The sequence below is a fragment of the Haemaphysalis longicornis genome, unplaced genomic scaffold (genome assembly GCF_048455015.1).
Source record: "Haemaphysalis longicornis isolate Haplotype H1 unplaced genomic scaffold, Haemaphysalis longicornis Haplotype H1 scaffold_6, whole genome shotgun sequence".
NCBI lineage: Eukaryota > Metazoa > Arthropoda > Arachnida > Ixodida > Ixodidae > Haemaphysalis > Haemaphysalis longicornis.
In genome coordinates, this window is record NW_027526407.1 from 147,047,389 (window position 1) to 147,119,477 (window position 72,089).

Below are 72,089 nucleotides of genomic sequence, written 5' to 3' on the forward strand. Positions count from 1 at the left end.
ATACAGAAGCACTCAAAAAAACAAGGACGAAGGAAGAAGTAGACAACACGGCGCTTACTCGCAACTACTCGTTTATTGAAAAACATACAAATATATACCATCCAGAGTGGTGTGCGACCCGTTCATCATTCCGAATTCTGATGAACTTGTTAATTTTCTTAAGGTCTCAAATCCAGGTGCCTGTGGTTTCTTTAGCATTGATGTGCAGGATATTCAATGCCCTTTGATGATCTTTTGAAGAGTGTCCGGCTATGTATCACGGAAGATAATGATGAAATCAGGTTTAGTAACAATTGTGGTGTGTCGGTTAATACATTCATGGAAATCCTGTCTTTCTATTTGGAATCTACGTTTGTGGAATGGAAAGGAAAATTTTATGTTCAAAAAACAGGTGTATGTATAGGATCCAAAGTAGCCCCTGTGCTTAGCAACATTTTCCTAGGCAAAATGGATCGACAAATCGACCTCAACCTTGGTGGGGCGGCTACAAAAATTGTAAGGTATGTCGATGATTTCCTGGTGTTTGTAAAGTCTGATAGCCTTCGCCGCAGGGTTAGTGATGTTCTGAGTCTTTTTGAGCACTATGGTCGTGGACTGAGCTTTACAGTAGAGCTACCGAAAGAGAATGAACTACAGTTCTTAGACTCTAGGCTTTTTCGTGAAGAAAACCACGTTTGCTGGGCGTACGTCCCGTGCTCAAAAAAGCCCATATTAAACTTCAACTCTGGGCACTCAAAGGTAGTAAAGATGGGAATTGCTGCTTCTTGTCTGCGCTCAGCCATTACAAAGTCTTGTTCTGATAGAGTGCCCACAAGTTTTCATAATCAATTAGATAGACTAAACAAGGCTGGTTTTCAAGACTCGGTCGTGCGGAAGGTTTTTCTGAAGTTAATAAAGTGTGTGAAGTCTAATTGGGCGGCCAAGGAAAAGGACAGCGAAAAACAGCCCACAAAACAGGCAGTCATTCCCTACGTGCATAAGCTGGCGCATGGGTTAAAGAATGTTGCCAATAGGTTTGATGTTAGAGTGGTTTTCTCGGCTCCGAATAAACTGAACGGTGTGTGTAGCAAAGTAGATAGGTTATTATCAAATAGTAAAAAATGCACAAGAAAACGAAATTGCGGAGTAGAGCACAACCCCCCCTTTGTTCGTTGTGCAACGTGTGTTGTTTATTGCCTACCGTTGAATTGTGGCCATATCTACGTGGGCCAGACTGGGCGATGCTTGAATATACGCCTGCAAGAGCATCGAAGTTCTGTTAAGTCGAAGGATGGCTCTAACTTGGCGAAACACTGTTCTGCGTGTGGATGTACACCGATGTTTTGCGAGGCTTCAGTTTTATCAAAATTTCGGGACAAAACCACGAGAGAAGTTATTGAATCATTCCACATTAAAAGGTGTGGGAAACGCTGTGTCAGCGCCCCCTCCCTCAATTTGACCGACAAGGAATACTCATATCTGTGTCACACGTTGCGGAACTAATGCTTTGGTCTATCTAAGGTTGTGGCGCTGTTTTCAGGGTTTGCGTACTTTACGTTTGGCGTGTGTTGTATCTTATAGTTTTTTCTGCCGCATGTGCCTCGACCGCTGTTAAGTCTTGTAATGGTGTGTATAATGGGGGAGGGAATCCGACCACGTGTACTCTGAATGGTATATATTTGTATGTTTTTCAATAAACGAGTAGTTGCGAGTAAGCGCCGTGCTGTCTACTTCTTCCTTCGTCCTTGTTTTTTTGAGCGCTTCTGTATTCCACCACGATGAACACATACCAACTAGCCCAACTTTCCGTTCTTCTGCTTTCGCTTGATCCAGCGATACAAAGCAGCCTGGAATGCCTGTTCGACTGGCGAATGCGAACAAGTCCCTGGTGAGAGACAGGGCCGAAAACATCGAGCGCCCCGGCACGCTACATGTCTGGGGAGGGGCTCATTACGTGCGGCAACACTTTGGAGAGGCGCCTTGAAATTATGCTAGCTACGATCTTATAGTTAGTATTCAGCAAAGTAATAGGCCTATATGCTCGCGGGTCTGACGGCTCCCCTCCAGGTTTCGTTATAAGGACTATGTTGCCCTCTTTAAAGAAAGTGGCCGCACACCATGGGTGAAAAACGCGTTCACCATCTCTAACAACGAGTCCTTCAGGCACGAAAAGAAAGCTTTGTAAAAGCTCAATGGGCTGCCGTCTGGCCCCGGGGCTGAGGACTGGTTCATGCTTCCGACTGCATCCCACAGCTGCTCGTAAGAGACAGGAGCGGTCAAAGTGTCAGCTAAGGAACTGAGAACTTGAGGAAGCTCACCGCAAAAGTTGCGAACATTCTCCTCATATTCTGGCGAAGATTCGTGCTCTCCTGACGCCTGAAAAAATTCCATGATGGGGTGAGTGAACACTTCACTTATGTCGGCTGGACACGAACTGGCGGCGCCGTTCGGCAACACAACGTGGGGCACGTGCGCTTAACCGACGTCATCTACCGAACCTGCCCTAATATATCTTAGTGCCGACGGGTCTGACAAAGGCCTGCCTTGCACGAATGCGCGACCCGCTGCGCTTGACGACTGACGCAAAAGCCTCTCGTAGCGCGCCCTCAACAGACCCTCATAGTTGTGCATGGCAAATGCCATTTGCCCACTCTTTATGATGCGCAACCTCCTCAAAGCCTCATCCAGTTCTCGTGAGATGCGCGATTTACGTTTGCGTCCCGCCTCCATAAGTATCTTGCGCCAACTCGACTTTAAGTCTTCCCACTCGTTCGTCTGCGGCCCGGGTTTCAGCTGCCCCTTAAGAGAAGCAACGCTATCAGGATCCGCTAGCAGGCAGGTGTCCATACGCCACATGTCATGGCTGGAGATGGTTCCGCGTTGCACCAGCTTTACAGAGACGGGAGAATGGTCGGAAATACGAGGTGTGCCAGACGGAAACACCAGCACCTCGCAGCTTTCGAGGCATCGACTGAGTTCTGGGGGCAGATAGAATTTGTCCAGCCGGCTGGCGGACGCTCCTCTCGCCCAAGTTGCAGCGAAGGTGCCGCCGTGGGTCTGCACCCAAGCGTCACTCAGTCTAAATTGATCTACCGAGTCACCAAGCGCGCACGCGCCGCGCCGCGCCGCGGTCTTCCCTGACCCGGCCCCCGAAGGTCTCGAACAGGGCCTAAAACGCAGTTAAAATCACCCACTAAAAATGTGGGGTAACTGTCGAGTAAGTCAACATCCAGCGATGCAAAGAAATTTGTAGAAAGGTGACGCTGTGCCGGCGCGTACACGTTTACAGCCCGTACTCGGCGAGAAAAAAGGTAAAAATCCACCGCGATCGTTCGGCCGTCAAACCCAAAGGTGACATGCGTTTTTTGGCGCAAACTGGGTCGCAAAAATATTACGCCAACACCTGAGGAAGCGAGTTCGACAATGTAAAAAAGCGTCAACACAGAAGCGCTCTTTAAACAGGGAAACATCTCGAGGCGTGCGAAAATTGCACTCCTGCAAGAAAAGAACATCAACGTTCCGCGCTCGAGCAAAGTGCATAACCTCCCTCTGCTCATCCTGGTTTCGAAAGCCTTGGGCATTCAAGGAAAGAAAGTGCACTAGCATAAAAGGTTAAGGCGCTACTTAGCGTCGATGCTACTTTCTTTCTCCACTGCGCTCAGTGATCGACTCGCACGCCGAACATACCACGAGTTCCTTTGGCCTGGCGTAGCGAACGCACCTCGTGAGGCGCAAAATAGAACAAAACAAATGGCACGTGACATGAGCGGCACGAGAGCACGGAGCAACTATATAGGTGGTTCGATAGGGGCCGTGTGCAACGTGGAACGATGTCACGCGACCCCGGAAAGGAGCAACAACCAGATAGGACCAAATGATAGCCGCTAGGGCCAACAAAAAAAAAAAATAAGGAACAATGCTATGAAAGAGGCATCAATGAAATTTCGCGAAGCCTGTATATGCCATTTGTGTTCCCCTGCTCGCCAGCGAGAATCATCGCCCTTGGGCACGAATAGCAAGGGCGCCGGTAGAAAAAGAACGTTAATAAAGGCTGCGAAACCCATTGATGCCCCTTTAATTACAAGTCTGGACTGGCGTTAGAAATAGGCAGACACAGCTTCTTACTTATGTCTGCCGTGTGATCCGAGTCGGTTGCCGATGAAAGTTCGCGTTTGCTGTCCACAAGAGAGCTGTCCAATAGGTCCGCAACCTGGCTAATCGGGCTAATCATGCGCGGGTTCTTGTACTGTGTTGAGAGAGCTTGCTTGGTAAAGACAAGTGGGTCGGCAGGCAGCGAGGCGTCGTCCTGGTGCCGTGCAAGGCCAGCCCGGAGACTTGCTGCCGTCGCATCACGGTGGTAGGGCTTGGATGCTTCTCGGTGGGCGGGCTCGGCGTCGTCCTCGTTGAAGGGAACGCGGAGTCCTCGGTTGCGGGCACCTCGGGTCTTGGCCGCTGGAACGTGTGTTTGATCCACACGCTTGGACAACGATGGCTGCTTACGCTGATCCGCTGGGCTGCCTTCTTGTGTGTCGACTTCCGAAGAGCTCGCCGGGGAGAAGGAATCATCGGTGAATGAGCTGCCCGCTGTTGCTGCAGTAGGTTGGCTAGCAATCTCGTTGGTTGATGACGTGTCCCTGTCAAGTGCGGGCAATGATTCAACGTTATCCATCGGCGTTTCTTCAACGCTTGTCGTGGTTTTCGAGGCGTCGTCATCGCTCGAAGGCACAGAACTGCAAGGAATGTCCTCGGGTGGGGTCTGTCGTGGGGATGAAGTCGCGTGCGAAGCCTCGTTGGCGCCGCGAGGAAGCTCCGGAAACTCACTCGCTGCGTCTGCGTAAGACCACGGCCGCAGGCAGTCCGCCGTGGCGTGGTCTCCCCGGCAGCGGCGACACACGGCCGAGCATGAGTCGAACTCCTGTCCGAAGGCCTCGCCCCGAGGACACCACGGCGTCTTGCAGTCGGAGCGTTTGTGGCCCTCGCGTTCACACCGAGAGCACACTCTCTTTACGCCCCGGTACTCGCACTGTACCTTGTATCCTCGCACAGACAGGAAGTTTGGAATGGGTGACTTCATCTCAATACAAACGAGACGAACGCCGTTCTCAATGCGAGGCCGACCGTTGAAGTTTGGGTAGTGCACGCTGAGCACCCTGCCGTAAGGCGACAGGGCTGCTCCCAGATCTTGGTCGTTCATGTACCATTGGAAACGATAGATGGTGACGTACACGATCTGAGGACCTATGCATGTAACGGGGCACGAAGTGCCATTCACGACGATGGCACCACGTTCGTTGAGGCTCTTAGCTGCAGCAGCGGACGAAACCGCGGCACCAAACTTCATGCCTCCTTGGTGCTGGGGGCCCTTGAGGCCGTGGGGACGCACGACGTCTTCGATGGCATCAATGATGTCGTCAACGGAAGCATCCTTGGGGGCATCAAGCTTGAAGCATTGCGCCTTGGGGACTGGTGGCCGGTATTTCACGGCAGCGGGTTGCATAGAGGCCATCTTGGGCGGCGAGGCGAAAGAGACGGGCAGCAAGGTGGCGGAGAGCGTCCAGAAGCACAGGGGGGGGGGGCTACCAAACGCCAAACGTAGGGTCGCCCCGCAGGAAACGAAAGAGAGCGCCAAGAACACGAACTGACGTGGCGTTAGGCGCTACACTTTGATCTTAGCCAGACAGACCGAGAGCGGTGGGCCCCAGAAATAATGCGCACTGAACGCCGTCCACACCCCCACTGCGCATTCTCGGCTTGCTGAACGCCCGGTGGTGTCTTACCCTTCTATGGCTCCTGGAGCGACAGTGTTGCCGGTGTCTTCCTGGGCCGGCACGAGACGAGCATGCTTCACGCGCCTTCGACGTTTCATCATGGTCGGCAGCGGCGTGCGTCGGCGAGTCTCGGCGGACCGTGATTACAAGCAGCCCACAACCATCCGGAGAACGCGCATCGACCTCATCTTCAGCAACTTTAGGGTTCATCCACGACAACAGCCCTTGACTTTACATTTCACAGACCACAAGGCGTTCATAGTCAAAGCGGAACGCCAACCACAGCTCGACGTCACCTACGTTGAACATGATGATGATAATGCGTAAATAAAGACAAACTCTTACCACGTACAACATCTCTCTCTCTATCTCTCTCTCTTTAATGCCATTCCACTCTAACGTCCCCCCCTCCAATAAAATTACACCATTTTACCGTAGGGGAACCCTGAGTAGTATGCGAAGCAGCAATGGGGTCAACGCAATTTCCCATTTCGTAGTTCCAGTAAGTGAGAAGTGTATTAGTTACCATGGAATCCAAACGGTAAATATAACCGTAGCTACGTACCGCAACCTCACGGAAACGACGAACTGAAAACTAATGGGCACGTGAATCAACCCCATGGCTGCTTCGCATACTACTCAGGTTTCCCGTACGGGAAGATGGTGCTTTTTTTTTTTTTGCTTTTCGCCTCCATCGGAAAAGCGGCCACCACGACCGAGAATCAAACCCGCGTTCTTGGGCTGAGCAGAACAACGCCTGAGCCACTGGGCCACCGCGGTGGGTAGAAATGGAGAGGGCCAATGTGTGAGGGGGAGGGCGCTCCTCAGCTGCGAATGTATGGCGAAAATAGAAGCCGCAGTGAGAGAGATGACGCCATTGCAGCGCGAGCCGCCCTACCCATTACACTTTCGCAAGCCGCTGATAGTCGGTTTTCTAGTGGTGAACACGTGAAAATCAGGTTCCGGTGTAACAAAGCTATCTTACGCATGAAACGGGAGAAAGGGAAAAAAAAACGTCATCCGCACCAGTTAAAGTGGCTGACGGGTATACGCTTCGCTGTAGCGGGAAAGTTGCGCGGAGCTGCTCAAATGCTTTTGTATCGCAACAAAAAACAATTGGCGCAGGTGGCAGTAGTGGTGCAAGTCTGAAAAAAAAACAGCAGAGCTGGCGGCCTACCTCCCTCCGTCAGAGACGCGGATGTTGTAGCTCACATAGATTTTCAAAGTTGCTACTGAAAGTTTTCACTTACTGGCAGGCCTGGATCATTTTACCCGCGGCTTTTCACATCTCGCCTAAAGTGGACCGCGGTAACGGTCTTTGCGAACTCCGCCTCTGTAGCGCGAACCTAGCGTCGGTGCTGCCCTCTTCTGGCGCGAACGCACTGGAACGGCGACAAGAACAGCACGTGAGAGATAACGCCAAAAACGCTGGTCTGATTGTTCTCGAATGTCGAGCTGCCCGACGGCTGGCGCTCCTCACAAGGCGCACAGTCACGAGCGCTCGCTGTTTTAACAAATGAACCGTCCAAGCTGTTAGTTCCGCCGTATAGCTTTAAAGAAGACCAAGTGCACGTGAGCATAAGTCTCGTGAGGAGCGCCCAGCGCAGTCCAGCTCGACCTTTCAGAACACTCTGCCCAGAGTTTGTGGCGTAACCTGCATTAATTTGAATCTTGAGAAAAGCTCGCGCTACAGACGCCGGGTCCACGAAGCCGGTTCCCGCCTGCCCTAGTGCGTGCGAACGCGTTCAACTTGGCGAGAGATCTGAAAGCCCGCGGTGAAAACGACTCGGGCGTGCCAGTGTGGGCATTATCCTCAGCATTAAGGAACAATAGAATAGAATACCGCGGCAACGTTATTCTCACTGCTCTCGCGCACCACCGAACTTTGCCCTGACGAGAGACCCTGCCCACAACGGGTTCGAGAGCGAGCCACCATTCTCGTCGCGCGTGTACGTTGTCAGTCACTTCACCAGGAAGCGATGTCATTGATAGTACAGGGGTTAATTACCCGGACAACCACGATACGAACGCTACACTGCACTGCAGACCTAGCCCCTGGGGCCAGCACCCATCAGCGTGCACCCAGCGCTTAGTCAAGCAGCAGTTAGCGTCCGCAAGCGTTGGCCGGCCGCAACGCTCGCTGGCATAGGGCCGCTACACATTTCAAGCTACTGGACTCGACCGGGCGGCATCGGAGCTCGTCCGCTGACCTGAGACGGCGCAAGCCGTCACAGCGCCTACGCGGGGGCAACCCACCAAGGAGTGGAATCCTAGATAAACGCACTGACGCAAATCAAGGCAAGCGCAAATCGACACGATGGGTGCCGTTCCCCCCGAAAGTGGGAAACAACGGCTTATGCAAGAAACGGCCAATAGTGGCCGAAAGGCATTTACGTACCGTGCGATCCCTGTGCGTCCCAAGGCCGGTCTCTCCGGGACTCTCCTCTGCGCCTCCCCCGTGGCCTCCTAGGAAGAGGATGGAAGCGTGCGAGGAGGTCGTCGCTAGCGCCTCCTCGCCCCGATTAGAGGGGCTCGGGGCCCACACCAGTCATGGAGAATTTTCAGCGCAATTTCGAAAGTCCACGCAGGTGCAACAGCCGGGTCTCCGACGAAGGGAGAGGGGCCGCCATCTCTGCTGCTTCTCCAGCCTTGCACCACTAGTGAAGCTGCGCCAATTTTCTCCCTTTGGGCACGCAAGGTGTCCCGACATGCTTTACTTGTTTGTTGTGGCCCTCGAGAGATGAACTTCCCAATTTTTTGGACACGACAACAGAACGATCAAGGCAATTGTGTCCCGACATGCTTTACTTGTTTGTTGTGGCCCTGGAGAGATGAAGCTCCCAATTTTTTGGACACGATGACAAAACGATCAAGGCAAACCTTAGCAAAAAAATGCCATACTTCAAATGTATTTCTAACACATTTAATACATGTATTAATTCTGTATTTATTTTGCATTATTTTGTCCGCAGTCGAAATACATTACCAGTGCATTAAAAATACAGCAAAAGTACATTTCACAAATGCATTTTAAGTACGCTCGGAATATATGGTAAATATATTCTCATCATATTCAAAATGAATTTAAAATGCAATCTTGAATATGTCTACATGTACTGAATGTGTGCTTAAAATAAATTGGAAACATATTTACCTTCACGAACCTGGGAATGCAGCCTTTAATAAGTGCATTAAAAATGCATTTTAAATGTATTCATGCCAAATCAAAAGTGTGCTAGAAGTGCACTTAAAATATTATCTCAAATACATTTGAAGTGCATTAAAATGCGCTCAAAGTGCACTTGCAATAGTATTTTAAATGTATTTAAATCTCATTAGGAGTGCATTAGAGTGCTAAACTTAAAATGCATTTAAAAAGCATTACTGAATGTATTGCTTCCTTCAAGCATGCAACAAGCCATGCAGAATAACCCACACAAGAAACTCAAAATTCTCGAGGTCCCAGATGACGCACAACTTCGTTTATTCAGTGATAGCAGCTGCCGCCTGTGCGGCGGCACTTCCACTTTTCTTCAAAGCTGTAGCCGCATTCTTACATTTGCGGCGCAGGTAACTACGGACGTCCGATTCCGTCACGTTGGAGAATTTCTCCAGCACATGGACTGAAAAAGAACAAAACAGATTAAAGGGCAGTCCTAAACAAGGTTTAAGAGGCTGCAATTTTACATGTGCAATCGTTGAAGCATGATCAAAGGAATGTCCATAAAAAATGGTTTGAAAGCGTTCAGCATTAGCCAAGTTGTTGTTCACTGAAAAGTGCTACATATATAGCCTAGGGCTGTTGCTCTTTTTTTGTGTGTGCCTCAAAGCACTGTAGGTGCTATGAGGTGACCAGCTCAAAGCAGGAACACCTAGAAAGCTGTCAAGGCCCTTATACTGCGAGATACATGCAGCCACTGGCTCCACTCGGCACGTCGCACTTTCTTTTAGCAGTCATCGTGAATGCTCCACGTACTGTTAGTTGCATTGCTCCTTGTGTCCACTGTGCTAGGTTGCGCACATCAGTTTTAAAAAAGGGAACTGAGCATTTGGACTAGATAGTGCACACGAGTCACCAAATCACTAGCCTGCCCACTGTACCTGAACGTTCCTGATAAAATGTTTGCACACAACCTTGCCTGCTGTTGTCTTGTTCCAGGATGCCTTTTATGTCATTAGCTGTTTCTGTCGGTTGCACGCGGAGCTGGTGCGAGTCATGCCCAGTGGGGCCTGACATGCCGAGTCATTTCACGACTTAGAAACTTAAATTATGATGTATACATACAACACAGTTCCTTAGTGCTAAATACTTGCCCAAAAAATAGCGCTTAAAATTTTGCTAAATGTATTTTTTAAGACATAGCTACATATACAGTGGGTACCACTTGTGCTAGCATGCCCTGAAATATTTTCTTGCTTGCCACAGATTTAGATTTGGTTATCAAGGTAAATCTCTTGTGAATGAGTGATAAAATGCTGATTTCTTACACCCAAACTTGTTTTAATATGATTTTTCTATTGTGGCTCTACACGTTATCATTTTTCTTGGGCTAAAAGGCACACCATAGCAGAGGGCTATAATTTACTTTAAACATCCCTAGATCTTTAACAAGCTCTCAGATTCAGCCCCTCACAATCTATTTTTTTGCTAAAAAAACAGCTGCCACAATGTCATGCTCAGCATGCCACCCAGTGGGTACAAATAAGTACCCAAAGCAAGTGAGCTGCAACAATCATGTTGTTTGGCAACAGTGCTACATGCAAGATTATTCAGTGAAGTGACCACTTGCAGTGTGCAAACAGCCTCACCAATAATATCGTCCACTGTTTGCTTATCTAAAGCGGTTTTGCCGCCGCCGCTCAGTGACCTCTTCAGGCAGCCCCTGCCCAGGGTATCGTTTCCGAAAACCATCTGGGCCAGCTCTTGGGTGTAGAGCGACGGTGTGTTGCTCAGCCTGAGCAGGCGTATCGTCGGGATCCGGGTTGTGCCAAACTGGACCTGCGACAGGATGAAAGCTGACAAGCCAGTTCACCAAGTTATACTTTGATGACCCAGACACAGCACCTTTGTTTCAAAGTATCGATTAGCAGCCACCAATAAGCTGGATTTCGGTGTGTTATTAAACTAGTTCTATTACTTTTGGTACCTTGCACAGAAGCTCATACACAAGGCTCCCTTCCTTCATGTGAAACGTGAACATATACTGAGTTAGCGAAACATGAACAACCTTCCAGCAGGCACTGCAGACTACTATACCATGCATTTTTGGCAAATTCGGTGCAAATGACTGGCACTTTTCTTGCACAAATTAGTGAATATTGTATTAAGAAAGCATACAATCCTGCTTATGAAGTGTTCTCCAATACTTTAGTTTGGGTACGTGCTACTTTGAGGGCATGCCACTTGATAGGCTTCAGAGTACGCATACAGCATGGAGAGTAGGGGCACACCTTTCTAATCGCATTGTGCCTACTGCTTGAGTGGTAATTTCTTTACTCATTGAATATTTGGCACATGTGTGTCTCTTGCATGTTGACTGTGTGGCCTTTCTTTTGACTTTTCCTTTGTGTTACCTCTAGGACATAAGCAGGCTGTGTACTTTTTATAGTCTGCCGGATAAACAGCCATGATGTTTTACCTTTATATGTACTATAGTAAACACGAAGTTTAAATTTCTATACGAAGATATAATTTCGGATGAGAAGTATAATTCTTTAAAACTCACTTGCTTTCTTGGTTTTCTGATTTCCGCAGTGCTATTGCCCATGTGTGTACTCAAGGCAAAATGAAGTCAAAAGACTTTGGCCTGTTTCCCCTGTGTTGCCTCTAGGACAAAGGGTGGAAGATAAAACTTGAATTTGCTGTCTTAATTCTTTTTCAGTGTGCTGTAATGGTGTTGCTTATGTATGTACTGAAGGCAAAATGAAGTCAAAAGACTGGCTTGTGTCTTTTGTGTTGCCTCTAGGACATTGGGTGGAAGTATAACTATTTTTTGCATTACATTCTTTTTCTGGAACCGTAAACTAAACAATCGTGCTGTGCTTCCTCAAGTAAACATAAAGTCGAGCTTGTAAGCCTTAATTATACAAGAAAGGTAAAGTTTTTTGGCTTGGCTAGAGATAGTAAGAAACAATGCCGATGGTTTGTGGAAATTCTGCAGCACTGTATACGTTATTTCGTGCTAGTGAGGTCCGATAAATTCGCAGAATTAATATTACGAACTGGTACGTTTGTATGAAACAGTGGCGTAAGAAGGATACATATTGAACGAGGCTATTGGAAGTGCCTCGTCGCTCCCATTACGAAAAAAAAGTGGGAGGGAGAAGAATATACAGGCCAGAAAAAGTAAAAAGAAAACAGAAAGCCGAATAGAAAACAAAAACAACCTAAAAAGTGGCTTCCGATTGTCCTAGTCTGTGTTTTCCTTCAGAGTCGTTGTAAAATGGCTTATCCTTGCAACTAAATGCTGAAGCGGTGTACTGTTTATTGGGGTAGAGCTTGCGGTAGATATATATTGCGACAGAAAAAAAAGGGACACAGCCAGACGAGAGCAATAACAGCAACAACAATGTCCAAATATAACCTAAGACAGAAAAACTTCGATGAAAACACGGTTAAAAAAAAAGATTGCTGAGCTGGTTTCGAACCGTCGCCCTTTCGGTTAGCAGGCGAGTACTTAACCTCCAAGCCACCGAAACTTTTATTTTTAATTTATTACCGTTTTCAGACATCACAAAAACGTGCTACAGATAAAAACGCTAGCTTTGCCTAAGCCAGAGTATTATGTCTAAAAACGGGGCATAGACAACACTTTCTCTACTTCCGGCAGCCACTCGGGCGTACAAGGTTGACCATTCCACACTTCTACAATGCGATGAACGTTTTCACAGAAATACTGCCTCGCGGGCCGTCCATCAACGTCCGAGTAACGAGCTGCCAATCGAGACCTCCATATTCCGTGGAGGACCAGCAACAGCAATAGGTCGTAAGGCACTCCATTATCGTTCTCAACTGCCAGAAACCGTATACCATAAGGATCCAAGGGGAGTTCTTTTTTCAAAGTTCTCTGAAGATCATCTCACAAAAACGCCGCATCCCAACAGTCCAAAAATACATGTTCAACAGTTTCCGGCTTCTTGCATAGCCAGCAGTCTGCTCCCCAGGGCAAGAACAAACCCTTCTCAAGCATCCATGTTTTAACCGGGAGCACACCAACATGAAGCTTAAAGAAAAACGTTTTAACACCCGGCGGAACAACCATTGCTTTTACACGTTTCAAAACATTTTGTCCTGGACCACTTCGAAACATGGATCTGCATAGTGGCACAGGAAAGCAGATTTCAAAGAGATCTTTGTACAACTTCTTCTTCTACACTGAAGTCAAATACCCCATGGAAAAACGCGAACATACAAATTGTGTTGCCTGTACGACTTCCTTTAAATATCCGTGCAATCCTCCGGTATAACACAAACATGACGTAATAACAAACTGAGGCAGAAATCTACCTAACCTAACCTGAATTACAGTGCGAAGTAGGGGGTCCTTCACCTCACGCAAAAAATAAAATCTATTGACTACTTGTCGCAGAAAAAGATGCGATAGTGACAAACCACCATCACGCACACGTCTGAAAAGATTAGTTCTACTCGTCTGTTCCCAGGTCGAGCCCCCGGTAAAAACAGCACATACACGATGTAACCTTTGTACATTTGCACGCGAACAATGAATAACTTGCAAAACGTGCCATAGTTTAGCGAACAGAAACACATTACACACCGTCGCCCGTGCAAACACAGACAACGTTTTACCCTTTCCCTCCCACTTTTCCGCTTTCTCTCGCAACGCCGCTGTCTGGCTTCGCCAGTACGGCTCGCTGTCGCGGTAATTTTCCAGCGGTACACCTAGATACTTGGCAGGCGTAACTTGCCAGCTCACACCTTCAAACACACTGGGTGTCCAGTCCCAGCACCCGTGCCAGAACCCCAGACACTTTTTTCCAATCTACGGAACTTCCAGTATATTCACAAAAGGAATTAAGTATTTTAATGGCGCTACTGATACTTTCTCTATCACGGCACAAAAAAGCAATGTCGTCCGCATAGGCAAGTACACGGACCTCACATGCCTGCAACCGAAAGTCATGAATATACTGCTGTTGTTATTTACGCTTGCGCAGAGGGCCTCAATGTATAAACAAAAAAGTAAAGGCGAAAGCGGGCACCCTTAGCGAACCAAACGTGTGACCTTGATTGGACGACACACCGACTTGTTAATAACCAAACTTGTCGAACACCCTTTATAAGCCATTTGTACACCCCCCGCTATTATTCTTCCCAAGTTTACTTGTTCCAAGATGCTAAAAAGCATTTCATGAGAGACTTTATCAAAGGCCTTTTCGAGGTCTATTTGGAGCATGGCTACAATTAAGTCCATACTGTCACAACATTCTAGGATGCTTCTCGCGGCGTGTATATTACTTGTTATAGATCTTCCTTTTATACCACATGTTTGGTGCTCCCCCACTATATCTGTTATCACCATCTGTAACCTCCCTGCTAGAATTTTCATTAATATTTTATAATCAACGTTAGTTAACGTGATTGGCCTATACGCTGTGACCTTCTTTAGTTCATCCCTGTCTTCTGTTTTAGGTATGAGCACAGTGTGCGAACTTGAGAAAGATGGTGGCAATCTATCCCGCTCATATGCTTCGTTATAGAGTTCACACAATATTATACTGAAGTAATCACGAAACGCTTCGTAAAACGCCGCGCACAACCCGTCTGGTCCCGGAGACTTGCCGGGATTTAAATCGTCAATTGCTTTCTTAACTTCATCAGGTGTAATTCAAACTTCGAGACTATCTTTAACCTCGTCGTCAATGACCGGCAAGAAACGCATAAACTCTTCCCTAAACCGGTCTAAGTTTACCGATTGACATGCAAATAAACTATCGTAATACTCACAAAAGACGTTCGATATTATTCTCTGGTCACTTGATACATGCCCGTTGTACTCTATTTCACTGATTGTGTTTCTGGTGGCGTAACGTTTTTCAGAGCAAAGAGCTCGCTTGGTTGGTGCTTCACCCAGCAAAAACTTCTCCGCTCTGGCTCGGACTATTGCCCCATGGTACCTTACTTCTTCGATAGACTCCAACTGTTGTTTCATGGTTTTAATATCATCCTTACACAGTCCCGGTGACTGGCTCTCTAGTGCTAAAAGTGTTTCTAGGTTGCGTCTGAGCAGGGCTTCTTGTTTCGTTTTATCATGATGTAAGGCACTTGACCGTTCGAAGGCTTTCATCTTAATTTCTTCTTTGAATCTCTCCCACTTAGCGGCACAGCTAGAATTTTTCTGTTCCATTAATGTTCTATTCTTTTCAGTGACCTCTACTACAAATTTTCCATCCTTCAATAATTGGCGATTCATTTTCCACAGGCTCCAGTTAAACTTCTTCCCATTTTCTTTTCGCTTACCAATCAAGAAACAGACCAGGCAGTGGTCACTAAAAGACACAGGCGTATCATTATACTCTGCGCACTCTGGTACAAGGTCAAGGGATACATAGGTTCTATCTAAACGCGCATGACTCACCCCTTGGAAATGAGTAAAATGTACCGCTCCTGTGCCATCTAAGGCATCCCCCACATCCTCTAAACAGAAATCTGCTGCGATTTCGCTCAGTGCAATTGTGCTACCATCACGAAACGGTGTACAACTGGATTTATCTCGAGCAGAGCACACAGTTAAAATCCCCTAGAAATACAATAGCCCGCTCTGTACCAAACCACGGCCTTAGGTCTTCAAAGAAGACTTTCCTTTCATCCGCTTTAGTCGGGGCATACACACATATAATTCGCCACTCTCGCGACGATAACAAAAAATCGCATACAACAAACCGGCCAGACACACTGGACGTTACATTTTGGATAACAACGCCGCAACTCTGACGAAATAAATGTGCGCATCCTGCCGATAAGCCCACCGCGTGGCTTACACAGACGTGATATCGTGAACTAAACACATTCACCATTCTTTCTGTGCTCTGCTCGCTCTCCACTTTCGTTTCTTGTAAGGCTACCACGTCTAAATCTTTCTCGTTGATAAGCCTGTACAACTGGTTCTGACGCTTACGCTCAGACAATCCGCGTGCATTCAAGGTGGCACAACGCAAATTATGGGGTGAACTGAACACTAATGAACGATGAAAGGACGCCTTAAGCTATGTAACCACTAATCCCCGAACTCAACACACCCCCCTGCCTCGATACTCTAGTGCACACCAACCCAGTAGAATGGCATGCAGAGAAACGTTTCGGAGTACCAGTCCAGTCCTACGTGGGCTTTCCGGGGGGCGTAGGCTGGTCGGGGGGAACGCTTGGTTTGTACTTGTAGCCCCCACGTCGCCCCAAAACCGTCTTCGCTGGCGGCTCACCGCTGCTGGACTCATCGGTGCCCTGGCCGGTGACGTTGTTATCACGCTGACGCTTTCCGGCGGCAACGCTAGCATCGTCACCACTGAGTTCCATGATTTCGTCGTCCACTGCGGGAGCCGGTGGTGTCTCCTGACGCACTACCTTGGTGCCACTATCCTTGCTCGACGAGGCTTTGGGGGGAAGCGTCTTCAGCTCACCAGGCTGCTCCTTTTCAGGAGCGCTCCGACCAGCCTCGGCCTCAACCCTTCCCGCCAGGTCCTGCTCCGTTGCCGCCTCACCGGTGGTTCCGGCTGCAGTCTCCTCCGCGTCCGCCTCGTCCATGAGGTTTTCGCGAAGGTCTTCCTCCCTCGACGGCCCCAAGACGCTGGCATACGTCTTGACGCACGCACTTGCCTCATGCCCGTAGCGGCGGCAGGAGGAACAGCGCGGCACTTTGCAGTCGCGCCGGATATGGCCCTTGGTGTTGCAGCGCAAACACTGGGGGGCCCTGCCGGCGACAACGACGAGAGCCTTATCCCCCAACTCGTAGTTCGTGCGGCTGGTCGTCCATGGTCACTCCCGGTTTCAACTTAAGAGCCACCGACCGCAGTTTTGAGCCCTTATCCCGTATGCCGTCGACACGCCAACGCTCCATGCGCACTTCGACGACACGTCCGTAGGGAGCCAGCGCAGCGCAAACATATTCATCCGGCACATTGTGAAGAAGCCAGTGAAGCTTCAGCCGAACTTCCTGGTTTGAAGGGTCTATCACAATGCACCGGTGGTCCTTCACTTTTACGTCACTCTGGGCTAACATTTTTTTGACGCCTTCCGCTGACTTGAACGTCACGGCCCAAACATGACTCATTTGATAAGCCCCCAATGCCACCACGTCGGCGAGCAAAGCGAGACGCGTCAAAGCGTCTCGAAAGTCCTCGACACGATACGGGCGTGCACGCATGTCGGCATGCAGAAACACAGTATTCAAAACAGACTGACCGGTGGGCAACGGGGGCAAAAGCACTTGATAATCCTGGGAGTCGTTGGCAGAAATCCTGCTACCGCGGCCAGACTCGGCCGTTATCGCCGCTCCTTCAGAGCTCATGATTCCGCGTCCGTACGCTACGGTGGCCGGAAGTGGAATCCCAAGCCACCGAAACAGAACGCAACGGGCTGTTAAACGTAGGTATAAATATTTGAGCTTACGTAGTCTTGCTAAGCTTCCATTTGAGTGAGTTGTTTGCCTGTGTGGATTTGACGCACGGTGCTTTTGTGTGCTTTCGTGCTTGGGTGCGTGCGAGCGTGCCTGTGCGCGTGTGTGTGTGTGTTTGTGTGTGTATGTGCGCGTGTGTATGTGTATGCGTGTGCGCGTGTGTTTGCGTATGTCTGCGGGGAATAATTTTTTTATCCGGCCGTTCTGTTTGTGAAAAGCCCACAAACAGTGAATGCTTGGACGCTGAACAAAACACAAAACAGTCAATCTAGATGTAGATGACGACGATAATAACTTCGTTTGTTAATCCATTTTTATTTGCTTTTGAGTAGCAACAACTTACGACAACAAAAGACGTTTCTCGCATCAAGAAAATATACTGCCATTATATAAATGTTTGCTCTTATCAACTTTAACAAAATACTATAATGGCGTCTGCCTAGCTTGCTTCAGGGGTGATCATGAAGTAACCAAGTAGCTGCTAAAACTCTACGACTACTAGATAGCTAACTGTAGTAATAAGTCTAGTCTTGGCTGGCATATATGCAGTCATTGTGCAAGAAAAGACGTGGCTGGTTCGTTGTGCGTGGTTTTGGTGGTTTGTTTTCGATTTGCTGGTGTTACGTGAATTACTACGTGCTCCTCCTGCCGTAATATTACGTGTTAGTGCTCTTGTGCCACCTGAAACATCGTGGGTGCTGGCAAAGCGCCTGTGTCGTCGCCGTACTGCGCTGCTGTAGCAAACGTATATCGAGGTCGCCATTTGACAAAACACCTGACAAGTTGTGCATGCCTACGTGAATCAAGAGTCTCTACTGCAAGTTCCAGTCTGTCGACGCGACGTGTGAAAAATGCTGCGTGTTCTGCCGTAAGTGATTGTTTATCGGGGTGCATGTTAAAATTTTCTTACGCGTTGCCACAGCGCCACTATGTTAAACGTGTTGAGTATTTTCGTTGGTCTTCGGCTCGCCGCGCTTCTTTTATTGTAAATTACCGGCTGCGTCGGCGCGGTCACATGAATGGGCTTCACGGAGCGGCGGCCAGTATGCTGTGTGAGTGATCGACCCCCTTGCCATTGCCGGCAACGAAAAGGTTATCATGCTGACGGGCCAGCGGCCGCCGCTTGGCTTGGGTATATTCGACCGCTAAAGCTTGTTGCATGAAAAAAAAAGAAAACTGCGTTAATGGTTGTAAAACAAAACGCCCACTCCCCGATTTTTTTTAGGAGGCAGTTGACCCACAGTATATTTTTTACAGGACGTAGGCAGCTTAGCATTGTTCTAACGAGTAGTTTTCGTTTACGGGTAAAGAAATGCAAGGAGGCTGCATTACATTTGTAGTTATAATACGTAAGAGTTGCATATACGTTGAATTTTCAACATTTAAGCATTGCTAGCAAATTTATAAGTAGTACCACATGCACAAAGTCTTTACGCAGTGAACATTTGTCCAGATAATTGTTTAGACGTCGCAGCTTGAAAACATGCTGTTCCAGCCTGCATTGCTGGTGCAGTCACAGGGCAGCTTTCACTGTTTAAATGCAAGAAATTTTTCCACCTTCCTAAGCTCATCCAGCATCGTCAAGATCAGACGGAAATTCTTGTGTGGTGTGACGTTATTTGTAGCTGGCTTGCATAAATTGTGTTGACCGTAACATGTTGAGCATTGGTTGAACGTGTTGATTCTGACAAATATGCATGTGATCGGGATACAATCGCGGTGCGAAAAAGATTAAACAGGGTGTGGGCTTGCTACCGTGCTCCTTCGCCATCCCGTTTTTTCGTTTCGTCAGCATTTCAACTTGCCTACCCCTTGGTGGTATTGGCACGCTGAGACGTTCACCATGTGCCTCAGAGAGAATTTTAATGGCGCCATGAAGACAAAATACAAGTTTGTGTTATTCGAAAGATTTCATGTGTATGGTGCCCCCAGCACTTGTCCAAATGCAAACGATGCTTTATTCACTGAGAAATTAATTAATTGAAGTTAAAATATTGGTTTTCCCGCTAAATCATGCATTTTCAGGGTCTGCAATGACATCACGGGAACCGACCGGTCTGCAGCCGATTGGGAAGCCTTCTTTAGCGTTAGTGAACTTAGATGGTGCCACCATACCGTGGCAAGCCGCTTTCTGCTTTTGGTTTGTTTTTACCGTATGTAAACCTGGCTTGTTTTTGTTCAGCGAGAGAATAATTGTATCGTGAAACACAGTGCTCGCTCCACAAATATGGTCACGTAAGACGCCTTTGCTTGTGTCAATCGCCAGTGTTGTCCGAGACAACCCCAAAGCCCGGCAGTCCTGTGCAGCTAAACCAAGCATAGTGCGCCAGTACCAACAGCAGTACGCATCGGTACTTCTATGCTTACGTGTGCTTTCCTAACCTTTACTGTTGGTCCCACCATTCTTACTACTGTAAAAAGAATGTGCCCTAAATTTAAGCGCAAATAGTTCCTTCGGTAAGCTTATAGGCTCTGCCTAATTCGCGTTTGCTGTTGCCGCCCTCCGCCAACTGCAGAGCTGGCTGGTATGACATAGATTCTGTTGCGGGAAATGAGCTAGTGGGTCGCATGGCCATTTTCTTTGTTCCTAATTTGTAGCTTATTTGAGTGGAGTTTACGTTAAAAATGGTGTCAGCATGATTCTAGCAACGCAATCTTTTGAATGAACCAAACTTGTGTTTTCTCTTCATGGCTCCTTTAAAAGCCGTAACCACGTTTCGCACCCTCTGGACCAGAGAATATGCTTGCACAGTGGAAATCTGGGGCCACAGATTTAGAAAGTAAACGCAGAAACGTTATGACTCCGCTTGAGCAAACTTTAAACTAGTACGACCCGCCATAAAGTTACCGACCTCCCCCCTCACTCCCCCCCCAACGATAATTTCTCATTTTTATGCGTTTTCTGAAAACGTTAATTGTTGATATACAGTAATCTCTCGTTAACTCAAAGTCGTAAAATTAGCTGAAAATTTTCAGATAAGCGCGGAGTTTCGAGTTAAGTCAAATGCAGAAAATTTGTAGCCAGGTCTCTGCAATAACAGCTAGTGCTGCTAACAAAAGCACTATTGCACAGGGGAGATTTCGCAATAAAGGCAAAATAATTCGCAGGAAAGAGAAATTTTATTGCAGAAGAAAGAACTGCGTTGCGTTCGGCTGTTTCGCGTTCGCATCTGCACCCCAGAAAAGCGTACCCGAGAATTCTCAACGCATCGCATGAATTGGTGGTCGCCACCGCTACATTCTACCTTGTTACAAAGCAGACGCAGCATGTATGTTGTTTCTGCCGTTGTAGGCACTTCTGGAGGCTCCTCCTCGTCCGCATGGTCAGCTGCGTCGTACACAGCTATCCTAATGATGTACGCGGCAGACAGCATTAATTCCGGTAACGGGGACGCATAGTCTGCGTAAACTTGCACTTCACGATCGCGTTCGGTGAGTAGTGGGAGTAATCATTCGAACGGGGACCTTATCAGCTGCCTGCAGCGGACTTTGCCTTGTGTCCTCTCTGCCAGTATTTAGAGACATCCGTGGTCCTCCGAAAAAACATTTGGAGATAAAGCGGGCAAATGCGTAGCGCCTATGGGAGGTAAACACACGTCGAGAAAAACTTTCGAGAAGGTGTTTTGAGATATAGCAGAGTTCGAGTTAAAGAGGGATTAATTTGACGGACAGGCACCAGGAATGTTCTTCCCTTCCCCTTCTTGACTCTGCGCATGAAGCAAAAGCAGCGGGGCGCACATTCTATGCTGCAAAAAGTTTACTGTTTTTTTTACGTTTCTATTTGGAACGAAAATACCAAAAGCCTTCTTCTGGGATACCCCTACCGTTGATGCTTGTACTGTTGTTAGTGGGCTTTCTTATTTAATTAACCTCCTTAGTCGCATGCAGGAACTTGGTAAGGAAGTGTGCAATGAAAACGAAGTGCCAAGACTGCAGGACCAATCCTACATGCCAGGGGACGATGCCGCTGTGTTTACTACCTCTTGTACTTTGGGGGTACTGCTGAATCCTTCCGCGCATTTTTTAAAGTATCTTAGCGATCTCTAGGACGTTTTTACCAGTTGCTTCAGCGACAAGGAGCTCCACCATGACAGTGTTTTGGTTGTGCTGCAGCCCTTATTCACAACAAACACCTTAAGCGTTGGTTGCGACCAGCACGTGAGACCTTGACAGCAAATTTGGTTTGGTTCTGTATACATTGTGACACGGATACATTTCTACAGCAAATGTCTAAAAGTTCCGTGATTACATGCTAAGCTGGGAGCAACACCTTTAACTTAGCCGTTGCTAATGACCGAGGGCGAGTTATGAAAATGCGATGGCCAAAAATGTCAATTTAAATCTCCATGTTAGCGTTATTCCGAAACCTTTACATGTGTAGACTTTGTGCATGATTTCCCGCGTTACAATTCATTTGATGGGCTATTGAAAATGAAAACAAAATGTGTATTTGTTCCAGTTCCGTTGATTTGAACCTCCATGTTCGCGTTCTTGAACCTTTACCTCAGTAGTAGACCTGTTATATTTTATTTTTGTCACGCGCAATATATTTTCTGATCTATGTTTTGCATTTGTTTTATGTGCGTGTAATTGTACCCTCAGCATACTTGTGAAATAAATTTGTGTTAATTTGATTCAACTCCTTTCTTGATCGAATCAGGTGATAGGTGGTGCGATTAATAAAACTTTGCGGGAATAGTTCTATGAAAGACGGTCACTGGGACAACTGAGCTAACCACTGGGCTAACCCCTTTTTAGTTCAAAAGATATCTCGCTTGCGCGTGTCATTTTCTGTTCGGCCACCACGGTGACCCGTAATTATCCCAAGCGGGCCACTGCTTAAATACTGCTATAAGAACAACTCACGCAATAAAAAACAAATGCAACTTATGATATTAACCCACATAACTGCAGTCCGAGCGCAAATTGCAAGACAATAACTAAGAAATTCTTCTGAGAAGCTATCATCCCAGTCCTCATATTTTTTGGTGTCATGTCCATCAAACAGCACAATAAGGACACAATCATAAAGCAATCATGAACTGGTTCATATTACGCAATTCAACGCAAAATAAGTTTTTATGGGAAATTGGAATAGCGAAAATGTCGCAGCAATTACTTTATTTACAATCCGTTACGAATTCTGCACCGAAGCAAAATCCGTAATTTTCCTTGTCGAGCGGGAAAGCCAAAACTAACGCAAAATGAGCTGCAGCGTTTATTTTTCATTTCTTTACCCACAGTCTTCTGTACCTATATACAGTACATTTCAGCAATTGGACGACCCACAGAACAAATTTCTAGCGCTCCGCGTGTAAAGCGTTTCCTGGCCCGCCCGGCCACACGGCCGTGCGCACGGCCAGCCGCCGCTTTCGCTTTCATGGTCGTTGACTACAGCGCCGCCGCTATTTTCTGCGCGAAACGAGCACCTCTCCGGGCGGCCGGTCGGGCCACTCTAAAACTTCTAGTAAACTCTAGCCCTGCTGTCGCTGCGGGGAACCACAGTCCCGCGCATTGGGAACCGGAAGCAGTAAGCCTACGGTCAACACGCTCTCATCCTCGCAGTATACCACAATGTAACACCTAGCTTCCACGGGCGTCCATGGACGGCGCTGCATGTATTGGCGGCCACGCGCTCGCAGTGTCGCGTTTCAATCAGTGAGCACTCTAGTTATTTTTTAGCTTGAAAGAACTGAAAGTGCCTTTCTTTCACCTACAAAAAAGAAATCCTGTCATGTCATGTCAGAGCGAGTATTTCACGGCAATATACATATTTACGGCTTGTTTACTACTTGAACTTCCATTTTTCACAGGGCCAGGTGTTTGACATGGAGGATGTACGTTGTGAGCTACCAGAAGAATTGGCTGCCTCCTGTTTCTATCTATCCTGCACGACCTGTAAGTGGAGTTCATTACGGCTGTGAAATGCATGAAAATCTCTATTTTGAAGGCTGAGAGAACATGAAAACAGAAAACCATTGTGGCATTCTTGTGGTACCTTAGTGATATTCAGACATAAGAACATTGCAGAGATGGGACAAAAAATAAGGAACCGATGAGGGTGAGAAACGTCCTGGTACCTTTCTTATTTTTTTTTGTCTCATCAGGGCTGCGTCCTTGCTCCATGAACTAATTAATAACGACTTTGTCACCCTTGTTCACTGTGGTAGTTTCGTGGTGGCCACAGACAGTGTGTGGGGATTTTTCTTCTACCGCCTATTACAGATGAACTAGATCTTTAGACTTCTACTCAAAAGTCATATTATGGATTACATTACAGGAGTGAAACAATTCCATGCACCCAGAAGTAGAATTTAGGTGAATTCACTTCAATGCCCTAGATGCAACTTGTGCCTAGCAGTGAAAAGGGTGTATTGCGTGCCTTTTTGCCGCTTTGTTTCTTGTAGTGTATTGAGTCTCACTGGCCATCGTAGCCCCCTCCCCCCTCCCACCTCCGAACAGCTATTTACTCTAGCAAATATAATGATGGTCCTAATTGTAGAAGGGTACTCAGCAATTGAAGAAAGAGCTGGGGGGGGGGGTTCTGGTTTGTGTATAAGACTTTGTTTGGAATATTGGTATGTAGCCACGGATAATGCAGGGTTTTTGTAAAAATATAGATTATCGGAGCAAACTTGTGCTCCGCAGTGAACATAAAAAAACACAAACCTCGAAGGAGTCAGCAAAGCGACGTGCATGGATGAGCGTTGGCAAATTGAATGCCGCAGGGTTTTTTTTGCACTCATTCATTTAGATGGAGAACATTTCAATAAAAAACAGGTAAAGCTAGGATATGGATCGCAAAGCAACACCCTTTCCATATGAAACAAGACTGCTGGTGCAGCATACAAAGAAAAAGGGGGAAAAAGACGGTTCCCTTAAAAAAGGATAAGATTGCAGGGTGTGGCCAGGTGCTTGTAACAAAACATTTTGTAAACAAATAAAATCGTGTGGTTGGGGGCAATATTATGATGTTTATAGTAGGAAAAACCTGCATTATTTCCCAACAGTATGAATGCTCTGTGTGCAAACATATGCAAAAACGCTTGTGAGTTTTTAGCATTTAAGTGCACGTTACAGAGTAGTCAGCTCAAGTTACTGCGGTAGCTTTCCTCATTGCTGATAAGCATAAACACTGAAATAAAACTTGCTGTATTCGACCGCTTTAACCCTTTCACTGTCACTGATGTCCTGGTTTGTCTTCCCTAATTTCTCCTCCACGGTGTCACTCACATACCGGTGCGTTTTCTGTTGTGCGTTGAAAAATTCGTGCCATGGTGCAAAGTTGGCGCACCTGCACTGTTTGTGCTATCTGTCAAATCTTTCTAGTAGCTTGTATTTTCAAAGTACAGAGGGACCACGGCCAGATTTCGCTGCTTGGGGGTCACTCCGTGCGCTGTACATCTGTTGGGATGAGTGGCCACGTGGCACGCGTGCAATTATGGGTGCAAGTGTGCTATCCACCACGGTTTTCTAGGGTTGTTTTTTATTTCTGTTCCTGTGTCTGCTACCCATCGACACAAGGAAATATAAAAAGTGAGGAGCCAACCTGGAGGTTGGTCAGTTCATGGTGATGTACATTTTGCTTTTTGTCAGCAAGCACAGACAAACAAACTAGACAATGCAAGTGCTGTCTCGTAAACGAAATGCACAATAAAACGGCTGCCTTTATAGGTTCCAAAGAACGCGTAGACACAAGCAACTACTCATGATGACGACTGATCAATGCTTGTCTTAGCATGTTCATGCAATGTTATGTTGCCCTCCCTGCCCCCCCCCCCCATATTGCTTTGTTCCCACAGTGCTGCTGCAATAATCTCATTTCTCAAATGTTCTTGCGAGGCTGTATAAATGCCCGTCATGAGGAGGCCATGAGGAGACAGTACTTAGTTCTGGGTTGTGTTGCCTATGTAACAGTATGTCATATTTGATGTTCCTAACTCATTAGTTAATTTATGTGGTCTAAATTTTGTGGCTAATTTTGCAACCTAGAAGTTGTACCTTCTCTTTCAGGATACTTGGTTCAGTTTTGTATGGGAACACTCATTTATATTTATAAGCATAACCAGCAAATGTTTGCGCCGTGTTTGTTTAAACCCCTTCATATGCGATCAATGCGTTTGTCATTTCAGGTTCAAGTGTGGCAGCGCCTATCCCGTCCTGTGAGGGGTAAAGATGAGGAGACACCTGGTGTGGCAGGCGGCAGCAGCACGTATGGATCCAACCTGAATAAAATAGTCAGGTTTGCAAGGGTCATATGTGATTCATGTGATTTTCGTCAGCTTGCTCCTACAGAAACTGCAGCATGAAACAGTGACTGTGGAGCTGGCTGACATTTTCCACATGCAGCTGGCTGTTGGACACTCTTATTTGACAGCATGCAAAGGGCACTCAAAAGGTGGAATCTTGTGGGATACGTAGAGGACGGAAACATAAAGGATTCTTGGAGGACGCAGAAAGTCGGTGGCGAAATTTCAATACAGGGGACACACAAGGGACAAATGCGGTCTGTTGCCTTCGAGACATACAGGGGACACACAAAGGCCGTATGGTGTCTGTGTTGCCTTTGGGAGATAGACTGGACGCATGGTGGACGGAAACACACGGGACACTTGGAGGACGCAGAAAGTCGGTGGCGAAGTTCCAACACAGAGGAAACAGACAGGACGCACGCAGTCTGTTTCCTTCGGGACGCAGACTGTCTTTTGAATGGACATAGAAATTTTCATAAGGGCATGCATACCTGCCAGGTTCGCCGGGATGTCATTAGGGAGATCTGATGGGGGGGGGGGGGGTCAAAGTAACATAGTGAAACATTTTACATGCGTTTTTAATTGATTGAAGAATGATTGTGGGGTTTAACGCGCCGATGCAACGCAAGGCAATGAGGCGCGTCGTAGTTGAGGGCTCCGGATTAAGTTTGACCACCTGCAGGGAATCTTTAACATGCGCCGAAATCTCGTACACATGGGCGTTTTTGCTTTTCACCTCCATCAGAAAAGCGGCCGCCGCGGCCGCGAATCGAACCTGCGTCCTCGTGCTCAGCAGCACGCCTTAGCCACGGAGCCACCACAGCGGGTCCAGCCACAAGTCTCAACAAGACAGTATCGGCCAACAATAAAACCTGTTTCCTTTGTCTTTAACTGGTACATCGAAAGCAAAGCATGCGGCCGTCTACATTTCCAGCTAGCTTTTGTGTGCGCGAGTTTAGTTGTTTGCTTCCCCGTTCAAACATTAAAAGGGTTGTTTATTATATAAACACATATATTGAAGGAACTTCTAGTGTTCGGAAGTTAAGGTCAACTCATTTTTCGTTCACCAAGCACAATATTATCAAGCAAGGAACAGTGACACTGCGCATCCTAAAACCACTTATATGTAATTCGATTGCTTACTTGCAATGAATAATTCTGTTAGCGCCTTAGTCACTTCAATATCCTCATCTATGGCTTCCATTCAACATTAAGTTGTCAGTTAAAGCACTAGGTGAATTGAAATTTTTGAAAGGTAGACCAGAATTCTGGACTGCACATACAAACCAGTTTTTAAGCTGCATTTTAAAGCAAAGCTTTCTACCTCTATTAGCCAACGATTCATTCGTGGCGTGGAGGACAACAAACTCCTAACGCGGATGATGATGGGAGGGCAGTTTTCCCTCCCCGATGGCGCAGCAATAGGGCCTCATCACCCACCGTTCCCCGCACACAGCTGCCTGCTTGCACCGGTGGGCGCATTGCAGGGACGGTTTCATCGGCTGTTTTAGTGACGGTTGTTTTTGGCCTGTTCTGGTGTGCTTCGCGTCAATTGCGCGCTTCCTTTGCACAGCTTGATTAACTTGTTCGACAGCACCTACTGGGTAACCCGGACCCGATAGAATTAAGTGCTCACATGGCAAGGATACGTTAAGGATTGGTTTGCAGGGCGTGAAAAGGAGATGTGGAGACCACATACAGACATCTGGCCGCTAAACAACTACCTTTTGCGCACTGCTTGCACGAATGGCACTCCGTTTTTTAAAAAGGTGAATACCAATTCAGTTGTGTTTTTTAGAGTATTACAAAAGGCGAAAGTAGCAACTGGTTCTGATAAATAGTGATTATAAAAGTTCCCTGAGCTTTCTCGCAATTCTCAAACTTACTGAAGTAACTAGTTTAAATCGGTATAAATGGGAATCCCTAAGCTCACATGTCGTATTGTTTTCGTGTTCGCGCTTGTGTCACGCGGTGGTGTTGCCCCGAGCTAGCACATCAGGATGGCTAGGTTCTGCTGTCTAAACCTTCGAAAGACGCTCCTCCATTCTGCCGACTCACGGCTGGGCTACAGCAGCGGCAGCGTTCACCGCTCCAGCCCGGCCGTGGCCTACGCTGCTGCTGTGCTCGGATGGTGCACCCTCGAATTCCAGGTAACGGCTGGCAGAATCTCTCGTTTCACTCTTTGTAGAGCCACATGTGTGAATTCAAGTGACGTCACATGGGCAATTGCTGTGGGTGTCGTTTAAAGCATTGCTTTCCAACCACCTTCACAGCATGGACTGGAGCCAATTTTTTTCACATGCACTCTATTTTTTACTCCTGTGCACTTCTGTGGCTCCCACAAGTTATAATCACACACAAAAAAGTTTTTTTTTCTTTTTCGAGTGGCTTGATGCCATCTTGCACAACAGAGGTAAAATTTTGAAAAAATTCAGCAAAAGAATGCAAGATCCAGCAAGAAAACTATGTGCAAGGTAGAGTTCTGTTACAATTGTTGCCAAAATAATCAAAGCAGTCGCAGCGCCGGGCACATGGACAAAAACTGTCAATGGCAACTGATAAAGGACGTTATTTTTGAATTACATGGTTAACAGCTGTACAAAGCACACCCACACAAAGGGCGTGTAACTCTCGAATGTTCTGCTGCCAACTGATAGTGTCCAAGGTCTGTTGAGATGCACCTCAAAATAAGTATTTGAAAGACACTGATTAAAATTTAAAGCAATGAGTTGATAAAATATTCCCCATTCATGTTCCTGAAATGTTGTTCAAACAGATAAAATTAAGCTAAAGCAAATAAATTTTCTGTTCCTGGCCCTTTCAGACATTTATGCATAAACATCAGTCTCTTCCAACTTTCTTTAGCTGTCGAACTTGGTTATAATTAAGCATCCCAGGACTTTTTTTTTAAACTATCCCACGCACTGTAAATTTGTTTCTGTTAAGAGAAAATATGCCTGGTCTAGTATCACAGATTTGGTGTCCAGTCTTACACATGCGCCACCACTCCCAGCTGCGACATTCTCTCCCAGAGGCCGATTCACCATGCACGATTTTATGTCCGCAAACAGCGCAGGCATCCCTAAAAAGCAGAGAGAGAGAACAAGTACATACAGATGTGTGTATATAACAGGTGCATAGCTGCAGTGGACAGGTAATTTTTTCTGAGAGGTGGTTAGTGCAAGAACTCTGCAGCACACACTGCATGTTTAAGGTAATACCCATGCCAAACGTACACGAAAAATGACATTAAGTGCCTAATGCCTTAAAGGGGCCCTAGAACAGTTACAATCGACTGCTAGCAATGTATTTTGGGGTAAAGTCTATTGTCCCAGCAATCTCCTCCCGCAAGAATTATGAAAATCCGTTCACTATCACCGAAACTACGCGCAATGAGAAATCGCGCATAATCGTTCCCTCCCAACTAGACCAGGGACAAAGCAACAAAAGCTCCGCGCTCTCTCCCGGAGAGGGGGGCGGCTCGCGGCGATCTCTTCGCAGCCTTCGATATATCACAGGCCGGGGAGTTTTCTCCTTTTCTCCGCAGCGTGGAGGCGCCTATTTCCGGTCTGGTGCCACAAAAAAGCAGACATTGGTGCCCGCTCGCAAGCGCGCGCTCGGGCTGGTAGGGCGTTTTTGATGCAATAAACGTTTGTAGTCGAGTGGTCCCGTTGAAAAGGAAGTATTCAGCTCGTCACTCAAACTCCGCGAACACTCAAAACACAAGAGAAACGGCAGAACTGTGCCTACAGGTTCAGACATAGAAGAGATTCGTACACAGCGATGACGACGGCGGAAATGGGAGAAATTAGCCGCGAAGTTGACCAGTGACAGCCGATCGGGCAGCCATGGCCTCTATGACGTCGCTCAGGCCATGCCAGGGGGGCATGGCCTGAAGGGTGCAAGAACTGAAGAGAGTGCGGGTGGTTCTTCCACGTCTTTCACAGCGATTTGCGCACTCACTGCTTCACGTGCACGTGTATATTTGGCTTAGGTATTCCTGGCAGTGTAATCTAAACGTTGCGCAGGTTTACTTGCACTGATCAGAGTGTTGCAGGGTCCCTTTAAGTTTTAATGCCATTAACTCACTGCTACACGCAAAAATCTAATGCCATTTTCGGTTTAAGGAGTTACGCCCCTTAGCGAAAAGTAATACGTTTGAAATACGTACGAGTACGCTTGAAGTGCATTTCAAATATGCTTTGTATTTGTAAATGTATTTTAAGTGCATTAAAAATTGCATTTTCTCAATTTTTAGTAAATATTGAAAATACATTATTAAAAATGCGGGAAAAATACAGTGCTTTTAAGTACCCTCCAAATACATTAAAAAGGCACTGAACCTCACGAATGTGCACTTAAGGCATTCAGAATATATTGAAAATGTATTTCTTCCCGCCAAACGATCATGGTGTAAATGCACTGTAAATATTATAAAAATACACTTACCTAACTACATTTACAAGAGCACTCTGAGTATACTTTAAAAGTGTGCTGAAGCATGGAAATATACTCCGAATATATTCGAAATATATTTCAAATGCCTTTTACGTTTGTGGAATGAACATGGTAGAAATACACTCTCAATGCATTAAACATACTTATTGAAAATACACTTTAAATTTATTCATAAAGCTTTGCCGAAATACATTTCGAGTACATGGCAGGCGCTGCTTCAGTTGCTGAATTGTAAGATTCACGTAAAGCATATCTGAAGTGCCGGATAAAATACATCTCAAATGAATAAACGTACTGAGAATTTCTCCTCGATGTTTCCTTATAATAAAAGAAACTGAGAGAGATACTTTCACTTACTGCGCTGTCTACATAACTCTGCGTATTAGAGAGAAACTCGGTGTACAAATATGTAAGCGGCGGTGTTCCAACGCAATCGGCAAAGCAAAAACATCAAATTCAATGAGTTGCACGAAAACATTTCCACTTTGCCAGCGTTGCTACGACGGTATCGCTCTGGAGGCTTGGAAAATTTTCTTTTTCTGAAAAATATTCGCCTTAGATGGACAACCCTGGCTATGCTTGCGAGGGCGAGCAGCTCGGCGCCTCTCACTGTCGCTCACTACCTCCTTCTCTGTGCCCGGCACCTGCGGCGCGAGTTGAGCGGCGCACCCCTCTTTCACGTTTTGTCTGCCTTCGCTGCGTCTCTTTTGCCTGTCCTGTGGTATTTTCGGACTCCTCAACGCGCGGTCGTCGGGTGGACGCAGTCTCTGCTTGGACGGCGCGTTGGAGTGGCGTTGGCCGTCTAGCCAAGGTAAGCACGATATACCGGCTATTTGCGTGTACGGTGTCACACTACAATTAATTGACGTACGTTTGCCTTGCAATCGAAGAGTGCTAATGCCCTTTATAAAATCCGCACGTGGTTGTTAAGCTTACCTCCACCTGCGAGCAAGATTTCCTACCGTAACTACGCCGTGCAAGGGAATGTACTCACAAATCAACGACAGCAAGAAGACGTAAAAAAATGGATTTTAGTGCTTTCCTTTTTGCGCCCAATTTTTAGCTCGGGACCTGCTGAGTGGACGGGGGACTGTTGCTACGAGTTTCCTTGTAGATCGAGTTATTCCTTTCTTGACTTATTGAGGACTAAAACTTGCATTAAACACATAACAGCCAGGAACGTTTTTAGCACAGCCTGTTCACAGAAAGTCCGCCGTCCATGTTTACGCGCTTGAGAAATTTGCGAAGTGTATCCAGGGACGCAGCTTTCTTTTGTTTTCTGTTCGCAGCAGCTGCTCACAGCTGCGCATGTTCACAGCAGCCACCGTACGGGGAAATAACCCAGTTTGGGGCATACATGCATCCGACTGATGCGCATTGCCGGGCCTACGAGAATCCGAGCAGCCTCCGCGATTTTTGTCGGTCGCATGTCGCCATTCTGTCAACTAAAGCCATGAAAGAGTTTATGCCGTCTGTTTCGAAGTGACCAAAAGTGTTAAAAGCGACCCACGCAATCTTCGGTGCAAGTGGCAGTAGCGAAAGTGCTTCATGCCCAGGGACTACAAATGATTTGTCCATCTAAGACAAACTGTGTGAGAGTAGCCGCTAAGTTACAATCAGTTTCTGTTCCTACCGCCACCCATAACGAAGAACCAGCAAAGGAAGGAAGGAGAAGGAATGCGGGTGGGGAGGGGGACTTCGAGGCAGGCAACCAGTTCCCCCGCAAGAGACCCCTCGGTTCTCGGAACGGGTTCCCCGGGCGGGTTCGTCTCTTTTGTTCCTTGGATTGCTCCCCCAAAACTTCGCGAAACGTCAGGACGTTGGACCCTTCCTCTTTTGTGTTTCCTAGCAACTTTTTTCCTCCTTGCTGTATTCATTTCGTAGCGCATTCACGAACACGTGTGCGCTTTCCGAGAGACCCTTCGGCGCGCTCGTGGTCGAGTGACAGACACGCGGAGCCCGACGCGCTACCGCTGGACCACGCCACTTGAGAATTTCAAAAATGTGCCCAAAGGCACCGAAAACAGCGTGGGCTGCTTGGCGGTTGTGTGTGTTTAGAAGCGGCAATTGCCCATTTGCGTCTAAAGGGTGTACTCAAACGAGTTTTTTATAGGTGTCACGAGTATTTATGAAGGAAATACTTTTTACTTGATGGTCCCTGACGCTAACAGGTGTTTATCTCTTTTTTGTATGTTAAAGACGCGAGCATTTACAATTATTTTCCGCGTTGCTCCCTATATAAATGATGACGTTGTCTGTGTACAGCAAAAAGTATAAAATTACCTGCCGGTGATGTGCGGCGGAGAGCAAAAAAATTATATGTGTGTGCAAGCACAAATACACGTTTTCTGGCGTTGCTTATTTTAATCGCTTCGGTGAGGTGCCTACAATATGAGAGCTTGTTATTTTAAGGACGGCGTGAAATTTTTCTTGTTTTTCGAAATAACCTTGCTTTGCCGTTCCTTTGAAAGCATTGTTGAGTGCACACGCCAATCTAATGACATTTATTTAAGCTTTCTACTGCAATCCTGCCCATGCATTTTTAAATTGTTTCGCTGCGCACTATTTTTTAGAACCTAATCTCCGAAGAAGGTGACGCTGAAATATGCAACACATAACAATAATTGTAGTTAATAAGATTACTGCTTATTTTATTTTATTAGCGTCCTGTGAGGTCACAGACCAGTTTTGTCCAAGTTAGTTTAAAAATAGAATTGCCACCATTTCAAGTTAACTCAAGCGCCTAAGTAGAGTGAACTAGAATAGCCTAAGTAAGAGAAGTAGCATAACTTTAAGAACTCTCTTGCATGTTTGGTAACGTTGTTATCTTAGCTCTGTCTTTTTTTTTTCCTAATTTTCGCTAATTTTTATCCCTAGACAATGTCCAAACATAAGCCTCCCCCCCTTCCACCATTCGTTCTTAAAAATGGAGTTGAAGATCCGATGCCCCATGACAATATAAACTATGCTTACCATTACATAAATTGTCTTACGTCCTTCAAAGGGGCATTGTTCTCACGGAGGGCTTTTTTTTCTCTGAAGGGGAAACTAAAAAATTCTTGCTCGCGAGGTACGTTGGCACGGCTAGAGAAAAGGCCTGATTTATTTGACATTTATTTGCCTCTAAAAAAAGTGTATCACTAATATTTTCCCATTTTCTTTTCACTGCAGGTGCTGGTGAAATTTCCCGCGTGGAGAATCCGAAATACGAAGACTCTGATGCACAACGCTTCATCTGCGCTGGCTGCCGAGGTGGCTGAACGGCATTCATTCCTGCTGCATAGTAATGGCGAAATTGGCCACTCGACTGAGGTGTACAATAAACAACTTTCAAACTGCCAATTTGTGCGCATACGTGCTGTTCTTTTCAGTCATTTGCTGGCCCGCATTCCGAACATGGCCGGTTTACATTTTCACAATGGAGTATATCTTTAGCCTAGTGCCTATTAAACGTTTTTTGAAACTACAATATGATAGTTTCTAGTTGAACGGTAACAATTCCCACTAAGACACATTGCCATGGCATCTCTCAATGTATTTAGGTTTTATTTAGTATACACTAGTAACACATTTTGAGTATATTTGAAGCAGTATTTATTGTGCATTTAAAATGCATTACTAATACATTTTGCACATATTTAAAATTACATTTTCTGAGCATTTTTAATGCATTTCAAATGCATTAAATATATATTTTTCATGCACTGCTTATGTATTTTTGAGGTACATTTTAAATACATTGTAAATGTATTCGAAATGCATTTCGAATGTGGACAAAATAATGCGGAATAAATACAAAGTTAATATATGTATTAAATGCATTCAAAATACATTAAAAATACGGCATCTTTTCGCTAAGGGGCACAACTCATTCGCCTTCATGAATGACTTAAATCTGCCTACTCTCGAACACGATGGGCATCAAATGAAACAAACAAAACTCTCAGCACCAGAGAGTTGTCACAGAAATGTAGTTAACCCTTTGAGGGTCACGGGCGTACATGTATGGCATCGGCAAACACTTTCAAAACGGTCAATGACGCACATATACGGCATTACTTGTATCTTTAAAAAGCGTGTCTTTTTCGCCAACTTCTCTTGCTTGGCATGTGCTGCCACACTTCGGAAATACGTCAAATTTTTTTCTTGCACCGATGGCTCTTCTTTTCATTTTTCATGAGTTACCGCAGTTGCGCGCCGGCTATTGTTTGCGCATCCGCTAACAAGGGGGCACGCTGGGTGTCGCCCACCGGGCACCTCTCGCTTCTTGCGCCTGCCACAGACCAAGGTCACCTGCGAAACTGATGAGGCTCTTTTCTCCTTTTTATTTTTATTTTAGGGGCGGTGCGCCATCTATTGCTCCAGCATCCGGCCCCACGCGCAGCGGCTGGTTTCGGTATCGTCCTCCTGGTGCTTCCCGCTTTTTGCGCCCGCTAAACTGATGTCTATCTGATTTTGATTCCCTCAAAAGGTGCCAGCTTGTTGCTTTTATTTAGAATTTTTCTTGTGTTACTCATGAATAAACCACATATATGTAACGACACAAACGATTTTTTGTCACTTCACTATGGTCACCCTAAAAAAATTACGATAATTTTTTCTCGAAATACGTTCACCCGAAGAATTTAAATCAGCAGTAAAAAAAATCGACCCTGAGGGAGTCGCATTTGGCAAAAAAATTCAACCCTCAAAGGGTTTAACTTCGAAATAACACGCTTCTTTGTGCACTTTTGGTGGCGAAGTTCTCATAAGGATAAAGTTCCCTAAAATAGCAGCAAAAGGCAAAAGATCGTGTTAGTCGTCGTTTTGAATTTTTCGGATTTGGCTACCGTTGGCAGGCAACCACAGTTGCTGAAGCGACTTTTAGAAACGGCTCACACCATTTTTTTGAAAACACTATTTCTCATAACATTTTTTATTACAAAAAACAATTTTAACGCTTGTAAATGTTTTTCTCTACTTTAAAAGCTTCTAAAATATTGGTGCATTCTTGGTTGATCATTACCATTATCATGTCGAATACTTTGCATTTTTGCATGCAGCACGATCTGCCCAAATAATGTCATTCGGTACTTTAAGGCCTTCAACACTGAATATCATTTTCATGTACGTGTGGCACGGGTATAACTCAGCCACATAGCCTGATTGTTTTCAAAAAACAGCTGGCATTGATGTCAAACCGCAGCTATCTTTTGAACGAAAAACAGGGCCTAGAGCTATATGCTAGTGTGTAAAGGACTAGTTTTCCTTCAAAGGTTTTGTCAGTGCTGGTTGAGACTTTTTGAAAGGTGAAGTGCACCATGGGCCATAAGACAGCTGCCCTAAGTGTAAAACCCAGTAGTTGTCCTTTATGTGTAAAAAATGGTGGGCAATCAGAAGAATGCAGTCAACAGGCACAGAAAGTTAGCTATTTCCTCCTATCACAAGTTTGCTTGACTGTGCCCCCATATGCTAAAAGGAAAACCAAGACACCGGCTAGTTTGAAGTGAGCATTCTACATCTACAAGTCCTGTAGCTACAGGTGACCATGCTGCCGTTTCGAGGTTTACATTCACCTGACAGGCCACTGTTTAAATAAACAATTAAGGCAGCAACGGTTATCTCGACACAAAACGGGCTTACAACACCGTATGGCACAGGCACACAGGGCATGTGAGCCGCATCTGAACCAAACAAAACTGCTAACAGAAGCCAATAGATAGCAGAACTGAACTAGGCTGTAAAGCCCTACTGCTCCTTTTCGAATGTGAGCACTAACTAGGGACACCTGAGACATGCCTGAAGGCAGCATGCCACACTATGGGTGATAGACCAAAGTAGGTATCTTAGAGGCTCCAAACATGGAGGTGAATGGAAAATGGTGGACAAGCGTTGTAAATTGTTACATACTTTCTGTGAAGCTGCCTGCTTGGCAGGTGGACACTATTTAGGCTGGGAGCATGCGGGAAGGCTAGCAGGTGAGGCAGGGAAAAAGAGAGAGCAACAGGAAAATGGCCGTCAGAAGCCATTATCAGCTAACGCGACAGAAAATGCTCAACAGAAGGTGTTGCTAGAGGTGACAATTTTTGATTCATACCTTCTAGAAGTGGGTACAGAGAATCCACTGCAAACAGGGCTTTCGATTCTGCTTCGAAAGACCTGCTCTCAGCGGCCTCAACCCGTGCTTCCAAAATCTCCAAGCGCGAGTCTTCCATGCCAACAGCCTTGGCATCGGCTTCTGCTGCCATGGCTTCGGAATCAATGGCCCTGGCCTCGGCTTCAGCGACCCTGGCCTCGGCGTCACCGGGCCTGGCCTCGGTGTCACCGGCCATGGCCTCGGCGGCAGCCCTGGCCTCCGCCTCAGCGGCCCTGGCCTCCGCCTCAGCGGCCCTGGGCTCAGCCTCCGCAACCCTGGCGTCGGCTTGTGTTGTGGTCTTGGCTGCGGTGCTGTAGGCTTTGCCTACCACAGCTCGGGCCTCAGCCGTGGTTGCTGCAGCCTCAGGGTCATTTTCCTGCTCCCGGGTACTCTGGAAGCAAGCAAAGGCTTTAAATGGCCAATACATAGCCAGCCCTATCATGCCTTCTTCAAAACACGGAAGTCCCGATTTTCAAAGGTGCTTTCCACAAAACCACAGATGGACGGCCATACCTCGAATTTTCCCTCCAGAACAGGTTTGATCACAATGAGGCTATTTATCAGACACCACCCGCCGCGGTGGCTCAGTGGCTAAGGCGTTGCGCTGCTGAGCACAAGGTTGCAGGTTCGATTCCCGGCCGTGGCGGCCGCTTTTCTGATGGAGGCGAAAAGCAAAAACGCCCGTGTTTACGGGATTTCGGCGCACGTTAAAGATCCCCAGGTGGTCAAAATTAATCCGGAGCCCTCCACTACGGCGCGCCTAATCGCCTGCGTTGCGTCGGCGCGTTAAACCCAACAATCAATCAATTTATCAGACACCTCTTTGCGTGTCCTGTAATCTTGTTAGACATTTCAAGCAGGGGAAGTAAGAGAAAATTTCGCTGACAACCATGCCCATTAATGTCGCCTCCTTTTTGATTCTTGTGCACTGCGGAGATTTTATTTTTTGAGCCATCGCAACTTTCTGTAACTTCCTGCTGATAGCGACATTATGATCAAAATTTACCTGTTTATGTGTGCTTAGTTTGCTGAGTATTACACACTGCTACCTGACCCGTTTTCTATTTTGTTCCTGTTATAACTGCACTGGATCAGTGCTGAGAAGGTTTTGGGGGTATCTTTATTAGTTTCTCGAATTTTGCTTTTTTTTTTAGTGCTCACAGAAGCTACCAAAACTAATACAATGATAACAACTGTTGAGTAGCAATATCGACAGCTTAGCTCAACGAATTCACGACTGGAAGTGATTCATGTAAAATATGAAAATAGCGTTCAATCACAGAGGTTGCCAGCTGTTCTGGTGTCTCTTTATCGTTTTTGTTTCGCCCAAGGGCAATGCACTAGGCAGAACAGCAAGCACAGCTTTTGTGCGCACAACTGAACAAATGCAGGAACACTGGTAAAGAAGTGTTGGTTTTATTTTCAGTGCAAAGGGGGCGCAGCAATGTAGCAGGAAGAATACAGCAGCCACCTTTTTCAAGGTTACTTCCGTGCATTGTAAACACCTTTTTCAATGAGGACGTTGTTATCATCAAACCATGAATTTGTTAGGACAATTTCCTCAAAGCCTGAGCATGTTTTTTTTTTTAGGTAAGCATGTGTTGGTTCAAAAGTGCAGGGGCGGGAAAATGAACTAACCTGCGTTAACGCTTCTATTTTTCCCAGTTTTTTTGTCAGGCAACGCCTCGCTTCAAGCAGTTGCTCTAACCTGAATTGAAATGGTGTAAGACCCCTTGTGTACAGAGCTTGTGCTTCTTCCGGATAATTTGGGAGAGTTGGCAGGTATGCATTTGTCTCATCCATGCGCTATTCTTACGTTTCAAAATCATGTTTCGACCAGTAAGCTTTCCCATTCACTGGCCTCCATGGCAGCAATGCTGAACTAGCAATGACTTTGGTAAAAACTGATGAGACAAAGCAGGAACTTTGTTTTTGTATGAGGCTTCTTTTGTGTCGGCAAACAAATCCCTTTGTCTCTGTCACAAAAAACCATTTAAAGGGGTCATGAAGAAAAATTAAACTGTTTAATGTAAAAGAGCTAGGCTTCAGTACCTCAGCCAGCTCCATTCCAACCCCGAAAAGTTTTAACTAGAACCGAAAACGAAACTAGAGGCCTCACTACAATTGCCCGGTCATGTGCATTAGCGAAGGGTTAGTTGAGCGGGCACTAGCAGCACAAACAACATTTTGTGGCATAATAGAAAAGTTGCGTGAAAGCTGCTAGAAAATTTTTACTGATACACATGTTTGCTTTCATATCCCCATTATTTGTTTCAAGTTTGCTCTAAAATTCGTATTATTGTCACAACGGCAAAGCAGTCTTCCTTATGAACCAAACTGGCATTTTGTCTTCATGACCACTCTAAGATATCAGCAATGTCACTTGAAGATAATGCAAGGCTATTTCACTTCAATATTCTGCAAAAGAGAATAAACCACATGCAACATCAAACACTTAGTGCGCTGAAGTACCTCCAGCAAAGCAGCATAACATCCTTATAAATGCGCACCAGTACCTTTTCGTTGGCCTCCTGCCTGAGTCCCTGCAGAACCCGGTCCTCCAATGCCACTACCTTTCGTTTCCGGGCCTTTAGTGATGCAAACAGAAACACAGTCAAAACATACTTTGTGAAACACAACTATTCAATTCCCTAGTTTACCAAAGTTACAAAAAAAACTTTAATGCTGGAAAACTTTCTTGCAATCCATAAAGGAGACTGGCAATATAACTTCTAGCATTGAATATATGAGGCCATCGTGCTGAAAAGTGCCGACCCGAGAAAACTCCACACAGGTTGTTTTGACATTAAAAATGAAAGGGTGTGATGGATAAGCAAAAATGCTGAGAGCAGAGGCACTAATTCAAGATTTCTGTACTGAACATACACATGGGATATGAGGTGCACCATGTAGAGAAGGGTTCAAAATTTTTTTTATTGTGTCGCAAAAACACCTGCTGTGACCAGGAATTCAGCAAGAGCTAAGTTGCCAAAAGGAGAGAGCAGTAAAAAGGTGCAATTTCTTATAAATAATTATGTGTACCAAGATGCAAAAATCCTTGCCATTGTTGGCAACAAAGAATCCCAAAAAACTACTGCAACTAAAAAAGATGAAGGGCCATATTCAAACCGAGGTACATAACATTCAAACCCAGGTACATGCTTTGAGAGTCAAGTGATTTAAATGGCTACTGAAGCACTTTTAAAACCGGGCAAAACTCTACTTTTTACAAATATTACATTGGTCAGTTTGTGCCTGTAAAATTTTTTTGGTCATCTTTAGCTTGGGGACAGCGGTATTCGTCGTTAAAGTTGACCCTACGCCTCGCCCACTGCTTCCTGCCGCATCGCCGGGAGATCGAGAAACTGAGAGGCAGCGACCGGAAGTAGCGTCATATTCGGAAGACGGCCAGTGACTTGCGCCGCCACTTCGCTGTGTCCCAGTTTTCTGGGCAAAGTTTCGAATTAAGCAGGCGTGTAATCTGCACTTTATTAATCATGATTGTCTAGGGTTGCTTTCGCGTTGATTTTTTAACTGTAATGCTGCTGTGTGATTCCCTAAAGCGACTCCTAGATACCAGAGATTTCCTACCGGAGCGCCCGTGGCTACTACATTGCCTTCACGAGTAGTCGCGGGGCCGGCCGTGTCGTCGGCTGCTCTGTGCTTCACACGCGAAGCGACGGGCTCAAACAAATACGGAGGTACCCCAAGTCTCTGATCCATTATTATAAGGGAATTAGAAAATTTGTGGGACCACAGCGCTCTGGGCTTCCCGAACTTCTTGCTCGTTTTGCCGATCAACGTTGTTGGCTGTGATGACAGCTTAGCGGAATAGCTAGATTTTAAGAAGAAATCAAGTGAGCTGAAAGAATGAAGCGTTTTCTGCGCGCAGAAGCGCTCCGCACACTCGCCGGTCGTGCATGCCCGTACGGCGCACGAAACGGCTCGCACCACACATGCCGTGGCAGCGACCGCTCTTCGCTGCCGTCCAGAATCAAGGCCGTCGCGCAAAGCAAGGTAAACGTGCAAGAGAGGATGATAGTGTGGTGAAAAATTGTGCTAGGGATTGTCATCCAAGGTGATTTCGAAAGAGGTGATCGAATTCGTATCGCGATGCGGAGCGCCGACCGGTCGCGGAGGCTCGTCGACGGGCCTGCCCGAGCAAGAGATGCGGCGAGAGGCCGATGGATGGCGTTACCTGCGCGCAAGAATGAGCACACCACCGGTCGCTAGAATGACTATCAACGTAGGAATAAGGTTCCACATGCGAGAAAGGAGATGACAGCGTGGTCCCCGCACGGGGCACCTTGAGCAATCTTGGTGACGGTACTGGCGATACCGCGGACCCCGAGCCCCCAAACATAAGCTGGATCCAACCGTGGCGATGTGTTTATAGGTGGAGGGTTAGAAACCACGAACGGTGGCCGTCGGAGCCCAGGTCAAGCTCCGGCGGATGGGCTCCCTGTCTGTCTACCAGGCAGGGAGCTCCGGGACCTCTTTGGCTACCAGGGTAAGGTCAAAGAAGAAAGTACCCCAGTCTCCCTGCTTTTATACTATGCTATATGGCATTTTCAAAACCCCCCAAACGTGATCTGCCCCCGAAAAGGGGCCGCACCGAAGTTTCTTTTCCACCACTTCCTAACTTGAGTCCTCCGAAACCAAACAACTATCCTCGCTTCATCGTGATGGAATCTGTAGACCAATCAAAACCTCTTGCTTCACAGTCTGTATTTCTCATTTCAAAGTTTCTTGACGGTATTGTTGGAGGGTCGTATAAGGCCAAAAAACAACGAACCGGTGAAATTCTTGTCGAGGTCAGTAGCCAGGATCAGGCCAATAAACTTCTTGCTCAAACCAGCATCGCCGATCTGCCAATCCGAGTCACGCCCCACCGCAGCTTAAACAGCTCCCAGGGCGTGATTTCCGAGCATGACCTGCTAAATGAATCTGAAGCTGACCTGCTGGAGGGCCTTCGTAGTCAGGGCGTAACAGCGGTCAGGCGCATAACCATCCGCAGAGACGATAAACAAATACCGACAAAGCACCTCATCCTAACCTTTGACAAGTCCATCCTTCCAGAATTCATCAACGCAGGTTACATCCGATGTTCAGTCCGGCCGTACATCCCGAACCCGCGGCGCTGTTTCAAGTGCCAACGGTTCGGGCACGGCACAAATCCTGTCGCGGCCGACTTACCTGCGCAAAATGCGCCCAGCACGACCACCCGTCTGACAACTGTAACGTTCAACAACTTCTTTGCGTAAACTGCCAGGGCCCACATGCGGCCTACTCCAGAAAATGTGAAAAGTTCCAATTAGAAAAGAAAATCATTAACATCAAGGTCACTGAAAACATCACCTTCGCAGAGGCGCGGAAGAGGTTCGCCTCTTTCCCTCTGGGGAGGTACGCCGACGCAGCTCGCCGGGGGGCGGAGCGGCGTGTGGTTTCTGCGGGGACCCAGTACCGCGAGTCGGACTTGGTCCCGCCCCCGCCCCCCCCCCTGGGTTGCCTCGGGCAGCCCAACCCGCCTCCGCACCGCTCGCTCAGCCAGCAGCGGCTGTGGGGTCAACCACGTCTGGTGGAAGCGATGCTGCATCCTCCACTTCCACTCCAGCGTCCCAAGCCACAGGCGAGGGCGCAGAGGAGATGGACTTGGGGGAGCCAGTGGCAGCTCCCACCCCCACCGCACCGCCTGTGCCATCCGAGGCGTTCCTGAACCCCTCGGTGGTTGCGGGCAAGGAAAATCGCGCCCCAAAGGGTTCGCGGTCCAAGGAGCCTGATCCCTCAGGCGCCCCGAGGACATCCGAGGATGAAATGGACGTCGGTCCGTTCTTGTCTGTGGTGCACCGCAAGGAACGCGTCCCGACGCTAAAGCCTCCCGACAAGCCAAAAAAGACGAGAGTCACAGCCCCGAAAGACGACACATAAACAACACAGTCCAGTAGCTCCGAACACTTCAAAATGGGAAGAGAGAACATAATACAATGGAACTGCAGAGGCCTTCTAAATAATCTTGACGACGTCTATGAGATTCTGCATGCTAATCAGCCAAGTGTAATGTGTGTTCAGGAAACACACCTGAATTCCAAGAACACAAATTTCTTGAATAGTTACCTGGTATACAGGAAAGACAGGGATGGCTGCACACACTCTTCTGGCGGTGTGGCCATAATCGTCCGGAAATCCTTAGCATGCCACCCTGTCACCTTGAACACTATCCTTGAGGCTGTAGCAATACACTTAATAATATTTAATAGGTTGATAACGGTATGCTCCATATACATTCCTCCTGATGTTTCACTTACGAGCTCCGACTTCGAGGCGCTGGTTGACCAGCTGCCCGAACCATACATCCTTACAGGCGACCTTAATGCTCACAACGCTCTTTGGGGCTCTTCCAGAACGGATGCCCGAGGTCGCCTGATAGAAAAATTCCTTACATCTTCTGGAGCATGCCTTTTGAACAATAAACAGCCTACATACCAAAACATAGGTCACAACACATACTCATGTCTTGACTTGGCTATTGGCTCAGCAGTTCTCTTTCCTCTTGTCGAGTGGGGAGTGGGAACTGACCCATATGGCAGTGACCACTTCCCCACCTCACTCACATACATAAGCAAAGGCCCAAGCAGTCCATCTTCCCATAATAGGTTCAATGAAGCACGAGCTAACTGGAATACATTTACAGAGACATCCAAACTAAACCACACATCCATAGGACACCTACACGTTGAAGAAGCTACCCAACTCCTCACGGCGCACATCCTCGACGCCGCCGAAAAGTCCATTCCCCACGCCTCTGGAGCCCCGCGCAACCAGCGGAGGCCGTGGTGGAATGAGGACTGTAGGCGGGCGCGAGAGGCCCAGAACAAGGCGTGGGGTATCCTTCGTCGGTACCCCACGTCGGGTAACCTCATTTTGTTCAAACGGGCCAAGGCGTTCGGCAAACGTGTGCGCCGTGAGGCAAAACGAGAGAGTTGGCGCACCTTCCTTACATCCATTAACTCATACACAGATGCACACAAGGTATGGACAAGAATACGCAAACTTAAAGGACAACATACACATAGCCTGCCCCTGGTCAGTACAACAGGGGACACACTCGAAGACCAGGCTAACACTCTTGCACAACACTTTCAACACGTTTCCAGCTCTGCACACTACACAAACACTTTCCTGAAACATAAAAATACTTGTGAAAAGAAGTCCCTACATGACAATAACAGGTCAAAATCTGGTTACAATTCTGAATTTACACTCTATGAGTTGAGGGCTGCACTGAGCACGTGTAAACCTTCAGCTCCCGGCGCAGATAAGATTACATACACCATGATACAACACCTACACCCGGACACTCTTGAAACACTCCTACACCTATACAACAACATATGGCTTTCGGGGCACATTCCAAAATCTTGGAGGGAGGCTATTGTAGTGGCGTTCTTGAAGGAGGGTAAGGACCCTTCTTCTCCCGCCAGTTATTGACCCATCGCCCTCACAAGCTGCCTGGGCAAGCTTCTCGAGAAGATGATCAACAGGAGACTTGTGTACTTCTTAGAGTTCAATGGTCTTCTCGAGAGCTGCCAGGCCGGCTTCAGGGTGGGGCGATCCACAAACGACCAACTCGTCGCCCTTGAGTCGTATATCAAGGATGCGTTTGTCCATAAGCAGTTTTGTGCTACGGTGTTTTTTGATCTCGAGAAAGCCTACGATACCGCTTGGCGATACGGGATACTTTGCGACCTAAAAGCCTTCGGTGTCTCGGGAAATATGTTTAATACACTTCGTAGCTACCTGGCGGAGCGAACCTTTCGTGTGAGAGTTGGCACTGCCCTTTCAAATGTTTTCCTGCAGGAAAACGGCGTGCCTCAAGGCGGCGTTTTGAGCTGCACATTGTTCATTGTCAAGATGAACTCGCTTCGAAAGGCGTTGCCACGAACCATTTCCTGTACAATATATGTAGATGATGTGCAAATATCTTTTAAATCATGCAATATGTTAATCTGCGAACGCCAAGTCCAGCTTGGTGTCAACAAACTAGCAGGCTGGGCAGATCAGAACGGTTTTAAGCTGAACCCAGTCAAGAGCACTTGTGTTGTGTTTTCCAAAAGGCGTGGGATCAGGCCAGATCCAGACATCAAACTGAATGGTGTCTCGATTCCGGTCAAAAAAGAACACAAGTTCCTCGGTATAATTCTTGATGAAAAACTTTCCTTTATTTCTCATATGAAACAACTAAAACAAAAATGTCTTAAAACAATGAATATCCTGAAGGTTCTCTCCCATCATTCGTATGGTTCTGACAAAGAACTCCTACTACGGCTCTATACTGCTTTGGTTGGGTCTCGTTTGGACTACGGCAGTGTGGTATATGGGTCGGCGAGTAAAACAGCATTGCGAATGCTTGACCCAGTACTACACTTGAGGCTACGGCTTGCGTCGGGTGCTTTTCGCACTAGCCCTGTCGAGAGTCTATATGTTGAATGTAATAAGTGGAGCCTTGAGAACCAGCGAACGTACATGGACTTGCTGTATGCTTTTAAAATTTCATCTCAGAATAACCACCCTTTTTATCCTGTCCTTAACGATACATCCACATCTGTGCTGTTTGTAAATCGCCCGTCCATTACTCCGCCTTTTTCACTTCGAGCGAGAGAGCGAGCCTCGGATCTGAGTGCTTCGTTTTTAGACGTGTACAGGTCATCCTCTTTAAACATTTTACCGCCTTGGCAAGTTCGCCCTGTGTCGTGCGACCTTTCTTTTATAAAGCTTGACAAAAATCGGGTACCGCGAGCTGCAATACTTCAGCACTTTCTTTCTTTGCAGTTCAAATACCCACGTGCTGAATTCTACAGTGACGCTTCTAAAACCTCCACTATGGTGTCGTGCGCTGCTCATGGTCCAAATTTCAATGCAGCCAGAACCATGAGCGTGCACACAACAATTTTTTCAGCAGAGGCGTACGGAATTTTACTGATTGTACGACATATCCTTGAAAATCAAATTCCCAATTCTATCATCTACACAGATTCTTTGAGTGTTGTTCGCGCATTATCATCGCATAAACCCCCCAAAAACCACATAATTAATCTTGTATTCAACACTATCATGTCGGTGTATGCGGAGAAGCATCGGCTGCTCCTCTGCTGGGTCCCAGGACACGCTGGGATCGCTGGGAACGAGTTGGCGGACGAGAGGGCCGGTGCTGCTGCACTCAGGAACACTGTCGACATACCAAGCGTACCATATACAGACCTCAAGCCTCACATAAAACAGCACCTGCGCAGAACATGGCAAACACACTGGGACGAACAGACAGACAACAAACTACACGTAATAAAGCCACACTTGGGACGGTACACAACTGACTTACACAACAGACACACAGAAGTCGCCTTGGCAAGGCTACGGATAGGGCACACCCATGCGACGCACTCGTATCTGCTGACGGGATCTCCTAGACCCCAGTGCGGCAGGTGCGGAGAGGCCCTATCCGTAGTGCACATACTAATCACATGCAAGGCACTTCACACAACACGACACAAACACTTCAGAGAACTCTACAGACAACATATCCCCCTACATCCATCGTTTTTCCTAGGTGATGATGCCATTGTTTCCGTGAAACGTGTGTTTGAGTATTTGTCCGACGTCAAGTTTTTAAACCTCATTTCCTATCACGCATCATGAAATCTGGCCCTATAAACCAGCCATGCTCATTGTCGTGTTGTGATTTTACTTTTGTTTTTGCTGATTTTACTAAGTGTTTAAGGTTTCACCCCTATCATCAACTATTGTTTTGGCGCTCTTTGCCCCAGTTGGCCTTGCGCCATAAACGTCCAACGATCATCGAGATGACAGCGTCGTGAAAAACTGTGTTAAGGGTAGTCATTCGCAACTGTAGAGATAGCGGCGACCAACTAGCTCCCTTTGTGCTAAGCCTAAAGTTCCCAACATCAGCGGCGATCCGAGCAACCTGAGTCGGCGGGAGCTGTTGGGGAAGGCGATCTAAAGCTCGTCGGGGACCAGCGTGCTGCGCTTGGGTTCCTCTACCTTTTGGGGGGGACCAACGTCCGGCTCCCCTGTTCTAAAACATGCGTATGTGCAGCAATGCAACGTTCCGCTGACCGGCCGAGCAGCGACCCGGCACCAGCAGCGACCGGCGGCGGCCGCGCTGCCTGTGCGCATCGCAGTCCGCTGCACAGAGCTTGTTGCCGCCTGTCCAAATGTAAAAACAAAGTTCCACATTCGAGGATGGAGATGATGGTGGGTTGAAAAATTGTGCTAGGAATTGTGGCTAGCGCTGGTAGTGAAAGCGGCGAACCAATATCTGCGCAACTTCCCTGCACCCGAGAAACAAGTCGGCCATGAGTCGTCGGGGGTGGACCCCTTTCTAAAGCTCGCCGCGAGCGAACCTGTTGTGTTTATACTTCCCTCAGGCTCTCCTATTCTAAGGGAACATTGTGTGAGCCCTCCATTCACCAGAGGACCTTCTAGCCCGTATCCTAACGGGAACAGAATGAGATCTTCAGGCCGAGCGGTCCCCGCAGCGCCGGCACTTCCGAATATGACGTCAGCCAATCGCGAAAGGCAGCTAGGGCTCTCACCACGCCCGCGGGCAGGGGTCGTTTGTTTTGACGATAAAATATGGTTTGGGTGTATTTACACATAAAATAAACATGTTTTTAGAATTCTTCTCTAGGGATCCACTCTGTTCCCCTAATGACCAGCGGTTATCTTGCCTTCGCATTACATACCCTGCCCACGTCCATTTCTTCTTCTTAATTTCTACTAATATGTCTTTAACACCAGTTTGCTCCCTGACCCACTCCGCTCTCTTCTTGTCCCGTAATGTTACACCTATCTTTTTCCGCTCCATTGCCCGCCGAGTCGTTCTCAATTTAAGTTGAACCCTCTTAGTGAGCCTCAAGTGTCCGCTAAATCCCTGACATAAGGGATCTTCAAAGTTCTACCCCCATGCAAGCTATCGTTAGCTTCCCGGCTTTTCTTTGCATGTCTTCATGTACAGACTGTCGAGGCCTTGAGAAAAAATTCATTGTCCATGCAGAGTTACACTTACCTCAAAAAAGGAATAAAAAACAGTAAATGAAAAAGAAGAAAATCCTATGCAGCTCTCGTTCACCGTACGTTAAGAACAGCAAGGTAGGTACTTGCCCTGGCAGTCTTCGTCGTCCTCGAACCGTCCCGTGTTTCTTGAAGCATCCTGTCCAGGAGCTTTTCAAGTTCGCTCCGAACCTCTAACAAGAACGCATGACACATATTAGTGAATACACCGCAAAAATTTATGTTTTATGCATGTCTTGGGCTACTTTATTAAAATTAATGGTGAATGTACAGGGTACAGCCTACTTGCAAAGTACACGATATCTGAGCGTCGACAATGTCTGTGGCAACAAGACTGCCTTCAAGGTATTCCGGAATTAGCGCAAAAGTATGGATACATACTGCATGCACTTCGTCCCGTATAAACAGAACCGCACCTTTTCGGTACCAAGCACCTAACGACAGCAGAGCAAGGTACAAGCTTAGCAGTACGATTATCTAGGCAACCACCACCGCTTCATCGCTTATCGCGTTTTCTCGAGACATCAGTTTGCATAGCAGGGCGTGCTGTTGGCTGTTCTTGCGATCTTATAAAAGTCTCTGGGATAAAGTTCGCAGCTACAAGTAGCGTTGTCCTGTTTGCGTGTTCCCTGGGCCTCGCTTTCGAGCAGTTTTTTTTCCGTCATTAATAAGCCCCATGTAACAAAACCGCCAATAAATCGCATGTGTTGTTGATAAAAAAATCGTAACAAACAGGGAAAACAGCATCACGTTAATGCAAGGGACGCGGTGTTATGAATTAGGTACTGAGTACAGCGACGGGGCCCGTCGCTTTAAAATATGCACTACAGTGATGGGGACTAACTCTAGCTCAATCCGGACGGATCTCCGATGCCCGCTTCACAATATTTCAACGAGAGCAGTCGGTCTTGATTTTTACCTAACCAGCCGAACCGCTTCCGCTCACTGACTAGCCAGAGTGACGGTTAATTATTAATCACTGGTAATAATTAGAGGAGATCGGGTGCAACTGGCGATGGCTACATCGGCCGTGGCTCCAGCGAGCGGGAGCGGTTCGGCCGCTTGAGTAAATAACCAAGACCGACTGCTCTCATCGCGTGAATTTTAAAGCCGGCGTGAGGTTTTGATATTACAAAACGCTAACTACGGACACACACACACACACAAAAAAAGTGTGAGAATCGAACCAGGGACTTCAACGTCCGTAGTCAGCGCCGGAACCACTACACCAAATCCCGGAACGAGATAAGGCAGCTAATCGGCTTGTTTTGATTTGGTGTTCAGTTGATTGATTGTGGGGTTTACCGCGCCGACGCAACGCAGGCGATGAGGCGCGCAGTAGTGTAGGGCTCCGGATGAATTTTGACCACCTGGGGACCTTTAACGTGCGCCGAAATCTCGTACACACGGGCGTTTTTGCTTTTTGCCTCCATCAGAAAAGCGGCCGCCGCGCCCGGGAATCGAACCCGCGACCTCGGGCTCAGCAGCGCAACGCCTTAGCCACTGAGCCACCGCGGCGGGTTTGGCGTTCAGTCTTGAGGGGGCCCCGTCACTGTAGTCAGTACCTATGAATAAAAGAAAAATGATTGCATCACTAAGGTATCACATGGACTACAAACGCGTTTATGCGGCTAGAACTGGGGGAATGTCCTTAAATTTCGCATCTGGTCGATCATCAAGCAAAGGAATGAATGACCAGCCTGGACGCACTCATTTATTTTTATTCAACAGCCAGTGCACATGACGATATCGAAGAAACGAACACGTGCGTTTGTGTCGCTTGCGGCCGTTTGTCCTCGTTCGAGTTGTACGGTTGAATAAACAACGATCTTGACGTTTGTACAAATCAGTAGGGACCGCATATACAAGTTTTGCCACTATCTGCTAACAGGACTGGCATAAAATAGCACTTACGACTTAACTTCACAAGCTGGGCTGGTAGGAGGCTTGTCGTTCCGCTGGCTCTTTTATTTTTGTCCTCATCGGGCCAATTCACTTTAACCCAGTTGCGCTTCTGGGTTGGCCCCGTGAATTCAGGCCAGGTCTTCGAGTTGTGCTTCCTAATGGAGTCAAAATCTTTTATAAGTGTAACCGACTCCACGGCAAAGCTTTCATCGGGGAATCTGAAGAGCCCGTATTTGTCCATTTTGAGGGAAAATGGAGTCAGTACCACAGAGGATTTGTACCGGCCGGTTTATTGTCGTGGCTGGGGTTGGATTGGATTGCGTTGACTGCTGCGCACGCTGCAACGCCGTGCACGGGCTCGCAAGCCGCTGCTTACGGCTGCAAAATCGCCGACTTGTTCCTCTCTCTGGCTAAAACAGTCAGCTTCGAGCCTATAAGCTTATGATGTAGATTAAAAACATTTCTTCGGGACTATATATATAAAGAAACTTGTTTGAGTAAGTCCTGTCCACGCAGTGCAAGACAAGAAGTTTCTGTGGAGTTTCTGCGGACACATCAGTGAATGGCTGCCTAAGCACTCGGTTAAATTTCTGCTTCTAATAATTTGTACTTCGTAAGATTACGTTGGTATAATTATCACGTGTTTTGAGACGGGGAAGTTATGGAAGAGCTGCTGTAGGGGAAGGCGAAGCCGCGGCTTTTCTACGAAAATTCTTAAGGCAGCATTTAGTTTTGAAACTCAAACAACGGGTCCTCACTTGCATTCTAGGCAATTTTAGCGGTAGAAAACAGTGCTCGGGCTCCTAGTTACAGCTGAGGCACCCGTATTTACGCCCAAACATAAGCATAACACCCGCACCCCTCTTTTTTTATTTTTCTTAGTGGCTCTTCATTTCTAGCTATGGTCGCTATGATCATGTATGCTTCCACTTCAGTGATTGCTATGCTCTTGTGAGTGCGGTAAGGCTCGTTTCCCTTTATGTATGTGGCTACGCAGGAGATACCAATCCACGTAACTGACACGGCCTTCTCGACAAAATCAGAGAGGCTTTTGTTTGAAATACCCACCCACGCGAAAATAACTACACACAATTTTGACACGTGTGCAAATGTACTCTAATGCCTAAAACTATATACGCAAGAGCACAAAAGGACGTGGTACTATGCCGTCGTTGAACCAGTATGTATGCCTACGCTCGAACACACAAAATTCTTATCATTGAAAAACACAACTACATTTTTTATTTTATTCCACGGCATTCACACGAACCACTTTTTCTCTCTTTCTAGAGAATGGGAACGGGTTGTACCTTCGGGTATGTCTAATTCTTACAACCTTGGCGCTGCTGTGAGGCTTTTTGATCTTGAAGTGAACGCTTCATAAATTAAATGCTAACAGGCCGCAACGTCGATCGTTACCATGCGACCTCTTGCTTGCATAAAGTTGCAGGCGGGAAAATACACACGTAGAAGAAAAACTACGCGACTTGCTAGTTGAGCCGAGAAATAACCCGGCCTCTTTTACGTAGGTAGTGCTTCTCCAGTGAAGCTATTGTACTTTTATTTCTATACTGTGCGTGCATGTATGGGGAATATACGTGTCCTTGTTAATCAAGGTGACATTTTCGCCTTTCAATGCGGAATTCACAAATATCGTTCCGGAACCACCTTGCCCAAACTTTTCGTGTGCACTGAGCGAGGCATACCTCTGCTATCCCGTCATGTCAAACATAGATCTCGATATTGCACTGCCGGCCCACGTGTCCCGACATTTTTATTATTAGTAATACTACATGTTTTCAGTATAGCCTACTAAGCCCTGATTTACAAGAAAGTGCCGGGTTGCGTGAGTTCAACGTGCATTGCTGATAATATATAATATATGCATGCTTTATTCAATAAAGAATACTTTAGCTAAAAAATGATGTGAGATGATCATTCGAAAATGACTTGCAGGCGGACTCTGGGAAATTATTTACATTTGACCGCATTTTGAACAGCACTGAAGACGGGGACACAGGAAGGGGGTCGGTACAGACGCTGTGTATCGTCCAGACACAGATTATCCCGGCTTTTCTTACTGCTGCCCTCCTCAACTTACAGGAAGTCACGAAAAATTCACAAACTGATTAGAAATCGGGCTTTGCGACACGGTGCTCACGCATTTTTTTAAATACAACACCGTGGCTCGCTCATTGTGCGTGCCAAACGACTTTTGACTGACGTAAAAGACACATATGTTTCACCATGCGTCCTAATTCCTGTACATGCATGTTTGTAAATGGTTATGTTTTGATCTTGAAAACGGTGAAGTGTGAACACGAAGCGCTTTTGCACTGATTGAACTCATTCACAACATAAAGCACCGTCGATTTTCCCACTCGCAACTATTCAAGGAATCCTGCCTTTAACTTTACCGTCACCAGGGGCAGTGGCCTTACAAACGGCTGAATGTGATGTACGTCGGGGAGGCGGTGCTAAATGCGGGGAAAATTGCATGTGGCATGTGTGCACATTAAAAGAATGTTTGGCGTGGCTTTGAAAGGCTGTCACATGTGTTGAGCCCAACGTGGCCTCATTAATCTGCTTTATTCTACAATTAAATGAGACATCTACAAGTTAACATTAATCGGAAGTGGTTGCCTTACGGGCCAGCGCTTGTAACGAACCGAGAAGCGCCAATCCTTCGTTCGACGGCTTTCCGTCATCCTCAACGCCTCAATCGTGTCCTCGATCCCTTGGCTACCTAATGTCCGGGCAGACGCACGTGCGGGTGCTCGCTTAGTTGCTTGGCCTGTGTTGTTGTTCCTGGGAAAACGTGGGGGGGGCGAGTAGTCGCTGACCCTCGCTCTCCATTTTCGGTCCTCGCTGCGACATCACCACCCAAGGGAGCTCCGCGTACGTATGCTGCCTGCCCGGCGGAAGGTGCATTGCGAAAGGGCGCGAAAGGGCGCGGAGGAAGGGCGAGGAGGCGCGGACATGGCGAAGCAGGCCAGCGGAACTAATCCCCTGGCCTGCCTTCGCCATGTCCGCGCCTCCTCGCCCTTCCTCCGCGCCCTTTCGCGCGCGCAGGCCAAGACGGGTCCCCGTCAACCCGGTAGACGGACTGCCAGAACTCTCCAATGGCTTTCATCGTTGCATTATTCCTTTGCTGCTGTGCGTTTGGATGCCATACGTCGGAAGGGAATGCGCGTTGGTATTTCGCCCTGTATAAAAGTTTTATTTCTAGAAATGATAAACTGTTGTAACCTCATACACAATTAGAAATTGGCTTGGCCACAGCTCTGTTGCTTGCAATTAGAAAAAATCTAGTTGCATCAAGAGCTTCACGCATGCACATATGGGCAGTAGAAAAAAAAATTAAGTGTGCATATGTACACAATAAGAAGATGTCCCCCACACTTTTCTTCTTTTTTATATATCGGCTCAAATAAAATGTTTCTCAGCATGCACCATCACTACACGTGACGCAGCCTGAGAGCAAAATATTTTAAAAATACATGCATGTTTCTCGTGGTAACTGCGCAGCTGTACGCATGGCGGCCCCTGACGGTTCGAGGTTTTTGTCCTCCAGAAATGAGCAAGTTGAAGAAACTATCGTGCAGCCTACTTTTCTAAATTCGTCATTAATCTATGAAACTAACATGAGCTGTTTCGCAACTTCCATGTTCCCAAACGCATGCAGCAATGTTTGGGACATACTAACACGGAGCGACCTCACTTGGGCATTTTTTCATTGCCATGAGGCGCGCGTGGATTCATTATTAGCTGATCCACATAAACAATAAATTTTTACCTGAGCATCCCTCTACCTAAAAATTTATTTGCCAAAATTTATTTTCGCTTTAATAAAAGCAGCGCTAAATTTGTACAACGCTCAAGGAATATGTTACGTTCATATTCATACGTTTCAGGGTTTACGTGACACAAGACACAAAAAAATTCTGTGCCTTCAGACTTCCACAAAGAGGCAGTCGCTGTGTCCGCAGCTGTTTGTATTTCACAAAAGGGTGTGCCTTGAATTTGTACAACCGACGTCCTGCTTGTAGCGTATTGTTCTAGCTCCCAGGTTGAATGTTGGAAGACAGATTGATTAAGTAAAATAGTTCGTAGAATAGCAAAATACCAGGAGTGCTCGATAGATATATTCAGCATTTACAGGAGTGATGTAACAATTAAGTGCGATATCTTAGAAGTTGCTTGTCCTATGAAATCTGATTTTCCTTAGCATCACACATTCCTTGATCCACAAAAATTGCAGTAAGAAAGCTCAGTAATGAAACCCGCCGTACTAACCACACAGCATATTTAGCTGTCAGTCATTTTTTAGCCAAAAAAAAAGCAAGCGGGGTGCAAGCATCGTACGATTTCCGTCACAACTACCAAAGGGATTACCGGCTCGTCTGACACAACGTTCTTTTTAGATGAAAGGAATTCTAGAAGACAGTTTTGCGCGCTGCTGTGCGCCAAACTTCTCTTGATTTTGAACACTATTCACTGAATTAACTGGAAGGGCTAAAGTAAGAGTTTTCTCCATTACAGAATGCTATGCTAGCTGTTTCTTCCTTAACATTTCCTATATTTTCATGAAACTAGGCCTACAAATTATCGGTGATTATCCACTCACAGCCGTGATTCACGCGTTTTGTGCGCCCCCATCGATCGCTTGAAATCGCACTACTTTCCCGGTGGCGATTTTGTTAGACGACGTTATTTATTTTGAAACAATTTAGTAATGTTGTAGGACCCTATTCCGCCGAGAACTGGAGTTAGTGGGAACGATCATCATCACAGCGCTGAGAGCACAAATGCCCAGTTTGGATATGGATATGCGCTCTAGCGCAGCTAGGTGTCGCCTGCTATCTCTCTATAGGTGGCGAGGGCACAGCACGCGAGCCAGCGCCTAGAACAGAGGGTTGGTGCAAAAACGGCCTGACCCCAGCTACCCCCACATGACGTAACGCACGAATACCTTTCCAATTACAAAAGCGCGAACCAATTTTTAACGCCAGCACGCCTCCCCGCGTTGAGCCTGTTGATCCCTTGCCCATCCTTCTCACAAACAGTCAGTTTGTTTATATAAATACTAGAGATATGACTCAAAACAAATCAACAACGAAACTAAAACCGCGCGTAATTAGTAGCGCGAGCTACCTTTCAAATTCGTTGGCGTTGTTTTGTGCGTTCGTCCACTGGCTACATACCTAGCACTACCAATAAATGATAAAATCTCGTTTCGGTAGACTCCCTGTTCTCCTCCTCCATCCTCCCTGTTCTGTGACTGCTCGGCGCACGTCGTCGAGGTCGGTCAAACTTCAATCGAATGCCTACTTGATTCCAATTTGTCACTGCGCGAACTTACTCCGTCGCGAGCAGGCTTTATTTGCGAGTGAGCGTTACTTAATTGATAACTTTAATTGTAGTAGCCTCCCAATACCTGTTGCCCAGCGGCGGAGGGCAAGTACTTGCCGCCATGCTTTCGAAGTATAAGCGCTACCTTGAGGAGGATGTGCCTGTGCACGAAAGAACTGCAAATAGGCGACGAAGAATAGAAAGGTGGCTGATGGGGCCTCCACAAGCTGGGCCACTGATGACAACAGCTGCAGCCGGCAGAGCGGTGACGTTTCTGGAGAAAACGGCGTGCAAGAAATTTGCTCTCAACAGGTAAATTTCATTATTATTATTATTACTATTATTATTACTATACTACTACTAATACGTGCAAGTGTCAGTAATGTTCATTTAAGGCCCATTTTGAAAAAAAATCCTGAGCTCGCGTGCACCACATACAGAGTAAGATAATCACAAGCGAAGAAGCGATGGAAACGAAGAAAGAAAAAAAGATGAAAAGAAAAAAAAGAAAAAAGGAGAAAAAGAAAGAAAAAGAAAAAAAAAGAAAAAAAGGAAAAGGAGTGAGCGAAAACAAAAAAGTAACAGGAAAAGGCAGTGGACATTCAGGTAAATGTACAGTTGTGGTGACACTCCTAATTCAGCGACATAATGGGGCTCTTCGATTTTCGAACTCGCCGCGGACTCCCAGAGAAGCAGTCCGGCATTCGATTTTCCCATGTATCCTTCGGGGAATCCTCGGACTCCCGCGGACTATCCGCGGTGAGTCGGAGAGCGTAGATCGAAGAGCCCCAGTTACTTCGCCGCGACTTTAACCGCCTCCCAAATATGTTAAAATTGGAGAGGTAGAGTTCCTCACTGGGGTTTTTGTGCTTTATAACCCTAGTGCTCTACCCGCCGCGGTGGCTCACTGGCTGAGGCGTTGCGCTGCCGAGCACGGGGCCGCGGGTTCGATTCCCGGCCGCGCCGGCCGCTTCCACTGATGGAGGCGGAAAACAAAAATGCCCGTGTGTACGAGATTTCGGCGCACATTATATATCCCCAGGTGGTGAAAATAATCCGGAGCTTTCCGCTACGGCGCGCCTCATCGCTTGCGTTGCGTCGGCGAATTAAAAATCCCCATATCAATCAATCAGTCAACCCTTGTTCACTGTGCACATGAGCCCCATTGGCAATGGCTACGGCACGCATGGTGTAATGGTCTCATGGTGTAATATTAATAAAATTCATCATTCCACAGCTTCACTTCAGTAAGGTGCTGGTCATTCCGCAGTTAATGAGGCACTCATGATGCTGTCAAGATGTATATTGTGTGTATAGACTCCGTGCGCTGGTATGGTGGCAACACAAGCGCCCGAACAACTAGCGCCATCTACGGCCACTGGAGGCATTTATCGGATGTTGTGGTCGTCGCTTGCGCCCTTCCCCGTACGCCCGTGCTACGCTCCGATGACTGATTGCTCAAACCAGCGCGCTCGTTTAAACGGTTTTAGAGAGGTGGGAGATATTGGCTCGTTTTCTTTTTTGTCTAAGAAAACCTCAAAACGCGGTCGCCAGCTACACGCCGCAAACGATGTTTACTGCGTCCGGGAGGAGCTAGCGTACGCAACGGACCCGTTCGATGTTTCCAGCAATGGCGTTGAGCACATTCCAGGGACCCGTCCGATGTTTCCAGCAATGGTGTTGAGCACATTGCAGGCGTGACTCTGGGCTGCGACTTTTACTTAAAGGCGGGTACAGTGAATGGTTATGAGTCCTGTTGTAAACACGCGGCTCACGCATCTCTGCACTTTATTATGAGTTCAGTGAGTCTAAGCGAGGTAGGCGGGGGAAGCTGCACGCGCAAGGCCGGGTGCCACGGCTCGCGTAAACATGCTGATGCAGTTGCTATGTTCGTCAACTCAACGGTGAGCACCGGGCAGCTATTGCCAAATTTTAGCGCCGGTATCAACGCTGCTGTTCCAGCTCTGTCCGAATAAGCGAAATGTTAGTCGTATGGAGTTGGCCGCGATATCTGCGTCAAAGCAGCGGCCGAGGCCTCACGGGCTGAAGCTCCGCGCGTACACCTAGGAAAGGGTAAGCAGCGATGAGCACCATAATACAGAAGAGCAATAAACTATACAGATTGCTAAAGCATAAGCAACACGCAATGCTAAAATGCCGGGGAGGCATAAGCTCAACGACAAAAAAGAAAAAAAGAAAAAAAGAAAACGACCGACACCGTCACTGCTTCAAGATGATTGACGCGCATAATTATGTCCCATTCGTTTAGCTGCGGTGGTTGCCTGTGGGATCACTACAGTTTCGTGTCTACCGTTACGCTGCGTCATATTTCGTAGCACTTAGATGAGATTGCTGGGCGCGCTGAATTGTTCCCCATGAAGTTCGCGTTGCCTATGCAAGTTTCGCCGGGCTGTCGCAGGTCGCCTGCGAAGTTTCTGGCGGGTGTGCACAGGAACAAGATCCTAGAGTATAAACCACATTCACACAAAATAGCTAAACGAACGCTTATGGCCAGAAGTCGATCGGCGTTGTTTACATTGCTCGTCGCACTGCGCCGGTTCATCGCTTGCTCGTCGCACTGCGCCGGTTCATCACTGTCGCCTGTCCGCTTCATTTCAAGGGTACCTAGATAAACTATTTTTTTCGGCAGCCTCCTCGCGACCTTTTTAAAATTTTGCGGGAGCCGTAGACCCAGCAATACATACAGAAATACGCACTACTAGCTCGACATTTTCACAACGATTGCGGAATCTCCGCCAGGTACAGCCGCTCCTTCCGGCTGACCAACATCCGATTTCTGACGGCGCCGCTGCTCGGCGGCGCTGCGGTCGCGCTCAAAACACCAGCGCACGGAGCCTATAGGGGCCAGGCGGCTGGACGGGTGGCACCACCACTCGGCACTCTCTTTATTAGTGGAATGAGTTGGTGCATTGGACTACACAGCCTCCCGTGGTTTTTGCCGTTTTTGCCGTGTGTTTGCTTCGGTGCTTTGAATGTTTCGGTGGTATTGTGAGCGGATATGTGCGGTAAAACAAAGTGTAGACACGTGTGTTGGGTTCTTAGATGCAGTAACGGCTACTTAAACTTGTCGGACGCTTCAAAAGTTGGGTATGGGCTACAACGACGAGTGCTTTTTGCAGCGTTCTACTCGTGGCTCTAGCCGATCTGGGTTAGAATAAACCTATATATTCATTTCTTCCTAAATGCACTAATGGCTAAGCAAACTTATTGTACGCTTCTAAGGTTGGCAATGGGCTATGTTGACGTCAGCGCGTTTTGCAGCACTCTGCGCTTGGATTTAGGAATAAAACTATTAATATTCATTTCTACCACTTTAAATTATTTCACTGGTTTCAATGACTACAGTTTTCATGCCAGCCTTAACGATAGGATATCTTGATACGTGTGCTTTGAAGAGAAAGGTCCTTATGCACGAGATTGATTATTGTGTAGCCGTGGCAACGTCGCGGCAGGTCACACTTTCTTTCTGTAACCGTGAGCTTTGTGCCTTCGGTTTTGGTGAGTGACACTGTGGCAGCATGGGAGCCTGAGAGCCGAAGCGGAACTCCCACGTTTGTACTGATTATTTTATAAAGAGCCAAAGTTATTCAACCATCCAACAGCGCAAGCTACAAACAATCCCCCCTCCCCGTCCCATTTTACGACCTGCGTGGAATAAAGGCTGGCACCAACAGTTAAAAATTGGTGCAGCGTTAACGTCAGCCTGTGGTTTTTAATGCTTAAGTATTCTTTTCCGAGCACCTAAAAAATTGTGTAATGCCTTGTGAAGAAACCAAAAACGCCCGACTGGTTGCCTCAAATAGGGGTGCATCAGCCCGTGTCCTCCAGTGCAGACGCATCTCCGACACGCTGGAAGCAGTTAGGGTTTGGGGAGGGGTGCATGGAAGGGCAAAATTAAATAGCGAAATCATCCAGTCTTCCTTGTAATGACGACGATGGTTGAACGCAAAGCTTTCTTCATGCAAAATAGGATGGGGAAGGGTTAAATTCAAGACGCTGTGGAGAAAAGGCCAAACTGCGGGCTGGTAAAATTCAAAGCTTAAGAAGTCAAAGTTTAAATCTGAAAAGCAATCAAGGAAACCCACACGAGAAAGCATTGCGATAGACCATCATCGTCGTTAGATGGAGGAGTGCATGATTTTTCAAGCGTAGCCGGCAGCTTGTAAACCTCGACCGCAGCATCCCTGCATACAGAGGGTAGAGGGCTCAGATAAAGTTGTGTTTGGGGAAATTTGGGGTGTATGCACTTATGTAGACAAATTCTTTGCTGGACTGGGCATACACCACGTTTTGCAATGAAGGGAATGTCGAGCTGATGAACTCTCATTCTGTCACACTAGGTTCAACCAAACTGCCCCTTGGTACTGAGTACACCTGATATCAGGCACATCAGGGAAGACGAGGAAGAGTCAACACATGAAGAGGTAAGATTATGACCTCTGAGGCAACTAAGGCATTTTATGGGGCTCAAGTTTGTCCGCCCCCTTTGGCCATCCCCTGTGCTGTTTCAACCAACCGGTAGAGATAAATGTGTTTCGGGCTATTAATTTGCCATTTTTCAAATACAGTACATGTGAATGTTGTTATAATGTGTCGATAAACTGGGTTTTCACTTTTGGGACAAAATGACAAATATATTTCTGGATTTAATAAATTGCATGTGACTTAGTTAAGACGAACAAATGCCGATCCCCCATGTTCATATGCTTTGAAATTTTCGATTTGAAATAATACGAGTGAACGGTTTTGGCAGGCGTGTGTAGATTGAGTAAGCTCTCTCTGTTGGAGCCAACGACAAAGAAAAGAACAAAAGTTGGTTTGCATTGCATTTTTTTAAACAACGGAATAGAGACCCCTCCTCTACCCCTGTCTCCCAGTTATTAACTCATTTTACTCCTTGCTATGCTGTGATAAAGGTTTACAAATCATAAAAAGTTCACTGCATTTAGGAAGCACACAAACACTGCGCTTTGGTCAGTAGCTGAGTAATTGATTCTGCAAGCATTCACTTTAAATAAACTTTGCACATTGGCAGCAGTGTGGCTACCGGCTGTGGTGGCTCAGTGGCTATGGCGTTGTGCTGCTGAGCATGAGGATGCGGGTTCGATTCCCGGCCGCGACGGCCGCTTTTCTGATGGAGGCGAAAAGCAAGATTTCGGCGCACGTTAAAGATCCCAAGGTGGTCAAAATTAATCCCGAGCCCTCCACTACTGTGCGCCTCATCGCTTGCGTTGCCTCGGCGCATTAAACCCTACAATCAATCAATCAATCAATCAATCAATCAATCAATCAATCAATCAATCAATCAATCAATCAATCAATCAATCAATCAATCAATCAATCAATCAATCAATCAATCAGTGGTGTGGCTAATGAAACTGTGTACTTTGGGCAGGGATAGCGGCATGAAAGTCATTGCTTGGTTATGTTACCTTCAAAAAGAAAGTAACAAGCTGATAAGCTCTGTTTATCAAAATAGGTGGAACTGGACGACTCCTCGAGCTCGGAACTGAGTACAGATGAGGACCAGCCTTTCGTGGAAGAGCTAAGAAATCCCCAGGTGAGGTTTCAGCCTTTGAGGCTTGTAATACTGACACAAATTTAGCAAATTTCGTCATGAGTTTGAATGAAAACTAAGGAAAGAAAATTCTTCTACCAAAGGTTTTAATGGTACTTTTGCTATGTTTCATTGTCTCCCGCTTTAATCAGGACTGACAATAGTTTGCCCTGAACGGCTAGTTATTATAAGAGCGGCCTTATTAAAGCCCTCGGAACATCTTGCTCCATTTGTTATTTTATTAGTGTAGTCTTGATTTTGTCATGCTATCACTGGTGTTGTGAATCTGGGCAACTTTTGGTGCAAAAGTACATTTTTGTAGGCTGCTGTTGCCAGTAAAGGACAGGCTTACAAACTGTCTGGTACCGAGTCAGCTACTGAGTCAGTCTTATCCCCATAAGGACATATTGCATACTGCTTGAATGGGTCTGACATCTGGTACGGCTGATTAACATGGCCACACTCAGTGTCTACATTACAATGCTTGCATCACCTGTTAGTGCAGTGTCTACTGTACAGGGAGTATTAAAAGAAATGCGAACAGAGCGCACAGCCTTCAACGCATGCTGCACCATCTGGCGGCAAAGTCAGTAAACTGCGCGCATGCGCACTTCTTTGAGAGCGTTTGAGAGTGTGGCCTTCATTTATGGGAAATGCTTGATCAAGAAGCTACGCCGCTCGTTTATTTTGAGGCGCCTTTTCACGCTGCGTCGCCGCTGAGCAGGATGATCTTTGAAGGGCATCATACTAGTTGCAATCAGCCTGCTGCGCGCTTGTCTCCCGAATGTAGTAGATAACAGTATGCTCAGTGGCGACAGAGCAAGAAAATACACCTCCAAATAAATGGGCGCCGTCGCTTTTGTATCAAGCATTTCCCCTAAGAGTAGGCCACACTCTCAAACGCTCTGAAAGAACCACGCATGCGCGCAGTTTTTTGACTACAGCCGGCATGTGTCGGAGGCTGTGCGCTCTGGTGTTCGTATTTCTTTTCATCCCCCCTTAACATGGGCAGCTTTGTACAGGCAGGTATAACCATGTGTACTGTAACTGTGGTTGCTTCAAATTGATTCGATTGCTTTATGCCAGTTCTAAATAAATCGGCAAGCTTTGTAAATGAAGCTTGCCGATGTATTTTACACTGACATGCAATTTTTGGGACATAACCTAGGAGCATAAAGTAAGATCTTAATGAATGAACACATTTACTGCAGAAACCTGCTTTATCAAAAATAGGAATAAATCCATATTTTACATGTCGTAATTATCACATCATCAGAGTATTGATGCCCACTGCAGAATTAGGGTGTGTGCCATACATCTAGCTCGTCCTATTCTGTGATTTCAATCCGTGCGTTTCCCTGGAGGTTTTGTAAAGTCTTCTCTAATTTTTCACCTCATTTTGTTGGGGCACTCTAGGGGTCCTTTCTGTTTGCTATATCAAGGGTTCAATGATTGGCCCAGCTCTTTCTTAAGGTGCTTAGCCTGTGAAAAATTAGTGTTGTTAGGTGCACAAAATAAGCATCACTGCCAAGAGTAAATAAAAAATGGTTGCGGCTTAGTGTCGTTGAGACTTTATTTCGCTTGGTTAGCCTTTGATATAGCTCTATTGCCGACCACGGCCCAAGGACTTTCGGTCATGTGGAACGCTCACAGAAGGAGGCCTGTCCTCACTTTTATTCTCGGCGAACGCGGCGTTTCTCTTTCACGGCAAACGCGGCACAAGATGGGTCACATCTTCCGAGACGCCCCAGGGGAGCATGTGTTGGAGGCTGCGGGTTTCTTCGGCTGTCCGCTGCGTCGCCGCCTTGATAGCAGTGGCTGAGATGTGAGCAGAACGACTTAAAATAGGGCCTTGTGCACAACGCCGACAGTGGGCCTGGCAAATCGCGTGATGCGCTTCTAGGGGTGTGTTGCCGGGGGTGTGACTCCGGTCAAAAGGTTAACTCCGCGATACCACTGGACGAAAGTAGTGAAGCTTTGCTTTAAAATACACTTGAGTTTAAATGGGACACTGCTCTAAAAAGTAAGAGACATGTGGGTTAGCACTATGCTACCTTCGCACGTTGTCAGCGGAAGATTAAGAGTTAGCCTAGTGCATGCCCCGTGACAGGTGAACGTGACAGCACATGAGTTCAAGCAAATGAGCCAAAAGAACTCGGATTTTGGGGAATCTAACGTGCAGTGTCGCCAGTGTGCCTATCGAAGTAATTAGTGCCAAAGACAAAGAAAAATAAGGTAGAGTCGCAAGCACGATAACACTAAAGGGGAACAAATAAAGCTTCCACGTTAAAGGGCGTAAGCAAAAAGTGCCCTGAAAATAATTTTAGCTCCTTATTTGCACTAGAATGTCTTACCGAAGTTTGCTCTCTAACCTATGGCGTTTGTTTCCTATCTCAAAACCATTACTCTTATCATCCTTCTTTTCATAGCTTACGCAGTTAACCTAAGCTTTTTTTCGAGGTGCTAAGCAAGATGTCAAGCTTCAGCAGAGTCATTTAGAACTGGAGTACACCATTCTTTGTAGTAAAAAAAAGTAATCTACTATTGATAACTTGAGAGCATTCACCAAATGCAACCCACCCTATACTAGTTCTGCACCTTATTTCTTTCACGTATTAAGGACCAAAGCTGAGAAATCGCCCAGAATAGGTACATTCATCGATCTGCATTTTATTACTTAGGCTGAAGGCCTCATTCACTTCTGGGCTTCCTAACATTTTTGTTTCTGCATATTTATGTAATTTTATGGATAATATTTTTAGTGCACTCAGTGTGAAACCAGTTTTTAAAAGTTGGAGACAATTAAACTGCGATTCAATTGTTTCCCTGCACTGAGTGGTGGTTGAATATCCTTGCTAGTCGTTACTGCAAAAGCATTATTAAACAAGCGCTCGTCCTCTGCAGTTCCTCCCTTTGTCCTGGGTTTTCCGGCGCTTTCAGTCACTATGCCTCCATGTCTCCTAATTAAAGTTCTGGGAGTAATAAAAATAAGGAACCTCAGTACTGACCTTGACTGAGAGTATTTATACCTTATTTTCAGGTATTTAACACTATTCCCCTTGGTAAATTGCAAAAATTCTCCCTTTTCATGTTTGCCGTCCCTGTGGTTGCAAATGATTTCAATTCCTAATTAGGTATTTTTCTTTCTAAGCTGTTTTTCACCTGGTGTGATAAAAAAACTAATTAAAAGCAAATGAGTCAAAGAATGCAAACAACAAAGGTAAATTTACACGCTAAAGCTTGGAAATTGTATGGCCATGCCTACCAGGCAACTGAATCTGTGATGTCACTAGTCATGTGGTTGAAAAACTTAGGCAATCAATTAATAATGCTCTGCTTTATTATATATTCAAACAAAAAATTCAATGTGCATTGAACTGTTGGAAGTTCCTGAATTTTGGCCCAGTAGTGCCAATGATTTGCTAATTTGTGTTGTTTCGTAGAACAAGGGCTACTTCGCCAAAGAGTGCCAAGGAAAAAAAAAGGAACGACTGTTAGTACCATCAGCCGACAGTGTCATATAAAAGGCGTGCATTTTAAAAGAGTCTTTTAAATCATAGGAGCTACGCTTGATTTATTATTTCAAAAATTTCAGATCTGTACTGGTTGTTCAAGAAGACTTTCATACTAGGTAATCTAAGGCAAATTTATTCATTTTATTTTTGAAAGGGGCTGTGAAAACAAAATGAATCTTTGGTCGTTCAAACGAGTGCCTCGTTAAAACAACTCTGGCCCACTTTTAACACGAACTTTGCTATAATAGCTTAACATGCATTGCAATGAGGAAAATACAGAATAAACATGCGACACCCTAGCTTCGTTTTTTTTCTACACTTATGATGTATTATGGGCAGCTCATCGCAATTGTCTGAGGCCAGGAAAATCCAATGTAAATTAAACAGGCATTATAAGCTTGCAGAACAAGCTATTTGGGCTTACATTTAGTGCCAATTTTTTATAGCAGTAAGAATGGTGAGGTAAATAATGAAAATTATTAACAGTAAACATAGAAACGCCAGTGCAGACTGTGTGCACTATGCTAATTGAAGCTGCACAACCATCAGGTGCATTTGGCTTGTCTCACCTGACACTGGCCAACTGGCATAAGCGATGTCACCACTTACGTGGCCCTGTTTGTCGATCATGCCCAAATTATCACGAGTGATTACTATCAGCCATAAGGACAGCGGTTCATGAGTGGTATTGTCACACCATCTATGAAGGCAGACAGGAAACAAGGCAACCATTTAGATGCTTTACCATTCTCGGTGGCAGTAGTCAACATATTAATGTTTGCATAAAGCACATTCTCTGAATAAGTCAGAGGTAATGCCACTAAAGACACAATTTAGCAGGAGAATAGAAATTTCAGCCTAATGTCTTAGTGAAAAAAGCATTGTTTGTTGCCGGGCAAGCATTGAGGGAATTATGAAACTCCGGATCTTTCAGATAAAAGAAACGTGCTTTATTTTCATGGCCTCTTTAAAACGAGCGAAGAGTCACTAAACTAACAGGTTTTACTTTTATCATACTAGGAAGAAGTCCTAAGGGTCTCATCTACAGCACTTGGTGTGGACACCGCAGCTTCTGAAGAGACAGGAGGTGACCAAGTAAGTATTATGAAGAGCTGGCTAGATGTTTTTTGCCATGGGCAGAATTTGTGTGAGCAGTTTATGTGACTTGCCTTATTCTTCTTTTAGGACCAAGATTCTGATGAAGGTGCAGAAAATGCTCCGTTTCACGAAAAAGCACTGCAGGTGTCAGCTGTGCTGATGTCCTAAGTGATGCGTCACAGAATTAGCGACGAGGGCACCACAGACTTGCTCAACATGCTGAATGCAATTGACCCAGGCAAAGCACCACGATCTAAGTACCTGCTGAAGAAGGCTTTGGGTGCTGATGTGCGAGAACCCGAAAAGCATTTTTACTGCTTTTATTGTAAGGGGTACCTGGGGCAAGAAACTTGCACGAAGCAGGTTTTTTGTGAAAACTGCCATCGGGATGTAGATCTTGCCTTCTGTTCGTTTTTTTTAGTGATGCCTCTCAAAGAGCAGATACAAAGGATTCTTGCTCAGAAAAACCTGAAGTGGCTTCCACAAAGAGCTCGAGGAGACACAATCCAGGATGTGTTTGATGGTATTGAGTATGCGAGACTGTGTGCAGATTTTTCAGATGACGACATATCTCTCATTTGGAACACAGATGGGATAAGAGTGTTTGAAAAATCGACATTTGAGATTTGGCCGGTTCAGTGTGAGATTGTTCAACTGGAACCTGCTGCACGCAAGCAGAACATGCTGATGCCTGCCCTGTGGTTTGGTTTTTCCAAACCAAACATGACTACACTCCTGACGCCTTTCACAGAAGAACTTCAGCAGCTTTCCACTGGTTTCTCCTGTATGAAAGATGGAAAGGAGGGTAACGTGAGAGTTTTTGCTGCCGCATGCTCAGTGAATGCAGCAGCTCGTTCTGCAGTCCGAAACTGTAAAAAGTTTAATGCTTTTCAGGAGTGTAGTTGGTGTTACCAACGGGGGGGGAAAGTTGTACGAGTTCTTGGACACATCCCCAGAGCGTCGAACGGCTCGCAAACATGTAGCAGATGCCATTAAGGGCACACTTACTGCACCTTGTAAAGGAGTGACTGGTCCCTGCCTTGCCATGACCCTTCCCCGTTTTGACGTGGTTGACGGGATTATCCCCGACTACCGGCATTGTGCCTGCCTGGGAGTGATGCGGCAACTGCTCAAGCTGTGGCTTAAGAGTAAATACCATAAGTGTGACTGGTATATTGGCACACGTACGGAAGAGCTTAATAGCTTGCTGCTTGCAATAACTCCTCCAACGGAAATTACCCGCATCCCAAGAAAGTTTGAGGACATGTTGTATTGGAAGGCGTCGGAGATGCGGGCCCTGTTGCTGTTTTATGGCTATGTTGTTTTGAAGCCAGTCTTGCCGCTCGTATACTTCAAACATTTTACTCTTTTTTCTTATGGTGTGTACCTGCTCCTGAAAGCAGAGATCACCCAGCAGGACATACGAGAAGCACGGGCCCTATTGGAGAAGTTTGTGGTGCAAATGGGCGCACTGTACACAGCCAGAAATATGTCATATAACGTACACCCGCTGGTCCACCTGACAGACTCGGTGGAAACCTGGGGCCCGTTGTTGGCTACCTCATGCTTTCCATTTGAGGAACGAAATGCAGTTCTGCTGGGCTATTTTTCGGGAACGCAGCACGTTGGACAGCAGATTGCTCGCACTTTCGTTTGGTGGCAGCACCTGTGTCTCTGGGCCGACAAAATCGACGAGGAAGAAGAAAGGTCCTTTTTTGAGAGGATGGTTGGCCGGCAAACGATTGGCAGGACTGGTGTTGTGCTCCCTGGGGACGTAGTTGGTTACCAGCGTCAGAGTTGTTCTAGCCCAGATATTAAGTTTGAAGTTGCTCTGGAGAACCACCTGGGGCTCCTACCAACGCAGATAACGTACTACAGTAGATTCCAGTGCAATGGCATTTTGTGGCACTCGGAAACATACAACATGCCCAAGAGGGTCATTTGTGTCGCTGAGCTCGAGGATGGCACAGTTGGAGTTATACAAGCTCTGGCTTCCTTTCGGAGCACACCACACCTCTTGGTGCTAGTAGAGAAGCTGGAGATGGTGCCCACTGTTCCATTCAGAGACCTGCAACTGGGAATTCCTTTTCTAGCTGTGCGAGAAAGGAGACGAACAGCCGTCATAGTGGCATGCAGTCCCAGTGCCTTGAAGAAAAAATGTGTTGCCATGGAGTGTACTCCTGAAAGTTTTCTAATTGTTGCCCTGCCCAATCAAGTTGAGCGGGATTAGGATTGGGTAGTTGTGATTGGGGAGTTTCACGGGCCGAAGTTACACCCGGGCTACAAGGTACGCATATTGGAGGGCTTCGGATTAACTTTGACCACCTGTGGATCTTGAACGTGCGCTGAAATATCAACACACAGGCATCTCTGCTTTTCGCTTCCAACAGAAAGGGGCCACCACTGCTGGAAATTGAACCCGCATCCTTGGGCTCAGCAGCACAACACGTTAGCCACTGAGCCATTGCAGCAGGTGGCGGGACCAACCCTTTCGGTCCGACACTTTTACCCACTTTCCCGCCGCTCCGATCTGAAACTGTTTCGCAAGTTTCCCGCGCCACAAAGAAAAACACAAACTCCGCAAGAAAAACTCAGGATATTTATTTTTCTCTTGCATTCTGTGCTTGCGACTTCTTTACCTATATTTGAGCAGTGTGTGAAAATGATCAAAACATTCTCCTGGGTGAGTGCAGGCCAGGGGTTTTACTGCAGGTTTTGCAGAAAAAGTTTCCCTCCCGCCTCCTTTTGTTTTGCTATCACTACAAACAGCACAGTCCCTGCCGCTTCCGCCTGGACTCATTATGTATTAAGTTTAAAAGTGTTTAAGTTTAGCTAAGTTAAGTTTAAGTTAAGTTTAAGTGTGTTAAACACTAGCTGCCTGCCTGGTACAGCTGGTTAACCACTTGTAGAAAGTGCATGGGCACATTCCTTTTTTTCACCTTTCTTCACCTTATAAGCATATCTACTGAGTGCATGGGCATATTTTTTTCTTTTTTGTTACAAATTTTTTCACTTTGGCTTAAGTCATGTACCTATGTAGTAAGATGTCCTATGATCTGGGTTGATGGGTACCATCTCTCCATTATCTTTGCCAGTGTGATTCAAGCAATACTGCTGTTGTGGTGTCAAAAAGTTTAAGTTGTTTTTGATAAAGTAAGTTTTCTGGTTTCATTTTCTTTTTCATTTCAGGTTTACTAATACCTTGCACTGCCTAAAATTGTTATTGTCAGTTTGTCATGTTAAGGTGCCCATTTGGCAGTCTCTGTTGATTATTAACAGTGAAAAAGCACTGTGAACATATTGATCGTCATGTATGTTTTCTTTCTCTTCGGCCCCCAAAATCTGTTTTGTTGTATCACTCCGAATGTAAGTCTTGGTGATCACGTCTCAGACGGGGTTCAGTTCTTTTCTTGGGCACTTTTGCTCTTTATCTAAACCAAGCCTTATTCTGCTCCTCAATCCTGTGGTCAGTCATAATAATCTTGCCATATGTGTCTACATCTAGCACAATGCTACAATTTTCTTGCTCTAGATATATTGCACTTGAGCCATTTGGTCTCTTCAACATCTTATTTATTCCTTTGCAGGTGTAGTTACACTCCTGAACTTGGGTACATGAACATAGCTATTGTGTATGCTCTGCCTTTGTGGTTGTAAATTGTCAACTTTCCCATTGCATATATTCACAATTATTTTCATCCTTCCAATCCATATTGCGCATTAGGAGAAAACAGTTTCATCATCATCATGCCTGGATGTTGGAGTTTCCAATTGTGCTAGTTTTAACATAACTTTTTTTAGATCAGCTACAACTACTGCTATCCTATCATTGTTGCACTGATATGTCTCCGGTTGCTGTCTCTTAAGAAATCATACACCAAGATCTTTCAAAGAGACATGGTGAGGTCAAGATATATACGTAGTGTTTAATGCCTATGTTCCTTTTTGACAGTTCTTATCTGTCTGGTGTATGGATTTTTTAGTTTCTGTATGAATATTCGCAAACTAGAACTTTCTGCAAATATTTGAAATAGCATTGCTCTGGACAACAATTTATGTTTGCCTTTTTTGTTTTTATTGTGCAGTGTGATGTTCGAATTGTGTCTATGAAACCTTGTATATTGTGTAGCAGTTTGAGTGCTGCACCAGAGTAGTCAAAACGTAGTAAAACAGTGAACATATGTGTTGGAATATTGTATTGTATAAACATCTAATTCTTATAACTTGTGATGCTTTTGGTTATTGCTAAAAATGAGTGACATTTTGGCCTGTGTCGGTTGTATTTCAGTTTCACTTATTTCCTGGCTTGTTTTAATAAAACTGGCAAAGGATGCCGTGATCCCTGCTATTTCTCGTTATGCTTTGAATGGACGAGGTCAGTATCATGTTGTTTGATGTTAAAGTATTACATGCCCATCATGTGGAAATATGGTGTGCGGAAGTCGTATTACCAAATTATGGGGTTTAAAATGGCTGACATAAAGAAAATAGGTGGACTTTAGTCTGCAATTCAAACACGTGTCCTATGATACGACTTCGACTCTCCACTTTTGCGTGATACCCAACCCTTAGTTTTATCGGGCAAAAGGTTGCATGCGTTGGGGCCTGCAAGTGCAGAAGTAGTGACATTTTGCCGACAGTATGTGTAGGGCTTAGGGATGCAGCCAAGCAGGGGCATGGTTTAAACTCCTCCCCCCCCAACCAAAACTGTTTTCCAGGTAGCCCGTAAGTGCTCACATTCTTTTCTACAACGTACCCCCTCCCCCACTTGCCCTTTTGAAGAAATGTTTGGCTACAGCCACAGTATGGCTTACAAGTGCAAGGAGAAAAAAAACTGCAAAGGGGTCAGATCATAAGTATGGTAATGAGACTAATCAGTCGCATCACTGGACGCCAACAGGGTGGACATGTTAATTATAGAAGCAGCAAAGCACATTTATTCAACAGTTGCAAATTGTAGGGCAAACGAGTGAACACATGGTCAAGCCGTCAGTTACAATAACGGAATAAAATGAACCTTCGAATAGGATAACGGCGATGGTAATGTGAGGACACAATTGCATTGCTAGACTCAATTATGTAGTGCTGTGTGCTGCAACGAACCTCGAAGTGTCTGCTCCAACAGCAGCCCATGTGTTTGCCCGGAGAAGTAGGCTTCAGAAGAATATGCAAGGAAACAGAAAAGTGCCGTACAGCAATCGGAAAGGTAGCTGCTCGCTGCTGCTAAAATCACCCCAAGCTGGTGCCACTGCAACTATAACACAAAGTCTACCGCACGACGTTTATTTTCGTGGTAATGAAGGCGCAACAAATGATGACATGATCATAACAGACCTACCGAGCGATATCAGGGGTCCCATAGCTTGAAATCAAATGTCATTCCCTTGCATTTTCACAGGCAAGGAGCCCTAAGTGTCTGAATTCTTTTTAAAAACGTTTAATAAATGTAAACTGATTACTATTTTGGGTTGTTATGCAGGACTAATAAACTGAACTTTAAAAAAATTGGTGTGCTTGGGGATTCAATAACTAAAATATTTCAACCAAAATATTTCTGCATGAATTTTCTTTTCAGTTATCACGAAAGCAGAAGAGCCTAAGGCAAAAAAAACATTTGGGCTACTATCAGCATATAGTATGCTGTTGGACATTCAACGAAATGCTGTACTGTACACATTTCAAGGAGTCGTATACTTCTGGTGGTAGGGTTTCTGAAGTTTGCATAAATCCGTGCTTTGCGCCTTGCTTTATGTTGCGTTGGTGTTGCCTTGCTTGAGCCATTGAAATTCTCAGAATTATGACCCTTGTGTAAAATAGCCCCCCTTTATATCCTGTTCCGCACTGTTCATGCTGGTTTGTTATACTTACGAGAGGCAACAAAAGCAGTTACAGAGGTACTTGAGAAAAGGCATGTGGCTCGAAACATTTACATCGACAGCTGAAATAGGCATATGAATGATAAATAGTACAACTTTCCATGATGTGAATTCATGATGTGAATTCATGATGTGAATGTTAGTGTTAGTGCAATTAGTGCCGAAAATAACAACTGCTGATTGGCCTTCACAAAGCTGCGAGGCTTGATTCACAAGAAGTTTGTTCACTCTCCAGCAGAAATTATTTATGGTGCATTTTAGTGCATTTAAAATATATTTAAGACACACTTTTCGAAAACACTTTTAATATATTGGTAATGTATTTGTAGTACAATAAGTTGATGCTAGTGAAATTCATTTGAAATGCATTTTATTTTACATTAGCAATACTGACCATGTACTTGAAGTATATTTCAAGTATACTCAAAACGAACTTCTCACGGGCATATTGTTATGACATTGATAGTGCATTTCCAGCATGTTAATTATATATTCACAAAATGTACTTGAAATGCATTTTAATTGTGCTCAGCTTGCATTCAATCATAACATTGCGTTTAAAATGTATTTTTAATGTGGGGTGAAAATTTCGTTAATATATATTTTAATGTATTTTAAGTGTATTCAAAAACACAAAATGCATTTTGAATATAGAGCGTATTCATATGCATGCAGGCAACCATGCGTGCGCCGCCATATCTGTGGCCAAGCGTCTGTTGCTAGGCTACGTTGTGCGCACGGCCCGCAGATGAGGCCCTCCTCTTCTCCTCCGTGCCTTCATGGCGGCCAGGCAGGTCGCGGTCAGCGATATGAGCTTGTGTTTTCGTGCAAGGCGTGTGTGTGCGAGTGGCTTGATGGTCTGTTGCACCGCGATAGCGTTGGTTACACAAAAATTCATGGTTCCGCTCATGTGTGTGACAACCTTATCTGCTATTCAACCCCAGCCTCTGCGCACACCTACGAGCGAGTGCGAGTCGGTCGGGGCGCAAAGGTTGCATCGTTAGCGCATTGGTCGTTTGTCAGCATGAACTGCATCATTTCCAAACTGGTGCCCACTGAACGCAAAGTAATAACTCGACGCTAAGTACTGTTGAGTACAGTGCGATCTACCAATCGCCAGACGCGTGTCAAGTCGCCGCCGCAGATCAGCTGATGGCCAGCCGCCGCGCTCTAATGTCACAGGTGAGTTGTTTTGCTGAGTGTGAAACATTTAGCGCACGAGAAACCCAGTGCCAATGTGTCGCCTGTGCCATCTTGAGGCAAGCCGTTTTTTGGGCTGCTTTTTTGATAACGACTCGAACATAAGCAGCAACGTGTTGTTTTTTCTCGTGCGGTGATTGGAACGCATGCAGCGGTCAATTTACTTCTGTGAATCTCAGCGCAGGGCATGAAGCCCTGTGTTTCGATTGTCCTTGGGTGGAGTGAGGAAATCGGCGAGCATCAGTTAAAGGTCAAAACCTCGGGTACTTCTA

The 72,089-nt window shown here is 46.2% G+C and overlaps 1 protein-coding gene across 1 annotated transcript; it reads right to left on the bottom strand.

Annotated features, from left to right (window-relative positions):
- Window positions 1-9,230: 9,230 nt before the first annotated feature.
- Window positions 9,231-38,272, bottom strand: LOC144143292 (uncharacterized). The gene is made up of 5 exons (XM_077675064.1): window positions 38,258-38,272; window positions 36,167-36,596; window positions 28,626-28,714; window positions 10,557-10,746; window positions 9,231-9,370 (listed from the first exon to the last, which is right to left on the bottom strand). Exons 1-5 carry the CDS (start codon window positions 38,270-38,272, stop codon window positions 9,231-9,233), a joined length of 864 nt encoding a protein of 287 aa, XP_077531190.1.
- Window positions 38,273-72,089: the final 33,817 nt, after the last annotated feature.

Excerpts from the sequence above, each read along its gene's own strand:
- LOC144143292 (XM_077675064.1), bottom strand. Across the intron at positions 28,715-36,166 it reads TCTGTACCCACTTCTAGAAG|GGATGCCTGCGCTGTTTGCG; the intron begins GTATGAATCAAA and ends TCTGCTTTTTAG. Across the intron at positions 10,747-28,625 it reads CTGGGAGTGGTGGCGCATGT|GTCCAGTTTGGCACAACCCG; the intron begins GTAAGACTGGAC and ends ATCCTGTCGCAG.